Genomic DNA, 72,089 nt, shown 5'->3' with positions numbered 1-72,089 from the left:
GATGTCACATACAATCCCTGTATGGACTAAGCATCCTCTTTGAGGTTTGTCCGACCAAATAGGATTTGCCTAGACTCAAGACTTTGGTTTTCTCCGCCTTACAGAAATTTGTCTAAACTTAGTCCATTAATGATATTGTCCACTCTAACCTAGGCAGACATGAGCGTGGAATTAAAATATGTCACTAGGGAGTAAGACCTGTTTACTTATATATCAAACATTCCTCCTATGTTTTATCGATGTGGGACTTCTTATCCTAAGTTGAGGTATCACGCACATGACTCATTTTTAAAACATAAATTTCCCACTTCAACTAAACACAAAATCAAAAAATGTGTAGAATGAGGTCCAACAAGCCCCACCTCTAAAATTTTATTATTTATGACATTCTCAGTTTTGTACACCTCTTTAATATCAGCATTGATAACGATCAGACTACGAAAGCTAGAAAATCAACAAAAACTAAAGAAATGATGAAATTAAAATATGAAAAGAAAAAAGATAAAAGGATAGATAATAAAGATAGATAGACAAACACAAAGAAGATAGGAGAATTAAGAACTAAAGAGTATATTAAACTCTAAAACCTTAATTCATCTATCAACAAGCACCAATCTCTTACATTGACCACATGGGAATTGAAACGTTCTTACAGTCACCATTTCTAAACAAGATTCAACAAAAGCTTTTTCATCTCTCAATCACTCTCTCAAGAGTTTTCATACATACATCATCAAAAATAAAATTAAGGAAAATAATCTAACTCCCAAGTATTTATAGTTTAGGATAATTATTACACATTTAGGGCCTAAAAGTGAACTCATAGCAAGAAAAGGCCCACTATGGGCTATTTTAACCCGCTCTTAAAATGCTAGAGCGGATCAAAGGTAGATACAAAGCGCCTTGGGCACATATCCCTTCCAAGGGGCTTTTGAACCCCGTTTTGTACTCTTTCAACCTCGTCAAAGTCATTTGACCCTCCTTAATGATAATGTTCAGCTATGTGGCATCTTTTAATAGAACTAAGAAGTCATCAAGTACCTCGATCATCATATATATCCCATTCAAAGGTCTGGAGCTAATTAGGCTTCTACCATCTTCCCTTTCTTAAAAAGGATTTAACTTCAAATCCTGTAATGCCCTGAATCTGGTACCCGAAATCCTATACGGTGCTCATGACCTCAAAGGACCACAAGCTAACCCATGACTGATATCTGTACCTGAATACTATATAATATACTGTATAAATGCGGAAATAAAGGCTGAAAGGCCATAAGGTTCAAAACTGAGACATAATAGCTAATAAAATATAACATTTGGGTAGGGTATGAAATACCCAAAACAACTGAAATAAACTGTCTGAACATGATAGTCTGAAAAGACTCTAACTGTCTGAATAAAGAGTTGAGGAGACATGTCCCCAGCTAACTCCATCTACTAAAAGCTAAACTGAATTAATAAAATAATTAATATTATCATCCTCAAATGATAAGGACTCACTGCTAAATCTGGCTGCTACTGATGCTTTAGAGCTCATGCTTCTAAACCTATGGTATAAAATACCATAGCGCAAATGCGTTAGTACAATTGAATGTACTAGTATGCATGCGAGGTAGGTTGAATACAAAGGGTTCACATGCATGAACTGTACTAACTGAATGAATAACATGAACGTGAGAATGCATGCATGAATACATAATAGCTGTAACTGAGTTCGTGATAACATAATTACTGAGCCTGAGTACTTATAACATGAGATACTAATTGTATAACTGAAATAACTGATACTGAGCGACTGTATCTAACAGTCTAGGTTTTGATGGAACTAGCTGAGTTCCATACTGTTCTGAGTTGACTATATCTAACAGTTCTGAATTCTGTAGAACTATCTGAGTTCTATTACTGAGACTGAATGACTGTATCTGATAGTCCTAATTCAGTAACTGAAACTATGGGAAGTAGTCATCTAATCGACAGGACCCAAATAATGCATTATAGCTGAGTTGGGGTCCAATCTATAACCTCAATTGGAAGGGTGTCAATACCGCACCACCAGTAAGGAAAATCTGTGAGCAATCTTCATATAACAGGTAACTCTAGTGAGAACGGTGGAAACCCTCATATAAAAAGTTAAGCCACCTTATCTACCCTTATATAACAGGCTATGATATCTCAGCGTATGCTGGCTACATAGTTCTGGAACGCTAAGATTTCTTCTAAGAATCACACCCTCATATAACAAGTGAGTTCCCATCCTTGGTTCACTCGGTGCTAATTCATACTCCCATATGAATAGAAACTGAACATTATTAACTGAACTAGACTAGACTGAGTTCATTAAATTTTGTGGACTGACGGAATGCTATTGAGATCTGATAACTGTTTGAGACTTTTGAGATTACTGGATTACTGAGATTTACTGGAATCTCTGAGATTACTGGACTGCTACTGAATTCACTCTATTTTCAGTGTCACATGACTAACTGAGTTCTAGGGATCATGGCTTGACTGAGAGTATCGTGAAAACATGACACTGGCTCTAGGCACACAACTAAACTATCAGGTACAAGTAACCCCAGGACTCAATAGCATAATAAACCACAATAATGGCTACACATATATCTATAATCCATTGACTAAGACATTTCATCAAACACTTGACATGCATGAACTTGTATATGAGTGGGGATTTCACATTATCATACTAGTATGACACTTTTTCTTCACATAAGCATTTAGTCAAACATATGGGGAGCATGCTTTAGTTATACAATCATCAACATATCTAATAATCATGGATACATCAATCCACTAGTAAATTGAAGGGTTTATCATGAATATCGCGTAATTCATCATATATTAGAATCAATTCTTGTAATTAATAGTCTATAACATGGAACGAAACCAAACAACAACATAAAAAATAATTTTCAATTCAATCAAATCATGAACATTCATAAATATACAAATCTTGGATTTTGAAAAGGGATTCTTTAGCTTCATGGGTGAAAGAGACCCATGAATCAACACATGACATACCTGAGTTAATGAATCTGGAAGGATTGATGGAGAGTTCTTATGATTTGGCCCTTGCATTTGAGAGCTAAGGTTTCTTGGCTTGAGAGAGAGCAACTCAATTTGGGGAAAAATAGAGTGAATAATGATATCCTTAGGTCATTTTGTGTTAAATTTTGTGTTTAACGTTGAACTAAAATCATGGGAAAAGACCCATTTAACCCTGGATGCGTCATTTAAATTTTGTGAAAATTTTTCGACCTGGACCCCTGGCGCGATGCGGTGATATCGCGTCGTGTCACTGAAATTTGATAACTGAGAAATTAGACGAAGGCGCAACGCGGGACTATGGCGAAGCTTCACTGGAATTTGACAATTGGGATTTGGGAGCCCTCCACAATGCGGTAAAATTACGGAGTCTTACTGGAAATTGACAAATGTTATTTTTGCTTATGGCGTGATGCGCCACTGACTGAGATGGCGGTGTTTTACGACTAAAACTTTAAATCGCCATAACTTCTTACCCGGTTATTGGATTTAGGCAAATTTGGTATCGATGGAATGCTTATTGAATTTCTCATATAATTAAAAGTGAAAATCTAGTAAATTCCCCATGGAATAATCATCATTCAATTTAGAAGATAATATTCATTCTCGAATGAGACTGATTGAGGTGGAAAAAACGATGAGCTGAAGTATATACTGAACGTGAACAAATAAAACATGACTGACATTTCTAAGATTTATGCTGAGCATGCATATCTGATGCATGATTTCATGACTTAATTGACTCATGAACATATGACTGAGATTTCTGATAACTGAGTTTCTCACAAGGAGAATGCATGTCTGATGCATAAACACACGACTATCTGATGCATGGACATATGTATGAATATGCAATGGCACTTAGTACCAAATTTAAAATGGAATTCTGAACATAAACTGTATACTAAGCTTGTAACTAAAATATGAACATGAAACTAAAAAAATTAAAGAGGACTCTTACCTTGAGCTAGATCTGAGTTAGCAGAGAAGAGGTGAGGATACTTGATTCACATGTCTGCTTCTGCTTTCCAAGTAGCTCCCTCAACGGACTGATTTCTCCAAAGAACTTTCACTAGAGGGACTTCTTTGTTCCTCAGTTTACGAGTCTAATAGTCAAGAATTTCGACTGGAACCTCCACATAAGAGAGGCTGTTCTAAACATCTATGCTCTGAATTGAGACTACAACTGATGGGTCACTTATAAACTTCTTGAGCAAAGAGACATGGAATACTGGATGAACTGCGGCTAGATCTGAAGGCAATTTGAGCTCATAAGATATCTTACCAAAGCAACTGAGAATTTTGAAGGGACGGACATATCAGCGACTGATCTTTCCCTTCTTGCCGAACCTCTTCACTCTCTTCATGGGAGAGATCTTTAGATAAACATAATAACCAATATTAAACTCAAGATCTTTTCTACGCACATCTGCATAAGACTTTTGTCATTTTTGAGCATCCCGGAGTCTTTCTCTGATTAATTGGACCTTTCCTAAGGCTTTGAATACTAAGTCAGGCCCTATAACTGAGGCCTCACTAACTTCAAACCAACCAACTGGAGATCCGTACCTCCTACCATAAAGAGCTTTGAATGGAGCCATCTTAATACTGGAATGATAGTTGTTGTTGTATACAAACTCAATCAAAGAAAAGTGGTCATCCCAACTACCCTTGAAATCAATTGCACATGCTCGCAGCATATATTCTAAAATCTAAATGGTCCTTTCTGCTTGACCATCTATCTGAGGATAAAAGGCTATACTAGATGAACTTGGATACCAAGACCTTTTTGGAATGCTTTCTAGAAATGAGAGGTGAACTAGGTACCTCTGTCTAAGATAATAGATAGCGGAACACTGTGTAATCTGCCAACTCTCTAATGTAGAGCTTGGCGTAATCCTCGACTGAATAAGAGGTATGAACTGTAAAAAAATGAGCTGATTTGGTTATTCTATCTATAATGACCCAAACTGAATCATGCTAATGACGAGTACGAGGAAAACTCGTCACGAAGTCCATGTTCACTTCTTCCCACTTCTAAGTAGGAATATTGAACTCTTGCATAGACTTACTAGGCTTCTAATGCTCTATCTTAATCTGCTGATGTGTAGAGCACTTTGCTACAAACTCTACAAAATCTCTCTTCATCCCACTCCACCAATAAATTTCCCGTAAGTCGTGGTACATCTTTATGGCCCTGGATGAATAGAGTAGTGCGCACCATGTGTTTCTGCAAGAATTCGCTGCCTTAAGTCATCTACACCTGGAACACATAAATGACCCTAACAACGTAGGACACCATCTCCCTCTACTTTCTGATCCTTGATTGACTCTTTCGATCTCTATCTTGCTTTTCTTTCACCTTGGAAACTAGAGATAATTCTAAACTACTCTAAACCCATATATCACTCTCTTCTGTATCGACTAAGAAAATACCTAGTCTGGCAAGAAGATGAACTTCTTGAGCTAAATTTTTCTTACTGTCCTCAACATGAGAAGCACTACCCATAGACAGTCTACTGAGAGCATCAGCCACTATATTGGCCTTGCCCGAATAATAAATGACACTCATGTCATAATCTTTCAAGAGCTCTAACCACCTTCTCTGATGAAGATTGAGATCTTTCTGAGAAAAGACATACTAAAGGCTCTTATGATCTGTGAACACATCTACATGAACTCCGCAAAGATAATGCCTCTACAACTTTAAGGCAAATACTACGGCTGCTAACTCAAGATCATACGTAGGATAATTTTTCTCATGGGGTTTAAGTTATCTGGAGGCGTAGGCTATGACCTTACCATGCTGCATGAGGACACAATCCAAACCTACTCTGGATGCATCACAGTATACTATGAACCCATTTGGACCGTCTGAAATAGCCAAAATTGGAGCTAAGGTGAGTCGAGTCTTCAACTTCTGAAAACTCTTCTCACAAGGATCTGACCATTAAAACTTGACTTTTTTCTAAGTCAATCTGGACATGGGGGATGTAATAGAAGAAAATACCTCAACAAACCGTCTGTAATAGACAGCCAAACCCAAGAAAATCCTGATATCTGATGGAGAGACAGGGCGAGGCCAGTTTTTTACCGCTTTGGTCTTTTGAGGATCTACTCTAATGCCATCATCGAATATGATATAACTAAGGAATTCTACTGACCTTAGCCAAAACTCGCACTTACTAAATTTGGTGAATAGCTGATGATATCTGAGAGTCTAAAGTATGATTCTGAGATGGTATGCGTGATCACGCTCACTGTAGAAATAAACCAAAATATCATCTATGACTACTGTAACGAACATGTCCAAGTACTACTTGAACACACGATTCATCAATTCCATGAAAGCTGCAGAGGCATTGGTAAGACCAAAGGACATGACCAGAAACTCGAAGTGACCATACCCAGTAAGAAAGGATACCTTTGAAATGTCACATTCTCTGACTCTGAGCTGATGGTAGCCTGATCTAAGGTCTATTTTAGAGAAATAGCTGGAATCCTGAAGTTAGTCAAACAAGTCATTGATTCTGGGAAGAGGATACTTGTTGTTGACCATAACCTTATTGAGCCGATGGTAATCAATGCACATTCTGAGAGAACCGTCTTTCTTGCGCACGAATAAGATTGGTGCACCCTATGGGGACACACTGGGTCTGATGAATCCCTTATCTAAGAGATCCTTCAACTGCTCTTTTAGTTCTTTGAGTTTTGCTGGTGCCATTCTATATGGCAGAATAGATATGCGCTGAGTATCTGAAAGAAGATGAATGCTGAAGTCTATTTCTCTTTCGGGAGAAATTCCTGGAAGATCTTTGAAAAAGGCATCGGAATATTCATTCATGACTAGGACTGATTCAAGACTGAGAGTTTTAGAACTAGTGTCCCTAAATGAACAAGATGATAGACACATCCCTTAGATATCATTTTTCCTTGCCCGAAGGTAGGAAACAAGCTAACCTCTGAAAGCGAAAGTACTACCCCTCCACTCTAGGATGGGTTCATTCAGAAACTAAAATTGAACTATTCTATTTCTGCAGTCGACTGTGGCATAGCAAGAACGAAGCCAATCTATGTCGAGAATGATATCAAAATCAGTCATCGCTAATTCGACTAAGTCTGCTGAGGTAACTTTCTAAAATACCATAACCGGACAATTCTTTATACCCGTCGTGCTATGATAGTTTTACCCATGGGGGTAGAGACTGAAAAGGGCTCTGCTAGAATTTCGAGACTGACTTTGAAATCAATTGCTATAAATGGAGTAACAAAAGACAAGGAGGCTCCTGGATCTAGCAAAGCGTAAATATGCACATGAAAGATCTGTAACATACCAGTAACTACATCAGGAGAATTTTCCTGATCTTGCTGGGAATGGAGAGCATAAAGTCTATTTGGGTGCTACCCACTAGTATTATTATAGGTGGCACCCTGCTGGTTTGGGCGATCAGATTGAGCTGAGTAACGGTTTTGCTGACCCTGCGGACCTGGCTGAGGACAGTCTCTGACTCTGTGGCCTGGCTTGCCACATCTAAAACAAATAACACTACCATCTATGCAAATACCCTGATGGTGCTTACCACAAATCTGGCAGAGAGGATAGGTTCGGGCACTGCTAACACTGTCCTGAGACTTAGAGCCTAGCGCTCTATCCCTGTTGCCATCTCTGAATTTCAGCACTGGAGCACTAGCTGAAGAAGGAGATGGAATGGATAACTTATGATAGAATTCAGAACGATTCCCTCCTTCTAATTTAGGCTGAGCAAAGTTAAAACTACCTGTCCTTGCTCTTTTATTCTGCCTCTCTCTGATCTTAATCTTTTGCTCTTTTATCTGTTAAGCATGGGTCATAAGCCTGGCTATGTTCATATCACTATTCAACATCGCAGACCTGCACTCATTGACCACACTATCATTCACCCCAGAAACAAACTTACTCTTCTTAGCCCTGCTATCTACAACCACATGAGTAGCATATCTGGCTAATTAAGTAAACTTAAGAGAGTACTCTTTCACCGTCATATTTCCCTGCTTGAGGTTGATAAATTCTAACACCTTAGCTTCCCTCAGCTCTTGGGGAAAGAATTTATCTAAAAATGCAGTGACAAACTCCTCCCACTCAATAGGCCCTACATCAACTGACCTCTCTGACTTCCACTATTTAAACTAAGTGTGAGAAACATCATGCAACTGATATACAGCTAGCTCAGCACTCTCACTAAAAGTAACCCCCATGATGTTCGTAACCTTTTAAACCTGGTCGAGGAACTCCTGAGGATCCTCTTCTGACTTAGACCCAAAAAAAAATAGAGGATTCATTCAGGTGAAGTCTCGAATCCTGGCGGTGGCTGAATTGGCCACTGGGTTGGCCGAAATGACAGCTGGTCATTCATTCTGAGTAGCAACTGAATTAGCAAAAGTGGTGAATGTAGCCCTGAACTTTACATGAGAAACGTGTTCGTCCAAGGAAACTGCTTGGACGGGCTGAGAGGCTGACTGATTTTTGTTTCTTCTATTGGGAGACATATTTTGTAAACGAAAGAGAAATAGATTAGACTGAGAAATTAATTTTGAGGTCATGCTCACTAGCACGACATGAATACTGAAAGAAGGAAAACTGTTCCTAAAATATCTCATAGCTTCCTATACATAAATGTGGCGTGCAACACACCCATGTACAAGACTCAACTAGAAACGTCTTTCAGACTTCCTAGGACTCTATTGAACCTTAGGCTCTGATACCAAGTTTGTAATGCCTTGAATCTGGTACCCAGAATGCTACACGATGTTCATGATCCCAAAGGACCAAAATCTAACCCATGACTGATATCTGTACCTGAATACTGCATAATATACTGTATAAATACAGAAATAAAGGCTAAAAGACCATAAGATTCAAAACTGAGACATCATATCTGATAAAATATAATATCTAGGTGGGGTATGAAATACCCAAAACAATTGAAATAAGTTGTCTAAACATGATAGCCTGAAAAGCCTCTAACTGTCTGAATAAGGAGTTGATGGGACATGTCCCCAGCTAACCCCATCTATTGAAAGATAAACTGAATTAATGAAATAACTAATAATGTCGTCCTCAAATAATAAGGACTAACTTCTAAATCTGGCTACTACTGTTGCTCTGGAGCTCGTGCTTCTGAACCTATGGTATAAAACACCATAGCACAAATGTGTCAATACGATTGAATGTAATAATATGCATGTGAGGTAGGCTAAATGCAAAAGGGTTCACATGCATAAACTATACTAACTGACTGAATAACATGAATGTGAGAATACGTGTATGAATACATAATAGTTGTAACTAAGTTCGTGATAATAAGATTACTGAGCCTAAGTACTGATAACATAAGATAGTGATAACTGTATAACTGAAATAACTGATACTGAGCGACTATATCTGACAGTCTAGGTTCTGATAGAACTAGCTGAGTTTCATACTATTCTAAGTTGACTGCATCTAATAGTCCTAAATTCTGTAGAACTATCTGAGTTCTATTACTAAGACTGAATAACTGTATTTGGTAGTCCTGATTTTGTAACTGAAACTATGAAAGTAGTCATCTAACCGACATGCCCTAAATAATGCATTATAGCTGAGTTGGGGTCCAATTTGTAACCCTAATTGGAAGGGTGTCAATACCCCACCACTGGTAAGGACAATCTGTGACCAACCCTCATATAACAGGTAACTCTAGTGAGAATGGTGGAAACCCTCATATAACAGGTTAAGCCACCTCATCTACCCTCATATAACAGGCTATGATGTCTCAACCTACGTTGGCTACATAGTTTAGGAACATAAGGATTGCGTCTAAGAATCACACCCTTATATAACAGGTGAGTTCCCATCCTTGGTTTCACTCGGTGCTAATTACTACTCCCATATGAATAGACACTGAACAAGATTAATTGAACTGGACTGGACTGAGTTTATTAAATTTTGTGGACTGATGGAATACTATTAAGATATAATAATTGTCTGAGATTACTAGATTACTGAGATTTACTGGAATTTTTGAGGTTACTGGACTGATACTGAATTCACTGAGTTTTCCTGAGTCACATAACTAACTGAGTTCTAGGGATCATGGCTTGACTGAGAGTATCGTGAAAACATGACACTGGCTCTAGGCACACAACTAAATTATCGGGTACAAGTACCCCCAGGACTCGATAGCATAAAAGTAATTCATGGCATGAGTTCTAAAGCACAACAATGGGAAAAGACCCATTTAACCCTGGACACGTCATTTAAATTTTGTGAAAATTTACCAACCTAGACCCCTGGCACGACGCAGCGCTATAACGATGTGTCACTAGAATTTGACAACTGGGAAATTAGACAATGGTGTGACGCGGTGCTATCACAGATCTTTACTGGAATTTGACAATTGGGATTTGGGAGCCCTTCGCGATGCGGTGAAATCACGGAGTCTTACTGGAAATTAACAAATGTCATTTTGTCTTATGGCGTGACGCGCCACTGACTGAGATGATGGTGTTTTACGACTGAAACTTTAAATTGCCATAACTTCTTACCCGATTGTCAGATTTAGGCAAATTTGGTATCGATGGAAAGCTTATTGAATTTCCCATATAACTAAAAGTGAAAATCTAGTAATTCCCTATGAAATAATCTTCATTCAATTTAGAAGCTAATACTTGACATTCTTGAGACGAAATTAGTTAGAAAACTTTGGGGTACTACATATCCAAACCTTGCAAAACTAAACGAACGACAAACAAACACAACATCCTTGTGACATGATGATTAGGGTTTGCATAAATAATCATAGCGTCATGACAAGGTTGCATACACTTCAAATATAACCAAGGATCCTTTGTTTTAATTATGAAAAACTTATTGAAAAGGTTACAAAGGAATTGGCTATGACAAATATAAAAACATAAGGAAACCACAAAGGTCATAATGGCATCAACAAGCCAAGATAGTGAGACTACATTTATATTAGGAGCCATAAGATACAATTTTTTCATTATCTCTTCAAGACACCACACTAAAAGTGGTACCACCAATGGTTCAAAAATCCACAAGGGTTTTCCAGGGTCAAAGATGTGAATGGCCCATAAAGCATTATTACTCAACCAAGTGGACAAATCAACAAGTTTCCTACCTTCTAATAAAATATTTCCACGACTAACATAGACATTATCATAGGCAAAGAGGTAGAATAGAATGGAATCAAGCATAAAGACATCATCCAAGGTAATAATGTCTATAAAAATGCCACTTAGATGAAAAGATTTAGCACATAATGCACACCAGGATGGAATAAAAACATTTAAGCATATATAACCTTTTTCTTTCAAATAACTCTCTATGAAGAGGGATTTCATCAATAGAGCCATGCTACTAGAAAGAATAGGAACCCTAATTGAAACCATACCGAACCAAAATAATTGGTTCTTCTAAAGAGTTGGGTTCCCCTTAGTTATGGTGGTAGAAATGCTCCCAAGAGCTACATAAGATACTTTAAACTGCCCAACCCTATGAAGGTGGATAGAAGTCTTTAACATTTATGGAGTCTTTAATAAATAAATAATCAACTTAGCTACCACAAGTTGTGGTCCACACAACTTAAGCACAAGTGTATCAAACAAGGATGAAATTATGTAAGCTACATCCCCAAAAAGACAATGACACATTTGCCCTGGGGTCCTTAGGAATGAAACCACCTTTAATAAATGAGTCACTATTTTCAAACAACTCATAAAGAAGGGTATCACATAAATGGAATTCACCCAAAGTGTTTTCAAGAGGAAACTCTCTCCTTTACCTACAAGTAGTGAAAACTTGGTCAAGTAGGTAGATGCACAATGGTGAACTCTCTTGAATATTTTCTTTACTCTCCTTCATTAAAGAATATTCAACTTTGTTGAAAATGCCTCCCATGCACAAATTGGGTCTATCAAGTAAATTATAAATTCCCAAGAAAGGCTTTCCATCATAGGAAAGGGTCTCAAAATCCTTATTCAAACTTTTCTTGTCATCTAGACCAAGCATCAAGTTGAGTGTATGAAAATCACCATATCCCATTAGGTCACCGGGGTCAAATGGAAGAATTATCCAAGAACAGAGGTCATGGCAATACTCACTTTCCCAAAAAGTGACATTTTCACCATTAAGTTTACCCTCTACATGACCATTTAGAATTTCATAAGCAAAGAGAGGGTAGAGAAAGGTATCACACAAATTAACTTCAACTAAGGTATCCTCATGCATACACTCATTATCAGATTCAAGATAATATTCTTATTAATAGAGGCACACAAAGAAGAAGGGATAATTTCCAAACAAGTAACACATTTTATTTCAAGGAGTGAATCCTCAAGTAGACACAAACCACCACTAACATCAAAGGAGTCATTACTCAAGTCATCAAAAGAATCAAGCAATTCATCCTCATAATTATCAAACAAGGGTGGAGAGTATAAATGATCACAACTACAATTATTTTCATAGGAACAATCACTAATTGGGTTTCTCAAACATTCAAGTAAATCAAATTTATCATCACCCAATTGATCATATATTTCCAAAACTTCACTTTCATTTCCCTTAGGAGTACTATCATCTTAAAAAAAGAGATTTCCATCCTTAAGAGGAATATTGTCACACCATAGTGGGTTGTAATTTGGGATATCGCCCTCAAGATGAGATACATCATTAATGCTATCCATACCACTAGGTATTCCACTAGGATTGATTTCAACATCTTCAAACAAGATATTTTTCTTAAAGAGAGAAGTATCTATCCATAAAGAGGATTGAGGACATACAATTTCATTCTCTAAAATACAACTATCAAGTGTCAAAGATGTTTCAAACACATGGTTATCCCTATGATCCAAACAAGTAATAGGAGCCTCACTAAAAGTCATGCTCAAAGGGTCACTCCTATTTACTTGACCAACATTTTCAATATAATCACTCACTTGAGGTTCATTAATAACATCACAAACATCCTCAAGTAGTGGTTTAGTTTCACACATAAGTTAATCAACACAAATTTCACAAGATAATATACCATCATTCATCACATTAGCTTCAACACTAGGTGGACACAAATTGATCTTACTAGAAGTGTCAATTTTGTTATCATTTGGATCAACTAGTGTATCCACGCTCTCAAGTTGTACATTATCATTAAGAAATAAAGAGACATTAGGCTCTCCTAAAGATAAGCTATTATTAACACTTTGTTGGATACTAGCCTTACAATGATATTTCATATTTACTAGAGTTCAAGAGTTATCTTGGTTGCCTTGAAGTTCATTTGGAGCATGTCCACTCAAGGGATCTTAAAGGTTAGAGTTGCGATAGTTTATATGATCTATCATGTTATTCATCCTCCCACACATGTCATCTATCTTAGTCGATCACTTCAAGGGCTGCTAAGATAGCATTTGAGGTGTCGTTATCTATGGTACCTAATAAAAGAAATACTAAACAAAAATAAAAAATCAACCTAACAACCTCTCAAAGTTCACACCTTTGTGTTTTCTCCTAATTGGCATTGCAAGTGTTGATAGATCATTTATACTCCAATGAGTTTTCTTGGTACCAATTGTGGCTTAAGGTTAAAATAAATTCTTGTTTGAATGACTCAATTAAAGATGTAAGAACTTGGATCAAGAACTAACAACGATATAAAAACAGAAAAGCTTGAAAAAATCGGATGATGAAGAAATTTGTACTCAAGAACTAATAAACAAACTTAATAAATGAATTACTCGTTGTTGATCGTATAAGAATCAAGAGATGAATTTAAGAATTAGGAATGAAACTGTAACACCCCGCATTTTTGGGCTAGAATTCGAACCTTTATTCGTACGTATACAGACTCTAATCCAATGATCTGTATATGAATATATGTGTAATGATCATTTACCTAGTGTGTAAAGCGTTATCGAGGTGAAAAATATTCATAGGAAACACTTAGAGCAAAGTTGAGTTAGGAGCTTTTAATTTAACCAAATTTTGGTATTCGATCCTACAAGGGTAAATTTTGAACATGTATAACTTCTGGAATATATGGAATTTTAGAGTTCAAGACCTATTAAATTATAGAAAATTGTGTTTCCTATCAAATTTTGGAGTTCATCTGATTTCACCGTAATTCGATACCCGAGTGAAAGGTTATGAGCATTTTCGTAAGGAACCAGTGAGGGTAAGCGATTTCAGAGTGGCACGTCATCTGTGCTCCACAATTTTGGCGTGGCACACCCCTATTTCCAGAAACATTAAAAACCATATTTCTCTTTAGTTTTTTAGGGTAAACTGGTCATTTAAGCCCTAAATTATCCCATACCTGATATAAACGTGATTCATTATACCATTACTCCAAAATACACCAAATACAAAATTCCTCTATTCCCAAATTCTCAAGAAAAAAAAAGGGTTTCTTCCAAGAATTCAACTCCCAAGGCTCCAAATCCAAGTTCCCTTCAAGAAGTCAAGAAATTCAGGTATTTGGGGTTTAAGCAAGGATAACCTTTCATCCTTGTGCCCAAAAACTTGATTTTAAAGTTGAATTGATATGATGTATACTAGGGTTCATACCTAAATTTCCATATTCTTGAATTTTCGATATTATCATGAGATTTGAAGTTTAATTTACACAAGAAATTGTCTGTATTCATGTTTTGACTTTCATAATTGCTACTACAATATGATTTTCATTATCTTGACTTAAAGTTGGGCGAATTGATGAAGGATTCCAATTTGAGCATTGGGCGTGATATTTTGATATAAGTTTTTATGAAATAATGCATGAATTTCAAGACTTAAGCACAAGTTTTTGAGTTATAAGATGTTTAAGCTTACAAGTTCAATTTACAATTATTGCAATTTGATTAAAGTTTACTTTTGAAGTTTTGATATTATGATCACATTTAAGATTCAAAATCCATAACTTCACCCATGAGTATGATTTAACTAAGAAAAGCATAGTCGATTTTTAGTTTACAAACCCATATGTTATTTTAAGGTAGATTTCCTAAGTATGAACACACACACACACACACACACACACATATATATATATATATACACACACATATTGGGAGTAGTATTTAGCACCGAGAAGGGAATGTGGGTGTTGCGCATCCTATTTCCCAGAAACTACGAACCACAATGGGTTTAAGGGACTTCTCTAGAGAGTGTCTTCTTTACCCAATATGGGACAAGATTAGTGATCACTTAAGTAGAGGTTATATTTTGATGGAAAGGGTAGAACAACTCTCCTAAACGTGGGTAAGACATTGGACGTCATGATAGTTCACAAGGTTTATGTCGGTTATAAGAATCTTCTACAAGAAAGAACAAAAGTAAAGATTTTAGAAACTAAGTGTAATGACTCACTAAGCTTATTATTTTATGTTTTGTTATTTATGTTTTATAATATTTTAGCTTTCAGTTTTATTCATGACCAAGGTGAGTCCTTTTACACTTAACATGCATGATTTGAAGGTATATTCAATTTCCGTTTACTTATGCACTCAACCCCATATACTCAATACACTCCAAAGTACAAACCACATATATATGTATATGGATACATTTCTTAATGATTAGGTACAAGAGGCAGTCACATATCAGGGTCAAACAGTTCGTAGTATTCAGTTAGCTGGTGATGAGTTCTCTTATGTCGAGGACACAAGTCAGTCGCAGTTCCTGTATTTTATTTTCTTTATTCTTATATATTGGTAGGAGATAGTTAGGGGTTATGTCCCCACTACCTATAGTCATTATAGTGGAGGCTAGTTGGTCAGTTAGAGTCAGTATTTGTAATTTAAGTTCCTCTCTCTCAGATTTCTGTGTTGTAAACTTTGGTCAGTTATGTATTGAAATAGCTTATCTCATGTTGATTATGCTTCCGTTTGGTTATTTAGAATATATATATATATATATATATATATATATATATATATTAAATCATTTGCTCAAGTATCAGGCCAGTTCATGGGTTAGCTTGGGATCACTTGTGGTTCTAAGCACCGTATTACGACCAGGGGTAGTCTCAAATCATGATAGAAATAAGGAATCAAACCTAAGCAAAGGAGTAATTGAAGTTTGGAATTTTCATTTGGAAACTTGGATTGGCTTTGGGAAAGGTTGATCTGTGTTTGAGGTATTTTACACACCTTAGGCGCAGGTCAACAGCATGTTAAACGCATGAGAAACTGTCTTGGCATGCTGTTGCAGCTGGGATGCATGTCCATAGCATTTCCAATGTAGGTGAAGTCTTACACACTGCCTTGAGGTGCGGCAGTAGATTGGGAGCAGCTGCAGCATACCTTGGGTGTAGGTCAAGAGCACGTTGGCCGCCACTCTCTAATTGAATGGTCGAAATTGGCCATTTTGTGGTCCTCTTTGCACTTTCTTTTGGAATATTTGGAGATGCTTTAGTATAAACACTTTTACACTCTTTTTCTTCCTTCTTTTTGGATCAAACAACTAATTTTGGATGAATATTCAAGATGAAGATAACAATCTCTCCAAGAACGCCAACTTTTTTAACTTTTTCTCCTTAGCTCGGAATGAGTTAAAATTTTAAACCTAAGCACTTTTCAACCTTCTAAACTCATTCCAAATATCATTTAGCTCAAATTCTTCAACAAAATCATCAGATCTTCAATCCACTTTATATTTTTTTCAACTCAAGCTTCCAACGATAGTAGAAGGCTCAATATAACTCTGATTTAGCTCAAATTTAATATTTGGACTCTAATAGTGTTAGGGAATACAAATCTAACACTAGAAACACAAGAAAAATCAAAGACTCAAAAATTTACCTAAGATCTAAAATGTGAATAGTAACTTTTTTAGTGATTTTTGTTGACGACTAGACCTAAGATTGACTTTGTAGGAACGAAATCAAACTCATCTCTAATACCAAATGATAACGATCAGACTATGAAAACTAAAATTAAAAAAAAAACTAAAAAAATGATGAAATTGAAATACGAAAGTGTAACGCCCCAAAATCGGGTCCCGAGACGTCACACGATGCTTAGTATCACAAGTGACCCCAAGATAACCCTTTTACTGGCATAACTCATAAGCAACTGAATAAAATGCTTAAATCTATATAAAATCAGCGAGAACATAAAAACTTTTCTGAACTTGATCAATACAAATCTGAACTTTACAAGATTACAACTCTGCTTTTACCAAAATAAAACTAAAACTGAATACATTAACTCTACTGACTGTCTATGAAGCCTCTACTAATACTGACTTTAGATAGTCGGGTCATGACTCCCAACTATTCCAACTCAATACGACTGAAATAGGAAAATAAAGAACTGCTCAAACTGTCTATCTGGATCAAACCCTTGAATCAAAAGGATTCATCACCTGTTGACTGGAAGTTGCGAGCTAACTGAATCTGAATGTGCATACTAAGTCTTGTACCTACATTATAAGACAATGTAACACATAGACATATATGTGGATCAACACTTTGGGAATGTACTGAGTATATGGGGGTGTATGCAATTAAATAATCAATATCATAAATCCTTATAGAAAACATGCATGCTAGTATAGATGACTCACATAGCTTGAATTAAAACCATCATAATCATGAATAAGAAAACAGGTAATATAAATCACGTGAGTCATTGCACTTCATTCTAAATCTGCATTCTTTCTTTATTCTCAAACTTGTAAGATAGATAAAGTCTTAAAACAACATCTTTCAGAGCATACCCTTTAATCTCATGAAAACTAGGAACTTCTTTGGAAACATAAAGATTTTGACACTTGAGAGCCTTAGAAATCTTGGACTCATAGCTTTCAAAATACATATACTTGTATCTTAGATAGAGTGAGGGACTACTTTGGGAGTTTCTTCTAACTGACATAAACTATGTGAGCTACATGGAGTCCAACATCTTACCCATGTTGGGGAGAGCTGTTCTATCCTTGCCATCGAATAGAACCTTAACTTTAGTGATCACTATCTTAACCCACTTGGGGTATATCAAAAACCTACGGGGGTGCGTAGTTCTGGGGCATGAGACCTCAGAATCACACCCAACTCAGTGCTAAATACTACTCCTTTACTTAAGAAAATCCACCTTAAAACAAATCAATAATATATATATATATATATATATATATATATTGGGTGCGAAAATTCATCCCCTTTACTTCAAACTCAAGAATGTGGATTTCTATCTTAACTTACAATCAAAACTCACTTCTTGATATGCTTTAAAAATCACTAGCATCTCATTCGCAAACTCATGCTTTAACCATAAGGTTCAATTCACAACAATAGGACTTGAAATTCTCAAAATATGATATAGATGTTGAATTATGCAACTTAAATCATAAATTGACAATTTAAAACATTAATATGCATAATAATATTACAACTCAAAGCTTAGGTAAGACATAGTTTCATAAAACTCATAATATAATAACATGATAGGAATTCTCCATGAGTTTACGAAATACTTTACGAAAATATGTAACTTTTGGGCACAAGAACAAAAGGGTGTTCTTGTTCAAAACCACATACCTTAATTGACTTGATTTGATGTAAAGAACTTGACCTTGAAACCCTAGGAGATGATCTTGAAAGCTTTCTTGAGATTCTTGGATTGTGATGCTAAACTATTGATTTCTTTCTTGAAGAGGATGACCTTAATTTGATGTTCTTGGGAACTTTATTGAACTTCTTGGATTAGAAATCTTAGATTCTTGATTATCTTGAAGGAGTAATGGAGTTTTGAATTTCTTGAAAGATGATCTTAAGAGGAAACTCTAATATTGTTCTTGTGAATAAAGAGGATTAAGGGTTGTTTAAACTGATTTATGATGATTAAGTACGTGATTTTGATTATTTAGGTCGTGGGAGGTGAAGGAAAAGTCCAAAATACCCTTACTAAACCTCTTCCCAATTGCTGAAAATCTCTGCTGACAACATTTGTAATAAGCCGTCAGACTTGTGATAAGTTGTCACAAATGTCGTCACTTGGGAGTTGGATTTTATGGGTTTCTGCCTAAGCCTGACGACATTTTGTGATAAGCCATCAGACTTGATAAGTTATCAGAAATGTCGTCACTCAGTTTTCTAGGCTGATATGCTGGAGTAAAATGGGCATAACTTTTTGCTCCGATATCGGATTTAGGCGAAATTGATATCGTTGGAAAGATAATTTGAAGAGATTTCATTTGATATATAGTAGTCCAACCAGTTCGTCATATGCAAGGAGTTATGGTCAATTGAAGTCGACTCAAGTTTCGACGCTCACTAAAACTCGAACGATAGGAAAACTTTCAACTTGACCTTAAGTTAGGGGATCTCTATGATCTCAATTCATGCTCAAATAGGTTCCCACACTACATAATTAATTAACATACCAAATTTGCATAGGATTTATGGCTTTTGGAACATCTACACGTAGAAAAGACGATTTTTGTTCTAGCCCGAAATGAGGGGTGTTACAGAAAAAGAAAGAATAAAAGGATAGGTGATAAAGATAGACAGATAAACATAAAGAAGATAAGAGAATTAAGAACTAAAGAGTATATTAAACTCTAAAAACCCTAATTCATCTATCAACAAACACCAATCTCTTACGTTGACCGCAAGGGAATCGAAATGCCCTTACAACCACCGTTTCTAAACAAGGTTCAACAAAAGCTTTTTCAAGCTCTCAATCACTCTCTCAAGATTTTTCATACGCACATCATCAAAAATAAAACTAAAAAAAATAAGCTAGCTCCCAAATATTTATAGTTTAGGCTAATTATTACACATTTAGGGCCCAAAAGTGACCCCATTGCAAGAAAAGGCCCACTATGGGCTATTTTGACCGGACTCTTGAAATGCTAGAGCAGATAAAAGATGGATCCAAAGCCCCTTGGGTGCATGTACCTTATAAGGGGCGTTTGAGCCTCATTGGCACTCCTTCGACCTCGTCAAAGTCCTTTGACCCTTTTTAATGGTAATGTTCATCCATGTGGCATATTTTAATAGCACTAAGGAGTCGTCAAGCACCTCGAGCATCATACGTATCTCATCCAAAGGGCTAGGAGGCAATTTGGCTTGTATCAAACATCAACCAAAATAAGATAGTTGAATCATTGGGATTCATCTTTCTGGTGTACAAGCTGGACAATATCCATAACAATTAGTGATTGGTATCAGACACCTTACTCTACTTATTGTATGACTTTGATTCCACCTTCGATTAGTTTTGTTGTCATATTGATAAGAGATAGCAAAGAGACTCATTAAATATCATTCGTGCAACTTGTTTCTCGAGCCATGATTGACTCACTATTTTCACTTTATAAAAGTTAAATTCCTTCAAAAACTGGCTCTCTTCTTTTATTTGAGGGTCATCCTAAGTATTAGCTAAGTCTATAACTTGGATATCATTACAAGTTTCAACCTCAGCATGTATCTCTACGCTTATGGCCTTAAAGGCTTTCTAGGGTTTCCTTCAGTTCTGTAGTATGCTCTACCATCAGTGCGTTATGCTCCATTATTTATCTCATCAAATCACTCATCTGAGCATGACATTCCACATCCTCAACTTCATTACTCTTGTCAACATCATAAACAATAGAAAAATCATAAAAAGTGCTCGAAGATAAGGAATAAGAGTTAGGACAACTATTTCAACGACCATCCACACGATCACACATACTATAAATGTTTCACACAAAGGATTGCGGAGATGTACACAACCTGATCCTAGAAAATTATGATAAAATATATTAAAGTAAGGTCCCCCACTGTATAAACAAGAATTACCAACATATGAATATTCATCAGTCGATCAATCTTTATTCCGTGTTATGTCACAAAGGATAGCAAAATACTATACAAAAGAGAATATAGATAGATATACAAAAATAAAAAATATTAAAAAAACTTGAATAGATAAAAAAGAAAGGTATAATTTAGATAAACAACTTACACCCTTGGCAAAAGCATAAAAAATTTAAAAAATTCTCTCAGCGCATATTAACTAACATATGTCGAGGTTGACAACCATGGAAATGAAGAAGGCGGAGACGGGGACGAGGTCAAGGAATACCCCTAAAGACCACTTTTGGTAGCTCTGTTGCTACTAGAGCATGGGTTCCTCGATTAAGAGATGATTACACCTCCACCTATGATTGATTCTCGGGTACAAACCACTGATAGAACGACGACAATAGTTAAGAAACTTCAGTTTAGTGACACTCCTCCAACTTATAGTAAAATTTATTATTATGGGTTTTCAACTTGTAACCAACGTTCAGATCTCAATGGAACAGTAAATTAGGCTACTCTTAATCAAGCTAATATAAATGTATTGCCAAATATGATAGAGAATGAGCTCAAGAGAAAGGAAAAGAGGAAAGCACCTACTAAGCCATGGGTTGACTTGTTTGAGAAAAATATATATGTCGCAAATGGTATGTCCTTGAGCTACATACCTCCCATACTGCTCAAGATGAAAGCTGTAATTCAGTTGAATGAGACAGAGATGGAAAAGGGGAATAAAAATGGAAATGTGCATTACTTACATACGTTATTGGGGAAAACCCTAGATATAATGAGATAGTGTGATACATCACCCAGACTTGGAAGGAATTGCTCAACTAGAGTTGTATATGCATAAAGAGGGCTACTTCTTTGTCAAATAAGTTGCATATAAATTGTTGGAGTTGTGATTCATTAAGTAAGATTTATAGCTCAGTGGGTACTCCAATATATGCTAATGGATGTACAACCAAGAAATATAGTGTCCTTTTGCCAGAATTTTAATTAAAGTCAGCATTAGTTTACCATTGCCTTATTCAGTGCCTTATTCAGTCACTATTTGATCTCCATGGCCATATTTTTCAAAAGGTAGATTACATATGACTGGAAGCTTGTGTTTTGCTAGAAATGCCAAACTGGTGGTCGCATTTGTCCACTTGAGACCCCTAAGCAAGTTCCTAGAACCAAGGAAGAGATGCCAAAGAGAATAATAAAACCTGACAACATAAAGAAATAGTTTATGAGCAAGGGAAAAAAACTTGACACTATTGAGCCAACTAAGCAGGAGCCACAAGAACATGCTAGAGATAAGAAAGTTGTGCAAAGTTTAACACCTACTCCAGAGACTCCTGCATCATCCCTGCCTAAGCAACCCAAGAGACAAAATGAGTCCAGTTTTCAAACAATGTCCTTAAAGAGAAGAGCTATTGCAACTCCTGAACTTGTTTTAGATAATTGTCCGGATATGCCCCTCTCTCTCTTCTTCTAAAATAGATTCGCTAGTATTCAGAGTGACTTTGGTGGTGTGAGATTGACCACTCCTGATAGAAAGAATGTACACAATACCATATAAATTCTTTTTTTTAGAAAGTCAGGGGTTTGAATAAGAGTTATAAGCATAATGAAGTAAAGAATTTATTAAGGAACAAAAAGTTCAAGTTAGTAGGCCTAGTAGAAACTAGAGTGTAAGGTCACAAAGCTACTAGAATCAATACCAACATTACTTCTAGATGGGGTTTCTTAAATAATTATACTACTACTACAAATGGTTGTATCTGGATAATGTGGGACATAGTACTGTCATATTACTCTTTTGAAGGAAGAAGTACAATTGTTACACTGTTAGGTCAGGACCATAGCAGATGGAGACATTTATTTGTTAACAGTTATTTATGTATCTAATACTATTGAACTTAGGAACACATTATGGTTGATCTTGAGAGGGATAACTTAAGGTAGTCAAATGCTTTAGGTTACTAGTGGTGACTTTAATGCCTTATTGTATCCTCAAGACAGATGTGCAGAAAATCCAATCCAGTGCTATATGATAAAGGAATTTGTTAAATGCTTTTATGGCTGCTCATTACATGAGATGCTTTAGAAAAGTGATTATTATACTTGGTCTAACAAATAAACATGTGAATCTACAATAAGGAATAGAATTGAACGGATGAAAAATAGGGGCATGTGATACATTCTCCAATGTCTATCACTCTGTCCAGTGCTCAGATGAATATCAAAGTCCCATTGAATTTCTTCAATGTATGAGAGGATCATAAGGATTTCTTGGAAATAGTTGAACAAAATTGACAGTATAAACTATACCAAAACCTAGGGAAGAATTTATGGATGAAACTGAGAGTCTGAAAGCCGTACCTGAATAACCTCAGCAACATGAAATTTAAAAGCTACATCTCAAAGAATTGCAAAGGTTAAAATTCTTCTTACCACTACATAGGAGAATATTATAGTTTCCATATGATACTTTCCAGTCTCAAGAAAAATAGCCTTGCAAGCTCTTGAAAAATGATCACTAGTTGAAAAAAGTACTATAAAGTAGAAGTCTGGGGCTCAATGAATTTAATGAAGAGACTCATATGCAAAGTACTTTTTTGCAGTTGTTAAAGAGAGCCCAAAGAAAACATATTATAGAACCCGACAATTTGACATATAATTTATTAATTGATCCTGTTGCTATTAAAGAGAAGACTAAGTTCTTCTATTAGAGTCTGATGGGACCAGCACCACAATCACTACCTACAATAGATAACTCTATCATAAAAATAAGTTCTAAACTTCAACTGAATTAAGAACTCAAGTTACGTGAGGATGTTATAGAGGAAGAAATCCTAAAGAGTTTGATAGCAATAGGTGATGATAAACCTCCAGATCTAGATGGATATAATGTAGTCTTCTTCAAGAAAACATGGCATATTTTCAAGCATGAGGTTATATTGATAGTAATACATATTTTTTGCTACAAGTATGCTATTCAAGCCTATTAATTGTGTAGTTGTGGCTCTAGTATCAAAAGTTCAGGCCCTTGTCACAGTTAAGGACTATAGACCAATTACATGTGGTTTCATTGCATAAAAATTGATTAATAAGATTCTTACTAATAGATTACAACATGTGTCAACTATTGCTAATGAAGCACAAGCTAGATTTTATTCCTGAAAAAAAAATTAGAGATAAAATAATCATGGCTCATAAACTCATCAAAAGTTACGATAGGAAACATATTTATCCTAGGTGCATCATCAAGGTGAACCTCCGAAAAGCATATGATTTTACTAAATGGATATTTTTGCACCAAATTCTGATACATTAAGCTTTCCTGGTAAATTATCACTTGGATTTTAACTTGTATGAAAGGTGAATTACAGTATTGTGATCAATGGTGAATCTAGTGAACCTTTCCCAATAGCAAAGGGTCTTAGAGAAGGAGACACTATGTCTTCATTTTTAGTTGCACTAGCTATGGAGTAATTGAGAAGGACGCTTCTAAATCTGAAGGAAAATAAAGATTTTTAGTATCACCCTAGATATGTAAAGTTAGGTATTACTCACTTATGTTCTGTAGATAATTTCTTGACGCTTGCCAAGGGTGAAGTTCTGGTTGTATCCACTTTACATGGAGCTTTTCAAAAAATTTCTCAAGCCTCTAGGCTGCACTTCAATCTTGGCAAGATTTCTGTCTATTTTGAAGGGGTCAATTAATTGCAAAAGAGGTAAATTCTGAATCTATTAGGCTGTTCAAGTGGTGACCTTCTCTTCAAATACCTTGATGTGCCTCTTTCTACAAAGAAGATGTCTTAACCTAGTGGAGTCCTAGTTATTTCCCACAATATATTTGGGTACGCAGAAATTTGTATAGTAAAACAACAACTTCAACTCGAGTTCAAGTATAAACAAGAACACAATGAAGTATCAAATTCCCTCAACACAATATCAAAATGACCTTTTCAAGAGGTGTATTTATTTTCCAGAAAAATAAAGATGAAACAGAAATGACTAAGGCCAAGTCGTCCGAATTCACGGATTTTCCTTAAGGAATAATTCCCCTCACTGTACCCGAGGTTATGGAGTCTTCCTCGTAGGATAAAATGACCTTCAATCCGACTATAGCGGTACCTCAAATAGGCGGATTCTTCGAACGTACTCAACGGTTTAATGATCACACACAGAGTTTTTGTTAATACAAGAAGAAGTTTGTAATCTGAAAAAAATTGCCTCCAAAATGTGTGGATGAAATCAGGTTTTTATAGCCAAGAGATGCCTCTTCTGAAAAGAGACAATGGTCCATCTTAGAGGTGTGATGTTTCTGAAAATGCTCACTGTACCCGAGGTTATGGAATCTTCCTCGTAGGATAAAATGACCTTCAATCCGACTATAGCGGTACCTCAAATAGGCGGATTCTTCGAACGTACTCAACGGTTTAATGATCACACACAGAGTTTTTGTTAATACAAGAAGAAGTTTGTAATCTGAAAAAAATTGCCTCCAAAATGTGTGGATGAAATCAGGTTTTTATAGCCAAGAGATGCCTCTTCTGAAAAGAGACAATGGTCCATCTTAGAGGTGTGATGTTTCTGAAAATGCATGTCTGTTTACCCAAAACAGTACAATATTTTGCTGAAACAGTGCACCAGTTCGAAACAGTGCATCACTTCATTGAAGAGTGCTCGAACCAACGTATTAGTTTAGGAAACATTGTTTCGAAAATCTGCACCAGTTCAGAGACAGAAACACAAAAGCAATGCATCAGTTCGCAAAACAGTGCAACGATTCCGAATATTGCATCTGTTATTACTGCATGCATGTATATTTAAATGGAGTTTCAAAACACTTTTCGGATTGAATTTATTTATTTATTTTATTTCTGAAATTTGTCCAAAAATATAGATTTCATCCAAAGCCAAGCAAGCAACAACAATGATGACACAAGGCATCTATTATTTCTTACCTCACTTGCCATGTGGAGTAAGTATTCATCAATATAAACACTCTCAAGTTCTCTTCTTCCACCAATGTGGGAGAAAGAGTACACTTGCCAATTTGGGAGTACACTTCCTATTTTAGTGTCTCCTTCCCTCCACCTTTTACTCTCCATTTTTTCATTCACACTTCTTTCATCTACTATTAACCCAACAATCCTTTGATTGATAAGATTAGAGTAAAAATAGTTTCGTGGACAGCAAAGCATTTGTTATATGCTGGTAGAATGCAACTTATTCAGTCTATTTTATATGACAGTCAATTCTATTGGGCTCAACTCTTCATTGTTCCTTCTAAGGTGCTTAAAACTATTAAAAGTTAATGGGAGAGTTATATGTGGACTGGGGCTAATGTCATAACTAAAAAAGCTTTCGTATCTTAGGACAAGGTGTGTTCTCCAAAGTGCGTTGCGGGTTTTAACATTCTTAACATGGCTAAATGGACAAAGCAGCAATTACTAAACTTTGTTGGGATATGACTGCCAAAAAGGACACAATGTGGATTAAATTGGTGCATACATATTATATTATATTTGAAGCTTGGGGCACACTAGTGACAGATTAGTATTAACACTTCAAAAAAGATCACTAGACAGCTGAACGACCTGATGCTAGAGGATAAAAAAAAGAGTGAGCTGGAAGGGGCTAATGTTTCACAATTACGCTAGACCCAAAGCTCTATTCACTATGTGGCTTTATGAGCAGAAAGGTTACTGACTACTGATAGGCTGGCTAACTGGGGTATAAAAGTTAATATAAAGTGTGTTTTCTGCCAACAAGAAGATAAAACTAATGTTTACTTGTTTAGCAACTGCTTCTTTTATAGGAGTAAAGAGAACATGGACCAGCCTACTCACTTGGCTACAATTGAGAGAACCATTGCGACCAACATGAGACATGCATATGGATTGGATCATTCAGAAGGCTAAAGGGAAAACAATTCATGCTTCATTATTCAAGATGACATTCATTGAATTCACTTATTGTGTGTTGCTAGAGCATAACCAGATAATTTTTGGAAAAAAATGTGTAGAATAGACGAATAAGTGACCAGAGATGTAGTGTACACATGTTTTGTCAGGGCACCACTAGATTCCAAGAACTAGCTAGTAGTATGATTCTAACACTCTAGGTAGTGTAAATGTTGGCATAGTTGAGTAGTAGGCGGTTGTCAAAACCTTCTATAATTTTATAATTTTCTACTTGGTGATTAATGAAATTTAGTTACCAAAAAAAAATCAAAAATTTTTTACGGCTAACGCATATGCAAGTATACACAGTTGAACAAGTAATATGTGAGGTTAAGTTCCATTATCAATCTTACAGGGACTTTCATATACATATCACAATCCTAGAATTTAGAAGTTTAGCTACTCCTGATTTGATTACAAACAAAAGAAATCAAATCATGAATGCATAAGTTTAATGACTAAAGAAAGAAATACTAAAGAAAACCAACGAAAATATTACTCTTCTCTCTGAAATACTAAAGAAAACCAACAAAAATATTGATCTTCTCTCTTTCTGTGTGATCTAGGCTTGATGATCCCTTCAAATGTTTACGATGTATATATAATGTTTCTAAAATCCATGGGACAAAAATACCCTTCAAAGCCCAAAGTACAAAATTCGATGCCATTTTACATTACTGCCTTGCGCCTCGTGATAGAGTATCTAGGTAGTGGTTTCATTTGGTTGCTGTCTCTTGTTCCTTTTTCATTGCCGCGACGCATTGGGCCTCGCTTGTTGTAGTGTGGTGGTGGATATTTGATCGCCTTCTTCTTCTTTCTTCATGCTAGCTTAGTCTCAGTTATGCACTTGAAACTAAACTCAGGTTGGTGATTTATGGCTTGTCGCTCAAACTTCTGCATTTATCCAATACATCAAAATAACCAACATAAGCGTATTTCGTGAACTCCAAACTCAATATAATAATAAAAAGCACTAAATGTGAAAAAATGGTAGCAAAATATATAAGTTTTGGCCTCACATCCCTCGAAAAAATGCATCATATCATTTGTGACAAGGATATAACTTACATAATTCAAGTTAGGTAACTATATTTTATTATGTTACCATAAACTTTACCAAACACTTTTTTTTTTTTTTTTGTAAAACTTAACTATTTCAATCCATAATCATAATCTTCATTCAACTCTTTGAAATTTTGAATTATCACTGCGTTATTCAAACGTATTGCAGTAACTTCCACTACAAAATTTACGTACGAAAAAACGATCACTATGAAAAATATACATCGATTTTTATCATTTTAATTTATTTGTCGTTCTTTTCTTTTAATCTATTTAAATTGAAATAGTTTTTTCCCTTTTTAACAATTTTTTAAATTCAACTTTTCATATGTCATGTCAAAATCACAGAACTAAATAATATTCTAGTACATTCAATATTTTTAATTTAAAATTATAAAATTTATTTTTTTTCAACTTCTAAAAATCGATACTAAGTTAAATCAAGATAATCAAATCAACACAGAAATGTAATTGTTATTTTTTTTAAAAAAAAAAGCATTACACAGATTCATATTTAAAATAAAAAAATTATATAGTAGGTGAGGGTGGGCCGTGTTCGAGTGTGAGCGGATCAATGGGGCCCACAGATTGACATATTATAATTGATGATCCTTTTTATAAATAAAAATAGTTGGTTCAAGTCGGTAAAATATAGCTTCACCGGATATTTTCTCCGGCTAGAAAAAAAAAAGAGTAGGCATTGTGACGCAACGAGGAAAATGATGAAGAGAAAGCTGAAATTCAACGGTAAAAAAGCCGAGAATGTCGACAGGACGAGATCGACGAGGGCTGCGGATTTGAAAGAAGAGGTGATAGAATGGGAAATGAGGCCCGGTGGAATGTTAGTACAGCGAAGGAGTGATAATTCAAACGTTCCAATTATTCAGAATTTGCAGATTCGTGTGGCGTATGGCGCTGCGCGCTATGAAATGGTGGTGAATCCTCACGCCACTTTTGGTAAGTTTGTGTTTCACTTTAGATTTTGTCCTAGTTTATGTAATATTTTGGGAGTTGATTTGATTTATGTTTAAAGTTGAATTGAATTGAGAAAGACATTAAAATACCTCTCTAACTTATCTACAAAATTCATTCAATACTTGATAATTATTATTTTTTTTTAAATAACTTTCAACTGAATTTTACAACATCTAAGTAATTGATGCGACAAATAGCAAAACCTTCAATGCATAAATGGCCAAAAAAGTAAAATTCATTTTAAATTTTATATTTTTTTCTTCCTTTCTTCTTTTCCACACACCGCCACCCCTCCTCTTCATCTTCCTCACACCCAAGCACTCCTTCTCTTCTCCTTCCTCTATTATTTTTTTCACTTTTACGCATCAATCATCTTCCATCATATACATAATAAATATTTTCAACAATCAAATTTCAATATTATTTCTTTTATTCCACCCTTAAACATTAACCATCTTCAATTAAATACATAATAAAATATTTTTAAAAATTAAAATTTCAACGATTATTTTTTTTCACTTTTACCCATCAATCATCCTCAATTAAATACATAACAAATTATTTGCAAAAATCAAAATTCTAATGATTTAATTTAAAATAAAAAATAGTGAACCTCAAAAAATATCGAGTTTAAATTTCAAAGAAAAGAATTGAGTGGTGTGGGGAGAAAAGAGAGGAAACGAGGATTGGAGTTTTCAAATGAAGAGTCGGCGTGGGTAGCGACAGCAGTGTTGTGGAAGGGTAGGTGGCGGGGCAGTGTTGGAGGGGGAGGGAGGGGATGGCAGGAGAAAGATTTAGGGGAATATATATATATATATATATATATATATATATATATATACTAGTTTTAAGAGGCCCATGCTTTTAAATATATAATTATAATATTTTAGTTTAAAAAGTCAACTTGAAGACCCCGAAAAGAATATGGTAATAGGTAGCTTTAAAGGTGTCCAAAGACAGTAATATTTTACTATATAATTAATATAATTTAGTGGCATATTTTATATGCATCTCATTAAACTTATCTCTAAAAAGTACAAAGTATTTGTACAAAATCACCCAATAAAAATATAAAAAGTAATCTATTGTTTCCTCTAATTTATATTTTATGATTTTTTCTTGAACACACTCTTTATGATTCAATTTTTCCAAAGAAAGTATAAAGTATTTTAACTATATTATTCTTATTAATTACTATTAATTTAATATAGTTTTTTAATTATGTAAAAATTAACTTATCTAAATAAGAAAAAAAACTAAGGAAATTAGTAATACCATCTTGATTGTGTAAGAAATTATGTTTTAGTCTTCTGTTAAAATTAGGGGTATATAGGAGAAGAACAATGGAGAGCAGGATTAAGAGTCCGTTTGATATTGTTATTACAAAACTGCTTATTTGAAAAACACTTTTATAAAATGATTTTTCAAAAAAATGCTTTAAAAAAAAAAAGCAATTTGTGTTTGATAAATTCATGTGAAAAATATTTTTGATAAACAAATTGTGTTTGGATAATCTTTTTAAAAAAGTATTTTTTTAGACAAATGACCAAAAAGGACATTTATCAATAGAATACACACTACATTGTAACAAATATGTTTATTTTCATAAATTATTCATTTAAAATTAAATATTCAAGAAAAAAATTACATGTGCTGTCAAAATATAATCTTATAACGTGATTCATCTGTCAATTGTTATCATTAATAATAAATAACAAAAAATTATATATTCTTTAGTCATCATCATTAATGATATTTTCAAATTTATTTAAATAAAAATGAGTGAAATAAAATAATAATATATAAATCATAAAGAATTATAACGTAAATATGAATGTAAAATTTTAAACATCAAACGTTAATTAAACTTGTAAGATATGTTTATATTGTGAGAATCGAATCTTCAACAATAAGGTGAGAGTTCATATAGTCAATCAACTAAGCTATTAAATTTTTTCTACTATCTTATTTAAATTTATTTGACCTATTTTTCTTCTTAAATTGTTTAAAAAAGATTTTTTTTTTTTTACAAATTCTTTAATTTCAACTATCCACTTGACATATTTAATACACAAAATAAAAAAATATTCCCCTATTCTATTTATATGCGGTCCTAAAAAGGTTGGAATTAAAAACACATTTCGAAAGCCTAGGAAACCGCTTTCGTTACTTCACTTCTGCGCTTTTAGAATGTTTGGCATACCCTTATTTATGAACATATATTTTAAAAGTTTCTTTGATCTCTTGAAATTTTATACTATTAGATTAAAACATATCAAATAAATTGAAACAGACAAAAAATATAAACCACAAAATAAGGAAAGATAAAAAAAAAAACACAAAAGACATAAGTACACAAACCTAAATAAACAAAGAAATAATAGACACATGTAGCTTTCTTATTTGACTTCATTAAAGCATATTCTCCTTTCTCCCTGTGTGAGGACGACGAATCTATTGATTCTCGTTTATAACATAGTAAAATATACTAGTTTAGGTGTACGCGCCTTGCGCGTGTATCTCACATTGATTAGTTCAAATATTACACTAAATAGGATATTTGTTTAAATAATAAAGATGAATATAATAATTAAGTTTAATATATTTTGAGTAAGTAAAGATGGAGAATTTATTATTAAACCTAACCTTTATCAAAAATATTTTTAAAAGTATTCATCTACCATCTGTAAATTACAACAAAACAATATAATGATAGAGACGTCAAAATAATACAATTAAATATAATCTTTACACATAAAAATTTTCTCAAAGTTATCCGACTTTCATCTACCACCTGTAAATAATAACAAAATAATACGATAATAAAGATATCAAAATAATACAACTAAACATAACCTTTATATAAAAAAATTCTTCAAAGCCGACCAACATTTATCTATCACATGTAAACTGCAACAAAATAATACGATAAAAGTGATATCAAAATAATACAATTAAACTTAAATTTTACACGCAAAAATTTCTCAGAGCTGATCGAGATTCATCCATGAACTGTAAACTACCACAAAATAACAAACTAATAGAGATATTACGATAATACAATTAAACCTAACTTTTACTTAAAAAAAAAACTCAAAGCCGACCCACATTCATCTAGCATCTGTAAATTAAAATAAATAATAAGATAATAAAGATATCAAAATAATACAATTAAATCTAACATTTATACAAGAAATTTTTCAAAGTCAATCGACATTCATCTACGACCTGTAAACTAAAAAAAACAATATAATAGTGATCGCAAAGCTTTGATTTTGATCCAACTAATTCTTATTTGAGCGAAAATTTTGACCCTAAAGAATAATTTTGAATGAAAACAAAGAAGATATATACATTTACACACGTTGAATTCAATTATGCCGACAAAAACAGTGAAGAAGTTGAGGGTTAGAAAATCAAGCATCCACCAATCTATACATGCAATCGAATCAAGTGAGATGAGCATCAATCATATTCTCCCAATAGATAAACTGGTTTGTTCTCTAGTTTAACGTACATCTTAATATTTATAAAAGTAAATCAAGTTAGATATGCATCAATCATATTCTCCCAATAGGAAAATCGGTTTGTTCTCTAGTTTAACGTACATCTCAATATTTATAGAAGTATTTCCTTAATTAATAGGGTTTTATTTTAGGAGTATTTTTCTAATTGAACAGTAGAAAAGAAAATATTAATTAATTCTCTTATCATATATTTTAGAAGTCCCATATATTTTAGGAAGTATAGTAGAAAGGAAAATATTAATTAATTCTCATACCATGTATTTTATGAGTCTCATATATTTTAGGAAGTTTAGTTAATATAATAAAAATAATTAAATAATAAATTAAAAAAATAGTGAAAAGACAGTTTTGTCTAAAGGAGAGTCTTTTAATGAAGGACAAAAAGTTCAAATCACTTTTCTAAAGGTCTTCACACTTTTATTAATATAATAAAAAATAATTAAATAATAAATTAGAAAAATAGTGAAAAGACAGTTTTGTTTAAATGAGAGTCTTTTAATGAAGAGCAAAAAGTTCAAATCGTTTTTCTAAAGGTTTTCACACTTTTAATATATTATATATTATATATTTATATATATGGAGTGTTGGAGGGGGGTGGGGGTGGGGGTGGGGGTGGGGGTGGGGGGCGGGGGTTGGAGAAGAAAGATTAGGGGTAAGTTTATATATATATATATAGGATATAAAAAAAAATTATTTATGTGGGTCTGACATGGTTCCAACGTGCCGTGTGTATACTGCAATTTTTGTAGTGACGATGGTATAATATTTTTGAAGTGGTATAAAATTCACTTGAAAGTTATTAAGGGGGTATATAGTTGTTTGTGTAGTTTAGGATCTAAAGTAAATTATGCGAAATTAACATTTAAAAATGTAAAAATTGTATGATAAAGTATTATAAATACTACCTTTGTTCTAATATAAATGAACTTTTTACTTTCGGAGAGTTAAATAATGTAAGTTTGATCGTGAATTTAGATATGAAATTTTTTAATTTTATGAAATAAAATATATATAGTAAAAACTACGTAAAAGTAATGTAAGGCAAAATGATTATATTAACAATTCAATAAATTGAAAAAGAAATAAAAAAAATAACAGTCAAGAATAGACTTATTTGAATCTAAAAATCTGAAAAGCATCAAATAAATTGGGATGAAAAAAAATAATTTTTAATATTTTAAAGTATTGATCTAAATTTATATAGTTTAAATTTTAAAAAATAAAAAAATATTACATAAATTCGAAAAAAGAAGCATTTAATACTTTACAAAAGCTGATTTAATTCGTTGAAAATAATTCATACCTTCAGACACATTCGATAAAAAACTAAATCGCTTTTCAAAACTAAAAACATGTTATCAAGGGCGGAGCTATCCTTCGACTAGGGTCATTCGAATCCCTTTCATCAAAAAATTATGTTATATATATATGGTTAAAATTATTTTTTATATATATATTGTAGATGTTGAACCCTTTCAGTTAGTTCGTATTTTCACTTATGAATTTCATTAGTGAAAATTCTCGCTTCATCACTGCATTTTACTCGCTTCGTCTATTTTTATTTGTCCATGTTTCTATTAGCGCGAAATTAAAAAGCATTAAATAATAATAATAATTTTATCATATTATGATTTGAATATAATAAATTTAATATTTTGATAAATACACTAGATAATATACCCGTTTAGCTATAGTTTTTTCAAGTAAAATTTGAGAAAAAACTTGATAAATAATATTTGACCATATAATTTTTCATTATTTCATAACTTTTTGACAAATATTTTAAATTTCCAAATACTAGAAAAAAATTAGTATTTGAGCCAAAAAAAGAATTTTGAAAACTTTTAAAAGTTTAAATTTTACATCAAACTTTTTCTTTCATAAAAACACTCACTATTCATTGACCTCAATTAACATATACACATATATTAGAACACAGATATAATCTAGAAATATATTTTCTCAACGAATGTGTGCATGTACATAATAATACAACTTATACAAATGAAATTTTAATATACTCGATTTTCTTCTGTTTCTCATCTTCTAAGAAAATGTTAGGCACATTTCTTATTTTTTATAATACAAACTTATGGTTAGTTTTAATAATTTCTAGAACTTCTGAATATAAATCATATTTCTTAAAAAAAATGAAATATGTTTTTCAAATACTATGACCAAACACATGGTAAAATTTTACCCAAATCTTTATTCATATATTATTTGTCAAAAATATTTGAGAATCTATAGTCAAATGCTAGCAATGAATCGTATTTAATGTTAAGAATAAAATGAGTAGAAATAGATAAATTATCCACTGATAATTATAAATTGAACAAAAATTGCTGAACATTTTGATATGACGAAGTTAACTCAGCAGAAGGTTAAGGTTTTGTGGATTGATGCTTGTGAGGATAGTTTTGAGAAGTTGAAGAATAAGTTGACTTGTGTGTCAAACTTAGCCCTGAGCGAAGGCACTAATGATTTTGTTGTGTATTATGATGTGTTTATGTTCCCAAACAGCTTAAGGTATTAAAAACAGTGGATGAATAAAGAGGACAAAAAGAGTAATACACCATATGAAAAATATCAAAAGATTTTGGAACAGGGTTAATAATAAGGTCGTTTGATTGGAAAAAAGTTATTTCAAAATTAATTATCTTATATGTATATGAGATAATTTATTTCATCACTATGATGTAAATGGTGGGATATATAATCTCAATGCTAACTAATATCTCACATCAAATATGGGATAAACTAATTCTTCATTTTATCTCGAGACTATTTAACCCCTTATACCTCACACCAAACTACCCTTAATACTCATTGATCTAATGTGTTTGACAAGTTTTTACTGGAGAACGTAAGCTTGCTTATATTGCCTTTTTCAATTTTCATAATCATTAATTCATTAGGTAGGCATTTGGACAATATTTGGTTAATTATTATTTGAAAAAGAAGAAGAAGAAGAAGACTACGATGACTACTTGAAGTTAATTTAAAAGTCGAAGTTTGACGTGAATTTTATTTGAAGAAAATGTTAAAATTTTGTGAATGGAAAAAATTATTATTTCACTTGAATACTCGTTAAATTATTAATAGTTTAATTTTGATTGTAAAAATTTATATATTTGAAAATTATGTAAAAAATACTATAAGTCATAAGTTAAAATATTCAAAGATATATTATAAAATTATGATCATAAAGAAAGACTTGTTTAAATCATAAAAAGGTTGCGATCAGATTTATTCTATGATTAGAACGGATGTTGTAGAATTTTAACTTCAAATTCTCTACTTGTTAAAGTTGAATAGAATCAAATTATGAAATAAATATTGATTTGTCAAGTGAAAGTATGAAATAATTTTCAGTTTGTTGCAACACTATAATGCTTATTGCTTACTCATTAGTCATTATTACGCTACATAGACAATATTGCATACCGGTAGTTTGGCATGTGATATGTAACACTATAAAATTACTCCCCCGGTGCTTTTTACTTGTTATTTTTTTTATTAAATTTTTATTTTTACTTGTTACTTTTGATATATCAAGAAAGGATAAAAGTATTTTCCTTATTTTATTTTTAGCATTAATTGTTTATTCTCTAAATCATTTTCAAGACATATTACTATAAACATTAATTAATAGAGATAATATGGTAAAATAATCATATCAATAATTAATTTTTTAATAGGTGTACAGTATCAAAAAGTGACAAGTAAAAGAGAACGGAAGGGGTATGAAATAATAGACACGTCTACGGTGCACTTGCTTAATTTGTGCCGCTATCTCCTGGACAAAGCTACGTAATAAGGTCCAAAATCTACTCGTACAAGATTTTATTCATATTGAGACTGTTAAAAGTTGGATATAGTAAAACCATTAGGTGCTCTTATGCAGGAGAACTGAAGAAGCTATTAACAGAAGAAACAGGGTTACAACCTGGAGAACAGAGAATAATATGCAGAGGAAAAGAAAGAGAGAATGGAGAATATTTAGACATGTGTGGAGTCAAAGATAGATCAAAAGTCATTTTAATAGAAGATCCAGAAAGCAAGGAGAAAAGATTCATACAAATGAGGAAGAACGCCAAAATTCAAGCCACGCATCGACTCATTAACGACGTCTCTATCGAGATTGATAAACTTGCTCAACAGGTAAGCACTCAGCTTTACTTGAAATGAGTTTGAATAACATCTCTTTCTATTGGATATTGCTTCAACTATTTTTGTAGCCGTCAATCAGCTAACCATCGATATATATTAATTAATGATCTTATAGTAAATATATTGAGTTGTCATTGCAAAACCCGAGATATTATTACGATAAAGAATGGACAAAACTTCAGAGCTTTGATTCAAATTTCTTTCATTATTTGTGTCACACAATGTTGGGTAATATAGTATATCTTCAAAGATTACATACTATTTCACTTTTAGGGATCGTTTGGGTTATATATGATATCTTCAACGATTACATACTATTTCATTTTAGGGATCGTTTGGTAGAGTGTATAAGAACAGTACAAAATATAGTATATTTCACTTTAATAATACTTGCGTTAGTTACGCTTTCATTTTTCTTCTGTTGTGTTTGATTTGGTATATTAAAAATAACATTAACTGCACAATTTTTAAAAAATTTTTTTTTTACAAAAATACCTTCCATAAATATGGTGGAAAAGATTTTGAGGGACAATTGTGACTTTAACCATACTAATGCATGTACTAGATCCATTGCATATTAATATAGTGAATTTTCATGCATTAATAATACATTTTAATATCGAATAAAGTGTATAACTAATGCAAATATCAGTCTCACATAAAATGAAAAATTTTACTAAACAAGGAATTAATTACCACAAAATTAATGCATTCATTATTTTCTTAACTAATCTATGAGAACGTACAACTCGAGCGTTCCACGTTTGTCCTTTATCATTATCATAAAACTTTTATATTATTTAAAAAGATCAACTCTAAAAATAATACTCGCTCCGTTTAAAAAGGAATAACCTACTTTTCTTTTTAGTTCGTTTAAAAAAAAATGATCCATTTTTCTTTTTGGTAATACTTTAATTTCAACTTTCCATATGACATGTTTAGCACCACAAGATTAAAGGGCATTTTGGTACATTTGTTATAATTTTAATTCAAGGCCATAAAATTCAAATTTTTTTTTTATTTTCTTAAATTTTGTGTCAAATCAAAGTAGGTGATTCTTAGTATGCAAGTTCCATATAAATTTCAGAACAAACATTAATTAAAGTTATCTAGTCGACAAATTTTTTTTTACCAAAACTAAAAGGTTGACCCACGAATCAAGTTTGCACAGAAAACCAAAAATCAATAAGATTACTGATATGTTACTTTGTTTTTCGACCATATAAATTATCAATATCATAATTATATAAAAATACAAGCATTGATAATATAAATAATTGTTAGATAATTTTCGTACTCTTACCGTTTGTGCCAGTTTTAGAAATAATTTTACAAATAATTTTTCTGCATTAAGAACTTGGGACAGTTAAAAAACTCAATGTCATAATTACCAAATATTTTAAAATGAAGCACCGTATTTCTATACTTTTGGGATTTTAAAAATACAGCTGCATTGGTAGGTTGATTAGCTTTAACACTAATCTGATCATGAAAATACCATGATAATAGAAAAGCACATTAAGTTGAAAACATACGATGGAAAAAGAAGGGAGCTAAATGGCCATAATTATTTGACCCAAATTTGGTCATAATTCTGAAGAGATTTGTATAACCTTATTTTAATTTTTATCATATTTTCCGAAATAAATTTCCCTCCAAAATATATTAATAAATACAGTAACTTTTCCCATTCTCTAAACTTATTGAACAACTAAAATTAATTTATGCAACAACAATTAATGAGTATAAAAAATTTCTACATAAATTTAAAAACTATACATTTACTTATACTTGGAAAAATATAATATGTGCATTTTATACTATTACTCTCCTTTTAATAATAATATATAGATAAATTCATATTCTTTTATATTAGTCTACTAAAAAGAGGATAAAAAATTTAAATTGAACAAGATATCCTCCAATTCAAACAGTTTTATTTTAAATTTAAAATAATATCTACGAATAAAATTTAAAATAACTTAATCAAAGTAATCTTAATTATTTGGAAAGTGGAGTTGATAAATAAAAACTATGTCATATTTTTATGCTTAAATTCTGAATTTTGTCTTGGTCATAATCTTCGTTATTACATATGTTTCTTGATTGTTTATTTTTTATTTCAATTTTTAATTTTATTTCTTTATCAACCCAAAAATAATTCTTTGATCTACTAAATTTGAATGAAATTATAAATATTGGTTGTCATACAATATTATTTGATAAAATTTGAACTACAACTATTTTAATTTCTTAGTAACACACAATTGTAATATGCAATCCAAGAAATAAAAGGGTGTCAAATTCTTTTTTCAAGTAGTGAGTGTTCATGATTCAATCGGGATCATTTTTTGATCAAAATCAAAACTAAAGTAATTTAGTCAAATTTAAAAGTTTAAATTAAAATAAAAACTATCAATCTGGTTTGATAGTTTGGTTTATAGCTAGCTAATGATAAATTTATAATTATAAAATAATAAAAAATAATTATTTTAATGAATATTGGAAATTAATAAATTGATATTTATGATTATTAGATAAGGATATTTGAATCTTTTACGTTGCTTTTCAATATTTTTTTAAAACTGTAGCATTTTATGTTGTTTAATTGAAGAGATCGCCCCATTTCAAAAATCAAAGGATCAATTTATTGAAGTACATTAAAAAAAAGTCATATACTATACCGCATATAGATAATTAGATTTGAAGTGTTATGTTTGGTCATATTTTTCAAGAAATAGAATTTAAAAATATCATAGTACATATAAAATTAGTAGGCTAAACTCAAATTAATGATTATAAGGTATAAAATATTTATATTTAGTTATGAAAAATAATATCATATATTCAAATAATTATAAAATTTATATATATATAATTTGTAGGTTCGAAGACAAAAAGTTTAAAACGTATTTGACTTCTTTCTTAACTTAAATAAAGAAAGAGATGATTTGAAGGACAATTTATTCCTCTTCGAGCTATGATTATTTTTAGGTAAAATCAAAATCAAAATAAATACTAACTATTTTTAAAATTTAAAATCAAATTAAACCATATATTGATTTCATAAATTAGATCGTAAACACTCCTATTCACCACATTGTTTGATCTATATAAAAAAAATATTTGTGCAAATTATGTTGTATTATTATTGGTATTGGTATTGGTATTGGTATGGGTACGGGTATGGGTACGGGTACTTGATTGTGTAAAATAAGTATCCACCGTAAGATATTTCAATAATGATAATTCAACATAGTTTAGATCTAGTAAACGTCCACACATTATAGAAATCACGCATATAGTTCACAACTGTCGAACCAAAGAAAGTGTGAAACATAAGAGTTGACCATACAGGTCTTCCACCTTTAAGTTACCCAGATTTGATAAGTTGCGGATCGTTTACTTATGCTCCCCCGTCTAATTTTATGTGTCATCATTTTCGTTTTTGTTTGTTCCAAAAAAAAAAGTCATCTTTCCTTATTTAGTAACTATTTAAACACACAATTTCACTTTTATCCTTATTGGTCCCACTTATAAAGCCCCACTTAATTAAAAATAATAATAGTATATTAATTTAATAAAGGGCAATTTGGTAAAATACATCAAGTCTTTAATTATTTCTTAAACTCCGTATTCGGTCAAATTCTGACACATAAAATTGAACGGAGGGAGTATATATTACCAAATTAACCTCTAATTAATTATTTTTTAATTATTGTGTTTGAATAAAATCAAATTATATATTTGAATATCTCTTAAACATAATTTGTGAAATATTTCAATAATGACAACTCAAACATTTTTGACATGATAAATATCGACATATTATAGAAATCATATAGTTCATACTTCATATGTGTCAAACCAAAGAGAGTGAGACAGAAATGTTGACCGTACAAGTCTTTTACCTTATGTTATGCTGATTTGATAAATTGTGGATTGTGACTTATAATGTTACTCCCTCCGTTTCATAATAAGTAAATTGTTGGAGTATTTTTTTTTGTGTTGGTTCACAATTCAAGGTAGATGTTGAATTTTTTTTTTTCAAATTTACCCTCCATTAAATGTACCTTGGGAGTGATGTATCATTATTAAGATTTTGAAATTTGAAAAGGGTAAAAATGAAAAAACATGATAAATTTATGTCTTTACTTTTTTTCTTAACATGTGTGCCAATATCCAATAATTAACTTATTATGGAATGGAGGGAACATTAAATTAACCTCTAATTAATTATTTTTTAATTATTATATCTAAATAAAATTAAATTGTATATTAAAATAATTTTTAAATATAATTTATAAAATATTTCAATAACGATAACTCGATACACTTTAGACTGGTTAATGTCAAATATTAAAAAATCATGCATATAGTTTATATATGTCGAACCAAAAAGAGTTAGACATAAGTGTTGATCTATAAGTTTTTCGCCTCTATGTTATGCTGATTTGATAAATTGTGAATCATTACATGTGTGTTACTAAAATGACCTTTAATTAATGATTTTTAAATTATTATGTTAAAATAAAATTAAACTATATATTTGAATAATTTATAATCATAATTTGTGAAATACTTCAATAACGACAACTCATCACACTTTAGAACTGGTAAATATACACATTATAAAAATCATGCATATAGTTCATATGTGTTGACCTAAAAAGCGTAAGACACATGCGTTGATCCATAAGTCTTCCGCCTCTGTGTTACGCTGATTTGATAAATTGTAAAGCATTACTTTTATTTGTTATTAAAATGACCTCTAATTAATTATTTTTTAAGTATTATGTTTAAATAAAATTAAAATATATATTTAAATAATTTTCAGACATAATTTGTAAGATAGTGCAATAACGATAACTCAATATACTTTAGACCTAATAAACATTGTCACAATATAGAAATCACGCATATAGTTCACATCTGCCGAACGAAAGAGAGTGAGATATAAGTGTTGATTATACAAGTCTTTCACCTTTATGTTACGTCAGTCGTTACTTCTATATATTACTAAATTAACCTCCAATTAATTATTTTTTAATTATTATATTTAAATAAAACTAAATTGTATATTTAAATAATTTTTAAATATAATTTGTGAAATATTTCAGTAACGACAACTCAACACACTTTAGAATTGGTAATGTCGACACATTATAAAAATCATGCATATAGTTCATATATGTCGAACCAAAAAGAGTGAGAAATAAGTGTTAATCGTACAAGTCTTTAGCATCTATGTTATGCCGAGGTAAATTATGAATCACTACTTATTGCTAAAACGATCTCTAATTAATTATGTTTTAATTATTATGTTAAAATTAAATTAAATTATATATTTGAATTATTTTTAAATGTAATTTGTGAAATATTTCAATAATGACAACTCAACATACTTTAGACCTGGTAAATATCAACTCATTATAAAAATAATGCATATAGTTCATATGAATCGAACCAAAGAGAGTGAAACATAAGTGTCGATGGTACTAGTCTTTCGCCCCCATGTTATGCCGATTTGATAAATTGTGAATCAATACTTATATTTGTTAATAAAATGACCTCTAATTATCTATTTTTAAGTATTATGTTAAACAAAATTAAAATATATATTTAAATAATTCTCAAGCATAATTTGAAAGATATTGAGATAACGACAACTCAAAATACTTTAAACCCGATAAACGTCGACACTTATAGAAATCATGCATATAGTTCACATCTGACGAACCAAAGAGAATGAGATATGCGTCAATCATACAAATATGTCACCCATATATTATGTTGATTTGATAAATTGTGAATTATTACATATGTTTGTTACTAAAATGACCTCTAATTATATTTTTTTAAAATTAATACGCTTAAATAAAATATATCTATCTATCTATCTATATATATATATATGTTTACCACCCAAGATTAACTATCGATAGCATCAAGCAAGCCACCATCACGCTTTCTGTCTCTAACGAGGGCAACACTTATGGCTACTCATCCTTTACCATATATATCATGTCAATCCAAATTCGTAATGCCACGGGTACTCAAACTTTCCCTGCATATACGACTCCACACCTAACCACGGTGATTTTCCCATAAGAATGTCGTCATCAATCTATCATAGGGAAAGACTATATATATATAGAGAGAGATAGATAGATAGATAGATAGATATAGATATAGATATAGATATATAATTTTCAAATATAATTTGAAGATTGAAAAAAACCTCTTAAATTAAGATGAATTGATAATTAGTTATAGCATTAAATTAGGAATTACAGTTATCTTTTCTGATTTTTTTAAATGACTATTATATATATATATATATATATATATATATATATATATATATATATATATTTGTAATATTGAAAAAGTACTATTATTTATGTAATTAAGTTTTAAGGATGACCTTTTCATGTAATTTGCCTAAATAAAAGGGCAAAATAAGCGCAAAAGGTAGACGCGGAAAGGACATTTTAGACCCAATAGGTAGGTGAGAAATGCATTTTAGGTCCAATAGGTAGATGAAAAAAACATTTTAGGCCCAATAAGTAGAAGGAGGACGTTTTTGCACCATTTTACTTTACGTAGTTGAAGGGTATTTTAGTCCATTTTTCTTATTAAAAATAGACATCTAATTTCTTTTTATATTTTTATTTTATCGTGATTCTTCTCATATAATTATTTTATGAGGATTTTCATCACATATTTTAGGACATATGTCATAGCTAAACAAAGAAAAAAAAAAGGAAAAGAGATAAATCTTTATTTTTTTGACCAGTACTTCATTCAAACATGCTTATTTCTTTCTATTTTTCGATTAGAAATATTCAACTAAAAAAGAAAGGTGAGAAATTATTAAAAGGTGAGAATTTACTGTTAAGGAATAAAAATGACAATAATGAATTTAAAAAATAAAGAGACAACTTGAATCAATATCAAAATAAGAAGAAAAAGTCAAGTAGAGGATATGCTACTTGAAAATTTTGATCTAAAATATTACCTAAATAGAATTGTAGAATTTTTTATAAGGTAAATTCTAAAAGATTTAAAAATATTAAATATCATGGATTTCATAAGTAATTTAAATAACTAAATCTAAAGAAATTATAACTAAAATAAATTGTGAACAAAATTTTACTCAAATTGATCCATACACGAAGAAAAAAGATAACTGTAAAACTTGACTATAAGAACTGAGGTGTCGTTTGGTTTGAAAATGGTTATCCCGGGATAACTAATACCGGGATTAATTATCCTGGAATTATCCGGAATAACTTATCCCACCATGTATATGGGATAAGTTATCCCGGGACAAAGGAAAAAATGGTGGAGTAAGTTATCCCGGGTTGGATTAATCCCTTCAACCAAACAAAGAAAATGTGTTCTTTTATTTTATTTCGGGATAACCATTTTCAAACCAAACGACCCCTAAGGGTAATATAAATAAAATTGTTATTCAAAGTTCACAACTTTACTATTAAACGATTGTCAATTTCCATACAAACATTACTTCAAAAGAATGTATGCTAGTACGATCAATTAATTAAATTAATTAAAAAATTATCTAAGGTAAAAAGTTTAATTGATTTTAAGGTCCTAAAGTTTCGGTACATAAGTCAAATAAAGAAAGATTTAATAACTAAATTTCTATGAATTTTCAACTTGTAAAAATTAGAAAAATAATAAAAAGATAATTTTTTCTAACACGTAAATTTTTTAATGAAGAGCAAAAAGTTCAAATAATATTTATAAGATCCTTGACACTTTTATTATATTAGACATTAGACATTAGAGATAGAACTATATTCTACCAAACAACCCCTTAATGAATTATCTGTAGATGTTTAGATGTCTTGATACAACAACAACAATAAACCCAGTGTATTCCCACAAAGTGGGGATTAGATATCTTGATAATATTACAATTTCTTTACACTATCGATTTATGTAAGTTAAACTCTTGATTTATAACTCCTTTTTCGGTTATCACCTGTATTTATTTGTGCTTCGATTATCATATTTTTTCGTTGTTATTATTATTTTGTATTTTTGATGTTGCATATTATTTTTTATTTTGCGTTATTTCATTATTTTTCTTGCTTTTATTTGTGTCTTCCCTTTTTCCAACTTCTTTTGAAATGCTTCGGATACAATGTGCATACACTTCACTCTCTCCAAACCTCACTTGTGAGATTACATAGAATATGTTGGTTGTTGTAAATTCTTGAGTTTAAGTACTTTGTATTAACAAGTTTAACAAATATTTATACAATCAAATTATATTAGATAAGTATAAATGCAATTAAGTTATATTAGGCAATTCCCGTGAGACAACATGCAGGACGTCATATAAGACGCGTGTGTCTGATTGTTCAACTTTATATGAGATTAAGTACCTACTTTGGTACATCTAAAGTTGAAGGACATAAATACTAGCTAAGCTCAAATTAAAGCACATGTTTATGTATTATGTCAAAACAGTAAATTGTCAATGTAATAAAATGGTAACTAACTGGGGCTTTGGGCCACAGGTGACAAAAGAGTTTTAAAATGAAGTGTAGGTGACACAAATCTTAATTATTAGTTGGAGGTGACAATTAATTTATTATGGATTAAGAAAGTTGGGAAAATTTGAAAATAACCCACAAGTTTTTAAATTTATACTTTGATGCCAATGGTTACCTAAAATAACGGGAAACGGAGGGAAAAAAGACGTCTTTCTCACTCTTCTCATCCATTGTTGTTTTCTCTCTCTTAGCGATTTTTGTTGTTCATTGTTTCTGCTGCTTTATTCATCATCTTCTGCTTCATTATCATCATCTTCTACTTCATTATCATCTTCATCTTCTTCTTGTCGACCGTTTGTTGTTGTTGTTGGTACAACTCTACTGTGCTATCTGACTAATTTCTTAGGTCAAATTTTGTTTACTACATCACTTTCCACGTTGACATTACTTCATAGGTGACTTTGGTAAGTAGAATTATGATTTTTATTTGTATTTCTCATCTGGGTACATTTCTGTTTTTCCAACAATAGATAGAACCCCGATCATGAATCCAACATAAGTGTCCACAATTTAAACAGATCAATCATCTAGTGCATCAGATGAGTAATCTGTTGCCTCAGAAGATTTATCTGTTGCATCAGACTGTTTATCTATTGCATCAGACGTATTATCTGTTGCATCAGACTATTTATCTGTTGCACCGGACTAATTATCTGTTGCAACGAATGATTAATCTATTTGGAATAACACAAATCAGCCCCTGCCATAAACCCAACAGATAACCAATATGTTTCAACTTTTGCTATTGCTACTGGATTCAATATCATTCCTTACGTTCAATTATCCGTCCCAAATTTTCTAATTCGATTTCTCATTTTACTTGTCTTTTTTCATTAATCAAGAAAAGATTAAATAAAAATCCATGTTTTACCCTTTGCATTAATCATTTTTTCTTCAAATTAAAATGGAAACATCATTTAATAGGGGGATTATACGACGACCAACGTTGAAAGCTTTCTTCTCTTATGAAGTTTTGATTGAATAGCAAATAATGGTTATTTCAAACACGTCTACTGTCCCACCAACTGATCAGTGGGTTATGGTAAACTAGACATGTTATTAATTATTTTTCTTAATCAATATGCTATCTCAATTTGTGACGGATAATTTGAGACGGAGGGAGTACGAATTAAAACGTCAGAGCCAAGCAACAAACTAGTAATATGTTAAAAAGATTATTTATCTGTTGCATCAGACTTCTTATCTATTGTAACATATGAGTAATCTGTTTTGAATAACATATCAGCCCCTGCCACAAACCCAACAGATAAATCTTGCTATTGCTACTGGATTCTAAATTATTTTTTTGTACGTCGAATCGTCGACATGTTTGTTGAGAAGATAATAGACAGAATAAAAATTAAATATGGATCAAAACATCAAAAATCAAACATAATTTTTTTATTAAACAAAAATAAATAAAAATACATATAATAGACTAAAAGAAAAATAATAATATAATTATTATCATCATCATCATTGTCAGCCAACCAATCTTCAACCGAAAGTAGCAAGGCCCTCCTCAGCCTGCGTATCTCGCGGAGCATTCTTGCTCTAACTCCTCCCAGTTCCCATTGCAGGTCACGAACTTGATTTTGAAGTTCATTCACGGCATGTTGCAGAAAAGCAACGTCCCACACTGGGTCATCCATAATCTTCTAGAGTGTAATATGAAAGACGAGATGCAATAAATAAATAGAGTGTAGTTGAATGAACGATTAAGTAAGGAGGGACCTATTTATAGAGAATTGAATTTGAATGAGAGGCAAAAAGGTGCGACTGTTCACCTTCATTCATTAATTATATTTTTTATTAAATTAAGAAAAAAATATTGTGATAAGTCATGACTTTTCAGAATATTATTATTAATTAGTTCTTTTCAAGAACCATTTTATTGAGTTGTGACAACAAATTCTATATCGGTTGCATCAGATAAATCATCTGTGACAATAGATATATCATCTGTTGCAACAATAGTGAACCTGTTGCATCAGATAATATATTTGTTGCAATATATAATCTACTTTTTTTAAAAAAAATTATCATCATATCATTAATCCAAATTTGCTGAATTTTTTATTTTATAAATTAAAAAAAACACCTTTTCAAATTCTTTTTTTATTTTCTGGCAACAAATTGTATATCTGTTGAATCTGATAAACCATCAGTTGCAACAGATATACCGTCTGTAGCAATAAATAGACATTCTATATTAATATCTTTTTTTATTTCTTCTAACAGCTGATACATCAGTCGCAACAGATGGAGAATTTGATGCAGCAGCAATACTATTGAATCTATGTGTTTTTGTTATAGACAAAAAGTCAAAACCTTCACCTTGTTTTTCTTAACAATCATCATATAAGTTAATTAATCCAATATTGTGACTTTTTTTTTATTATATAATAAATAATTTTAAAAAACAAATTCAAAAACAAAAATGGTGAAAAGTCACGATCAGTTATTAAAATTAAATAACCGTTCTTTTACGGTTATAAATTGTGTTTATCATTTATTTCCTTATTATTTATTTACGAAACATTTTTCATATTAAATAATCGAAAAATCATGTCTTTTCACCCTCTCAATAACAATAATAACCCTTTTTTATTAATAACCATCTGATGCAACATATGATCGATCTGTCGCATCAGATTAACCTCTGTTAACACGAATTGTTCAATCTCTATCACCAACCATCGACATGTTGAGAATAAGGAATAAATAGAATGATTATTAAATACTAAATAAGAATTAAAAATTTAAAGTTGACCACCAAATGAAATATAGATTTTTGAATCCCTTAGGTAGATCCGATATACAAAAGAAGGAAAATACATACGCTAAAATAAAAAATATTACTCCCTCCGTTTCGGAATAAGTGAATTGTTGGGATATTTATTGGTGTTTCAAAATAAGTGAATCATTGAATTCTTTTACAAATTTGCCCTTATGATTTGACAACTAATTAACTTTTAAAAAGGTATTACAAGGTCAATTTTATTTTTTTTGGGTAAAAATGAAAAATTGAGTTAAATTTATGTCTTTAATGCTTTTTCCTTAATATGTGTGCCAAAATTCAACAATTCATTTATTATGAAATGGAGGGAGTACCTAATTATTATTACTACTATTATTATTATTGTCAATCGGACATTTTTTATCTGGCAGCCTTGCTCCTCAGCTTTGCTCCGAAGTCAGCCAAATCTATCTGGAGTTCATCAAACTGCCTTTGAAGTTCACGCAAGGACTCGATATGAATATTCTTGTATGAATCTGGATCATCCATATTTGTATGGAGGGACCTATTTATAAATTATTGTATCTCAGAAAAAAGAAAATTGCTTTAAAATAAATCTAACAGATGGATAATCTGTTGCTAAATATATTTCTTCTGTTAGATAGCTTACAACATACTGACAATCTTTTGCAACAGATGTATATATCTGATTTCTCCAACAGATACATCATATGTTGCAACAGGTTGATCATCTGTCGTAACAGATGTCTCCAATTATTTGACAATATAAACGGATGTGACATATATTGCAACTAGACAGTCATCTTTTTATTCAATTTAAGTCAAAGATGGGCTAGGAAGAATAAGGTGCGTGTAGATGCATCCACTATCATATGTGTGAGAGTTAAGTATGTATTACTGAGAAGGTCACCGGGACAACACACACAAAGTACAATGTTTTTGTGAATGGAGTTTTTAATCGATTAGGCACTGATCATTCAAATAAGATTCTGCATTGTTCTGTTAAGTTTGATGGGTTCGAAATAGATAAGGCTGAGGACCTCATGAAGATGGTGCAGATACCCTATTACAAATTACTGACGGTTGTTGCTCGTGTTTATGCATGTTAAGTTTTGAGAAGGGATCAATATTTTTCGTCATTGCAGAGAACCAATAGCAATTGGACTTAACTTTAAGTGTGCATTGGACTCTGAGAACACCTTTGAAGCCTCGCACTGCATCAAACAAGAACGAAAAACCAATAGAAATTCCCCTGGTCCAAATTTATATGATTGGGTTGCTCACTCAGGGTGATGAATATACACTAGAAGGTGTGGTAGGAGAATGCCTTCGAGGGAAAATGGGTTGTTGATGGAAGACTATATAATCTGAGAGCTAATTGAAGAAGAGACATAGGGTAGAAAGTAACTTCTAGCGAATCTGGCCGATGGAATTATCTTAAAAGATGTGAAATCTAAATCAAGTGCAAATATGAAAGTTTATCCGATTATGTAATTTAGTCTGTTGTCTCTCTGAAAGAAAAATAATGTAGATGGACACTTTCTTAGGGAGTTGCGTGGTCGCGATTATCACCTAGATAGAAAATAGGAGAAGACAAATAAAGCAGCCTCACGGGCATCGAGGGTTGAAATGATGTACAACAAGTCTAGAAAACTTATACCAAAGCAATTGCAGTTAAAATAAGGAATCTAAGCGAAGGCGGCGATTTCTGAATTTTAAATTTCATCCCATGCCTTCTTGTTTGTGTTTTCGATCAAGTCCACTGCCGTTGACCTGATCGGAACCACAAACGAGATCGAAAGGCAAATTGAGTATCATTGCTTCCTTAGCAATATGGTTATAGTTGATTGTGTTTTCTTGCCTTAGCATGCTTTCAACATTCCTTGGAGAAGATCAGATGTTTGATGTAGTATGTGAATCCCGATAATTTTCAAGCTTGCCTCCAGCTTGCCGATTCTGTATTCAAGCTGGTCGTTGCCGTCTTCGAAGTTGGTCAAGAGTTCCTCATCTCTTATGCGCTCGATCAGGGACACCACTTTCAAAGTTGTGGCATTTTAGGTGCCCTTCAGAACACTTTCTTCAGAAGCCTTAAAGGATACATGGAGGGTCATTGTGTTTATTTTAGGTCAAAATGTGTTGATGCATGTTGAAGATGTGGTCCCAATAGTTGAACAACACACTTTTATCGAGTGTTGCTCAATGCATCTTGCTCAACCAATTTGATAAATTAATAAGCAAGGAGTTACGTAGCGTGTGAACTAAACCAACTTTACCAAGCCTATCAAACGTTACGTAACTCCAAGCTCATTACCCTATCAAAAAAATATGACCCAGTTAGTGCACAAATCAAACAAGCTCAATCTGTCAGCCTTTTTGTTGATCACTCTTCTCTAATATAGATGACACGATATCTGCTATGCAAAAGTCTACACCGTCGCCAGACATGCTTACTAGGGAGCAATTCTTCAGAAGGTATCAACAGTAATCTCTCAATATCAAGTGATATTGAGAGATTCCTAGTCATGACTTCCCAAGACTTTCACTACGGCAAGAATTTCTGTTGATGATAAGATATCGGCCATGCGAAAGTCTACACTAGATGACAATGGATAGAACCCCGATCATGAATCCAACATAAGTGACTATCTGGTGTAGACTTTTGCATGACGGATATCTTGTCATCATCAGAAATTCTTGCTGTAGCGAAAGTCTTGGGAAGTCATGACTAGGAATCTCTCAATATCACTTGATATTGAGAGATTACTGTTGATGCCTTCTTAAGAATTGCTCCCTGGAAAGCATGTCTTGCGATGGTGTAGACTTTTGCATAGTAGATATCTTGTCATCTATATTGGAGAAGAGCGATCAGTAGAAAGGCTGAGAGATTGACCTTATTTGATTTGTGCACTAACTCGGTCATATTTTTTTATAGGGTAATGAGCCTAGAGTTACGTAATGTTTGATAGGCTTGGTAGAGTCGGTTTAGATCACACGCTACGTAACTCCATGCTTATTAATTTATCAAATTGGTTGAGCAAGATACATTAAGCAACGCTCGATAAAAGTGTGTTGTTCAGCTGTTGCGACCACATCTTCAGTGTGCATCAACATATTTTGACCTAATATAAACACAGCGACCCTCCATGTATCCGTTAAGGCTTCTGAAAAAAGTGTTCTGAAGGGAACCTAAAATGCCACAACTTTGTAGGTGGTGTCCCTGATCGAGCTCATAAGAGATAAGGAACTCTTGACCAACTTCAAAGACGGCAACGACCAGCTTGAATACAGAATCAGCAAGCTGGAGGCAAGCTTGAAAATTATTGGGATTCACATACTACATCAAACATCTGATCTTCTCCAAAGAATGTTGAAAGCATGCTAAGGCAAGAAAACACAATCAATTATAACCATATTGCTAAGGAAGCAATGATACTTAATTTGCCTTTCAATCTCGTTTGTGGTTCCGATCAGGTCAACGGCAGTGGACTTGATCGGAAACACAAACATGAAGGCATGAGATGAAATTTAAAATTCAGAAATTATCGCCTTCGCTTAGATTCCTTATTTTAACTGCAGTTGTTATTGGCGTACGTTTTCTAGACTTGTTTTACATCATTTCAACCCTCGATGCCGGTAAGGTTGCTTTGTTGGTCTTCTCCTATTTTCTCTCTAAGTGATAATCCCGACCACGCAGCTCCCTAGCAAAGTGTCCATCTGAATTATTTTTCTTTCAGAGAGACAACAGACGAAATTACATTACCAGATACACTTTCATATTTGCACTTGATTCAGATTTCGCATCTTTTAAGATAGTTTCATCGCCCGGATTCGCTAGATGTTACTTTCTACCTTGTGTCTCTTCTTCAATTAGTCCTCAGATGATATAGTCTTCCATCAACCACCCATTTTCCCTCGAAGGCATTCTCCTACCGCACCTCCTGGTGTATAATCATCACCCCGAGCAACCCAACCATATAAATTTGGGCTAGGGCAATAACTATATTAGTTTTTCGTTCTTGTTAGATGCAGCGCTAAGCTTCAAAGGCCCTCTAAGGGCACCCTAAAAGTTAGTCCAATCACTATTGAATCTCTTTACAATGACACTAAAACTAGATCCCTTCATAATGCTTGACAAATAAACTTAAATCTTAACAGTGTATTAGAACCAATTCATGGTCCCTCAACCTTATCATTTCGGGCCTACCAAACTTAACTGTAAAATTGTAGACATCTTGTTTGAATAATCTATGACTAATCAGTAAAAGCAACATTCACAAAATTAGTGCACTCTATATGTGTTTTCATGATAACATTATTAGTAATACATACCTCCCACATATAAAGTGGTTCCATTTGCATGCAACTTATTCCTCCAAACCCATCTTTACTGCAGTCTCTTGTGATGGTCCGGCAAAAGTTGATCAACTTTCAGTTCCTTATATCTACAAAGAAGAGAAAAAAAATTGATGTCACAGCGAGAACATTATCCATCTGTTGCAACAGATGTAGAGTTTGTTGCATCAGATGTGGAGTTTGTTGCAACAGATATGGAGTCTGTTGGAATTCATCAAACCTGCCTTTCTGGTGGTTTGATTTGTTCCAACAGTTTCTCCATCTATTGCAACATCAACAACAACATAAACTACAAACAAAAAACATCAACAACAAAGAAATAACAACATTTGTTCCAACAACATCATCAACAACAAAGAAGCAACATCCTTTGTTCCAGAACTATCAACAACACCACACCACAAGTTTCAACAACGCCAACCCCACCAACAACATCAATAACTCCATTAACAATAAAGAAACAAACAAAATACATACAAAAGAAATGATACTGCCAACAAGGCTTTTAAACTTCTCCCAACAGATGACTTTTTCCGTATATTGTAATAAAAATTCTCGATTTGTTTATTCAACACTTAAAAGTTTCTTCAAATTTTTTTAATAAATATGATATGGGTAAATAGTAATTAAATAAAAGAACAGATGTAAATAACTTACAAAGAAAAAGACGAGAATGAAAGAGCAATAATGAACCATACCTTAATGTCAAAAAGGGGATCAAAACAGCAATTTCAGTCGAGGAAAGATATGGATCAGTTTAGATCCGAAAGAATCTTTGTGAGAAGAGAAGAGAAAAGAGAGAAAAAAGGTTGTGATAACCTTAAAGATGAGAGAAAGAAAAAGATGAGAGTTGAATAAAATAAACTGCAGCTGAAGGAAGAGAGATGAGATAATTTCTATAGATGTATTGTGTACGTAGACGTGAGGGTTTTAAATATTCATTAATTTCATTAATAATTTGAGGGGCACGGGGAAGACTAAGACTAGTGATATTGCAAAGACAAGATAAGACTGCTCAATAAACTCACTTTTGAGATATCCAAGAAACATTTTTTACCGCTTTTAGTAGTAAGTACTACTTGATATTATCTACTGATATTATCTACTCGGATAGAAGCTTGCTTCAAAATTAAAAGAGAAAAAAAGATTTTCAAACAAATATGTCATCTGTTGCAACATATATAAATATTTGTTTGAAAATTCGAACATCTCAGTCATCTGTTACAACAAATATCAATATCTGTTTAAAAATCCCAACAACTTAGTCATCTGTGACAACAGATGAAAATGTCCATTTGATAATTAATTAAATCAGATATGTCATCTGTTACAACAAATATAAATATCTGTTTGAAAATTTTCAACAGCTCAGTCATCTGTCACAACAGACGTAAATGTCTATTTGAAAATTAAATCAGATATGTCATCTGTTACAATAGATATAAATATCTGTTTGAAAATTTCCAATAGCTCAGTCATCTGTCACAATAGATGCAAATGTCTATTTGATAATTAAATTAGATATGTTACTGTTGCAACAGATATGAATATCTGTTTAAAAATTTTCAACAGCTCAGTCATTTGTTACAACAAACTTCATTGCAGTTGATTTAGGTGGAATTAGGGATGAATGAATGAGCTCACAGTGTCAACTACAAATTCAATCGAGTCTTTGAAATTGCATGGCGTTGGTATTGCATTCATCCCAACCCGAGTCATCGATCGATTACTCTGAGTTAAAATAAGTTCTCATCAACTCAATGTTAGGATAGTGATAGTACCTAAGTTGATTTAGGTGGAACTAGGGATGAATGAATGAGCTCATAGGGTCAACTACAAATTCAATCGAGTCTTTGCAATTGCATGGCATTGGTATTGTGTTCATCCCGACCCGATTCGTCGATCGATCACTCTGAGTTGAAATGAGTTCTCATCAACTCAATGTTAGGATAGTGATAGTACCTAAGTTGATTTAGGTGGAACTAGGTATGAATGAATGAGCTCACAGGGTCAACTACAAATCCAATCAAGTTTTTGCAATTGCATGGCGTTGGTATTACGTTTATCCAGACCCGAGTCGTCGATCGATCACTCTAAGTTGAAATGAGTTCTCATCAACTCAATGTTAGGATAGTGATAGTACCTAAGTTGATTTAGGTGGAACTAGGAATGAATGAATGAGCTCACAGGGTCAATTTCAAATCCAATCGAGTCTTTGCAATTGCATGGTATTGGTATTGCGTCCATCTTGACTCGAGTCGTTGATCGATCACTCTGAGTTGAAATGAGTTCTCATCAACTCAATGTTAGCATAGTGATAGTACCTAAGTTGATTTAGGTGGAACTAGGGATGAATGAATAAGCTCACAAGGTCAACTACAAATCCAATTGAGTCTTTATAATTGCATGGCATTGGTATTGTGTTCATCCCGATCCGAGTCGTCGATCGATCACTCTAAGTTGAAATGAGTTCTCATCAACTCAATGTTTTAAAAACTATATCTTTTAAAAAATTTAAAATTAATTAAGATCAATTCAAACCAAATTAGCAATTTCAAAACTTGTCATTCTTTTTCAAAATTACAAATCAACCCATACAAATCATCCATTTGCGTGAAAAACTTTTCATTTCAAATCTGAAGTTCTCGCTCTTATCTCTCTGTCTCTCGGGTTCTTCTCTCTCTCTCTCAATAATACAAACAACTACTCAACATATTGCTCAACCTTTCAAAATAGGTCGATTTTCTTCCCATTTACGACCACATATAGTTGTTTTTTTCGACTTCATTCCCACTTGTACCCGTCGTTTACTCTGTCTTCGCAGGTAACAAAGTTCGAGAAGAGTTCTACATTTGTTCTTTATTCTAAAAAATAGGGCTTTTTAGTTAATGATATAAAAAAAGACTTTTAGTTGTATTATCTTTGAGAATGGGTTAACAATTTTGAGTTTTGATGCTAAAAAAGTAGGAAGCACCCGAGAAAACCCTAGTTTTTCTATTAGTGTTTTGTTGACTGTCATGGTATTATTGGATGGTGTTTGTGGTGTTATTGGTGGCTATTGTTGGTGGTGTTGGTATTTATGTTTTTTGGCGGTGGTGTCGGTGGTCTTGGTGTTGGTATTGGTGGCATTGGTGGTGGTCTTGGTGGATTGGTTGTGGTGGTGGTGGTCCATCTATTGCAACAGGTGGAAAATCTGTTGGGAGATATTAAATAGGTCTTCAAACAGATTTTCCATCTGTTCTAACTGATGGGTTATCCGTTGGAGTATTTTTTTGTAATGTGGCGTAGAATAATTTATTGAAATTTATCCATCTGTTGCAACAGGTGGAATATCTGTTGGGGGATATTAAATAGGTCTTCAAATAATTTCCCCATCTGTTCCAACTGATGGGTTGTCCGTTGGAGTATTTTTTTTTGTTATGTGGCATAGAATAATTTATTGAAATTTGTCTTACCTTTTTAAAAAAATTATGCAAACATCAAATGCAATGTATTTTTTATTTTTCTATTGTTTGTAGTTAAAAGATGTCTCCCAAAAGAAAAGAAACTGATAGTGGATCAACTTCTAAACACCCAACAAAAAAGGCTAGACTACAAATAGATTCGGAGGAACTTCCAAAACAATCTCAGTCAGGACAAAATGAAGCTGAGGAAAGTGATAACTCCTTACCAATGGGGCGTGAAATAGTATTGAAATCCCAACATGATTTTTGTCAAAACTATTAGTATGGACTGGGTTTGAGTTGTGATGCCGATAAGTAACCCTAACGCAGTATTTCATGATATTGTACTTAAATGTTAGTTGGGGAAACCTTTTTACAAACTTAAGAGTATTATGAAGAAGGAAAACATAGATGAACTTTTTAAAAAGAGCTGCTTTGCATACTTTCTTGAGCTGTCTGGGGCCCGCCCTCTTCGTTTTCCAATGATCATGGTATATGGCCTCCTCAAGCACAGGATCAAGTATGCGGGGGATGATGGAGGTCCGAAGGAGGGCGAAAAAAATGGATGAAGTCTGGATCAACTTTTATGGCATACCGGTTTGTTTTGGATTAAAAGAGTTTGCCATAGTGACAGGCTTAAGATGCGATCATTCAGAAGAATCTCTCATCAAGAAACCACCCCACAAAGGGTCCAACAAATGCAAGGTAAAAAAAGGTGGGTTGTTGGGCATTGTTGGATCTAGCTACAAAGTGAAGGATTTGATGGCGGATCTCAAGAATAAAGACATACCAAAGCACTACAGGGAGAAATTGTGCTTAGTTTGGTTTGTCCATTCCGTTTTATTGGCAAGAGACGTTAGGAAAGTCATAGAACATGATTTGTTGCCGTTTGCTTATATTTTGGGAAATTCAATGATTATCCCTGGGGATACGACAGTTACTACTTGACTGTCAAATATTTAATGAAAAAGATAAAGCCAAATACGACCATATTATACGGCTTTCCTTGGGCTTTCATGGTAAAATTGATCACTATTTTTACTCATTCATTAATTTATATTGAATATAGTTATGACTTTTTTTTGCTTGCTTCCTGTTTACAATTTTTAGGGTTGGGCATGTGAAGTCATTCCTCCCCTCCGAAAGTATTTCAAGGATTACCCAGATAAGGCTTCTCATTCAAGGATCCTTAGGTGGTTGGCTGCAGCAGAGAGCAGCAAAAAAAAATATTAACGAGGATGATCTCTTTAACCCTCCAGATGATGCAGTACGTCTTCTTTCAACTAAAATAATTTGCCTCAAAGAAAGATATTGAAACAGATGTTCCATCTATTACAACAGATGGTTCGTCTGTTGTAACAGATTACCCGTCAACTACAACTGGTGCAACAGATGGTAATCTGTTGCGATAGATGATCCATATTTCGCAACAGATTAATCGCAATAGATTAACCATCTGTTGCTCTGGTTCTCTGAACCCTACTCAACAGATTACCCATCTATGCAAAATATGCAACAGATGGGTAATCTAATGCAACATATTATCAATCTATTTCAACATACAGATCAGCTATTGTGGTAGCTAGATCGTCCGTTGCATAAGTTAGTTGTGTTAACATCTATGTAACCCGAGCCCCATGTAACCCAACCGACTGCAAATTATTATTATATGATTTAAATTCCTCCTGTCTTTTTTTATAGGTTGTGCATCCTTGGATCGTGCCTACCATTGATGAGCTGTGGATGACTTCTTTTCTTACTCTGCGTCTTGTTGATACAAAAGAAGATCCAACGATGGAGTTAATAAAGAAAGAATTGGCTCGAGCAACATCCATAAGAAGAGCAGTTAGGCAAGGTCAGCCTAATGTTGAAGCTCTTCACGACCAACCTCAAACTGCAACAGATTCGGGTGCTTCTTCTGGGAGTGTTTCTGGTGAAGTTGTTTGTGATGGTGGAAGCTATTTTGATGCTGTTGTTGTTGTCAGTCGTGATTATGAGCATATTGGTGCTCAGCAAAAAATAAATACTTTTGAAAACACCCCTTGCACAGGTCCTTTCTCTCACCCCCTACACCGGTCCCTCCCACCTTTATAGTGGTCTCTCCCACCCCTCCCGACCCTCATTTTCTCATTGCAAATGCAAAGTGTGCAAGGACAGAGAGGATAAACTCCTTAAAAATCTAGAAGCTATTACTGAAGCTGTCGAGGAGTAGAAATCTAAGAGGGATTTCATACCATCCAACGAGGTAAGGGAGCCATGCACTCCTACAGTGGAGGTTACGAGGAAGAGAAGAAAAATTAGATAAATTCTCTCCGTTTTGAAATCAGCAAAAATTGCAACTTCTCCCGCTCCAAGAGTTGTTGAAGTTCAGGGGCTGCCAAAGAAGGTGGTCATATTCGCGGTGCTTGTCAAGGAGAAGAAGAAGGAACTGGAAGAATTTATAAAGATGAAGGTTAAAAAAGAATACACCATCCATTCATTTGCCGCCAAAGACTTCTCGAATATGACAAATATGCGTGTGTGGTACGAGGACAATGTAAGTTCATTTTTGCTAACCTAGCCTTCCAATCTACTACATGAAGAAGAATCTATGTAGCAGATATGTAATCTGTTGCAACAACTTGGTATTCTATTGCAACGTAATACACATTTGTTGCATAAGTTGCGTTGGCTGGGTAATCTGTGAACTGATTCAGAGAACCTTCTGCATCAGATTCTTTCCACTCTGTTTTTATTCTTTACAATTACTAACCTATTTAAAAATTGTCTTCTTATACCACAGTATGTTGATGAAATTCTCTGCCTCATGAGGGGCAGACAATTAGCGTGCCTGGATACTTATGATGCTGCCAATAGGATAATGGACCTCAACTTCCACAAAAATTTTGAGGATAGGTACGCTAATCTCTGTAAGATAGCTGATTTTGGTGTCTCGAGATTTGATCAGTTATTTTCTACGTTCCAATGGAATGAAGAAGCAATTAAATATATTAGAGAGAAGAGGCCATATCCACATGGCAAGAGTTGGACCAAGGCAAAGAGAATCCTTGTAGTCATGAACGTGGATGTCACACATTTTCTCACTGTTGAGATACTACTATACGATGGAAAGATTAAGGTTTATGACTGCAACTTACCTATCTTCAGCGAGAAGATGTTTTTAACCCACATGCAGCCACTCTTGAAGTTGTTGCCCAAGTTGTTGACATAGAGTAAACTGATGAATCATTTGCCGGCTGAAGTCTTGGCGAAGGAATCATGGGATTTTGAAGGTCGAAATAAGAAAATCCAGCTCCCAAGAAATACAATCGGTGCAGTGTGCGGGCCGTACTCACTTGCATACATCGAGTGTTTGCTGACCGACATAAATGACCGGTGTGTACGACACCATTGTGGGAAAGATGCAATGGGTCTGGGCATATGGGGTACTAACTAAATGGTTGGATCCCGTGTATAAAAGATAACATGTACGAAGACAGAGACGAACACGATAACAAATTTTCATTTCAAGCCAATTCACTTTACATGTAGTGGCAATAATTTTTATGTCTGGCCAAGTTGAATTTTTATAATGCAATAGATTTTAAATCTGTCGTAACAGATATAGTACATGTTGTGAAAGATTGATTATCTGTTGGAATAGGTTGGTTATTTATTGCGTTATGCAGATGTTCCCAGTCTGTCTGTCGCAACAGATATACGATCTGTTGTAACATATAATCTATCTGTTGCAACTGATCGGTAATCTGTTGGAGAAAATAAAAAAAGTAAGAAAACCCATTATATAATTTCTAGCAGATGACCTACGTGTTGCATCTCATGTTGCAACATATGTCTAAATCTGTCTGATAAGATATGTCATCTGTTGCATCAGATGTATTATCTGTTGCAATATTTGAATATAGTACTCCATTTTAATTAACATATTCAAAACTAAGGATTAAATTATATTCATAGACAACATAAAATAAATCGAAGCCTTCAAAAATTACATGAAATAACTCAACAAATAAATAAAATATAAAAAAAATCATTATGGGTAGAAACGATCTACTCTACAGACAAATCAACAAGTTAAACCTAGAAGGAAAGGTTATTACATTGACGGACTCAAGCTATAAAAATCTAATCAATATGAACAAGTTGTTCTTTATCTGGTGCTACAAAATTTGGCTTTGGTCATCGTGGATCTTTAACATCGGTTGCGTACGGCTTCTGAGCTTTCGCTTCTTCATATTTCCATAAAAGAGCAGCATATATTTTGCAAAATAATTCGGCATCAAGTTCATCATTTGGTTCTTGTAATCCATCCCTCAAATACTCGGCGTAGGCGGCAACAGAAGGACTGCAATTCCTGTGTTATAAAAAACAGATAATCCATATCTTGCAGTTCATGCAAGCGTTGTGAAATTTGTGAAATGAAACTAAATCATGATGCTTAAACTTATGGGCTACCAATGGTTTGTTGAGCAATTCCTTCAACATATTGTACATCAAATGGATTAGCCATTTTATCCCGGTATGCTTTAATCATTGACCAATCAATACGAACCTTTTGGTCCAAAAAGCCACTCATATCAAGGTAAGTAGGCAATATTTTGGCCAGCTTTTGTATCTCAGACAACGGCCCGGAACGTCTCCTTCGCGATATCGAGTCATAGACTCGGATGTGCCTGTCTTTTAGAACGATGACAATAAACACCCAATGGAATTCATTACCATAATTGATTAGGATGTACACTTCATTGATCAAATGCCAAGGTAAGCCAGCCGGAATGCTAAAACCTTTGACAATGTTGATTAAGCATTCCTCATTTCAGGAAACTTCCAATTGTTGTTGACAATACCTATCATTGGCATTATTGATGTAAACTTTGTACAAAACAATTACCTGTCGGGTATCTGTATTGTTCTTGTGTTTACAACTTGACATTTTTTTGGAGGTAGTAAAAAATGACATCGATATGCTGCACATATTATCAAATATTTTGGATTACGTGATGAAAAATCAAAATGCAGATGCAATTAAATAAAGTATTAATAATAGTAATATGTATGGCATTTAAACCTCATCATTCCAGCAAGTTTGGGCTGTGACATCAAATAGAACCAATTCTTCATTCCGGAATGTACAACAACAAAGTCGAATATATCAAACCAAGACCCGATTCGTTCACTTTGTAGCGCTCGTCATTTTGTTTTCTACATAATGATTTATATGTGTTAATGTCAGGTTCTTACAAGAATTGTATAAACCAATATCTATAAAATTGATTTATGTACCTGCCGGCATGATGCTTTAACAACCCATTGACAATCCATTCTGAATAGTCGTTGATCAACTGTGTTAGTTTTTTTGGAGCCTCATCCGAGATGTTGAACCCTTCAAATGGGTAACTGATAGGCTCCACTTTTTCTTCTTCTTTGGAAGCAGTTGATGGATTATCAACTATGATATTATGCTCTTCAGCAGTAGCTTCTATTGTGACATCCACCTAGAAAGCCAGAATTGTTAATGCTAAGTAGAGATATACAACAGATTGTCCATCTGTTGCAACAGATGAGTCTTATATTGCATCAGATGGATTATCTTTTAGGACAAGTTCAAACAGGTAAATCAGAGCAGTATGATAATTTTGAACAGATGACCCATCTGTTGCAACATAAGACTCATCTGTTGAAACAAAGAACGAATCTGATGCAACAGGTTAGACAACAATTGGAACAGATGTATATATCTGTTTGATAATTTTCAGTAGATTTATCATCTATTGAAACAGATATGTGCCTGTTTGTTTTTTGGAACAGATGATGTACATTCACCCTCTTCAGCTCATGTTGCTCTCCTGTGGCCCTTACACACTGAACATCGGTGCAAGACAAAGATAGAAGCGTTGCAATCTTGCTTTTTTTTATGCTTGATGATGCCTTGGAAGTGTCTTTCTTTCTCCTCTTAGCCGCCTTGATCTCTAGTGGCATGTCTAGATATGAAATCCTCTTTGATGGAATGACACCCCTCTTAGATGTCATTTTCTTTACAGAAGCAATTAGTGCATTAATAGCATTAATCACTCCATCGTGTTTCGCCTTGCAATCTTGACATTTGCATGCAGAACATTTGGTAGATGTGGAAAAATCTGGAGAAAAATCTGTACAACCATTATGATCATAATCATAATGGCTTCTTGTTTCAAAAACTGTAAGAGGAGCATCATTAGCCCTACCCTCCAAAATTATTTTTCTTGTGATGGTTGTTGCTCCAAACAATTCTATTTTTATTCCATCAATGATCTTAGGGTCCGATAAAGTTTGCACAGACCGTAAAGAAAGAAAAAATGACATCTTCAACTCTGGGTTGGTCGGAACAAGACACGGATGGACAATCTAAAATAAATCGGTACATATATTAAGAATGATGATGAAATTATTTAATCATTAATTAAAACAAAAACTTGAATAGAATTGGACTTACTGCTTTCTTGAGAGGATTGAAAAGATTAAGAAATTTTGCACTTTTATCGATTTTGGCCGACAACCATCTCAAAATTCTTGGACAGGAAACTTCTTTCTGGTAGTTCACTTGTTGTCTCAAATAAGGAATGGCTTCAAATGCCCAAGCCTATAACATAATGCCAATAAATCAAAAACATTATTGAATAAAAAATAATGAATCATATCATGATAAAAAAAATATTTACCATGAAGGCCCATGGAAAGCCATATAAGTTGACTGTTTTTGGCGTTAACGGAGACAACAAATATTCGACAGTCATTTTGAAGCTTTCATAACCCCAAGGATAGATGCTAAATGTCTCAAGATTCTTGGAGAGATTTATTAAATCGAGGCTTATGTTGTTGTTAACGTCTCTCGCCTAAAAAATATTATGTACAAACACAACCAAGCACAATGATTGCTTGTGCTTCTTTGAAAGTCCTTTACCTTTCAACGCTTCTATCAGATTTTTATTTTTGAAGCTTGGACTAATAATGGATACCAAGTCATCACGATCACTCGACTTTTCTATACTTTTTTTGGGTGTGCGGGGTGCTTTTTTTGGGTCAGAGTAGGTATAACTTGAGAAGGAAAAGGAGGATAACATTTTAGTCCGGTAACTATGGCAAACTCCTTCCAACCAAAACAAATAGGCATGCCACAGTAATTTATCCACACCTCATCCATCTTATCTTTGTTTTCATAAATAAACCTGCGCTTGAGAAGATCATATACCATTTTCATCTGGAAACGAGCATTGTTATCCTCCGGCAAATCAAGCTATTGCCCAAAGCAGTTTTTCGTGAAATAAGAATCCAATTTTTGTTCTCGAAGTATTTTTCTGAAGGTGTCGAAAGATTTTCTCATGACTGACTTAACCATGAGATCACCCGTTAAATCTGTGGTACCATCGTACTGCATTCTCACAAGATAACGATCAATGCTGAAGGTTTTGACCAACTCTTCGGGGAAGGGCTATTAGTGTTTGGATCATATCTTTCGAAAGATTCCTCCTCCCCATGTTCATTATCTTATGCTCTTGATTGAGATAGCTCCTATAAAGCAAGCTGATAGAATGGTGGATGTAGCCGAGCTACTGCACTTGTTTCTTTACGTGGACTTGATTCAATTTCTTTTCTTTTGGGAGTCATATTATCTTAAATTAACAGGAACATAACATAAATTATAATTGATTAATGTATAACAGTAATATAACAGTTCCAACAGACCACTAATCTATTGCACCAGGTATGTTATCTGTTGCAACATATAACCGACCTATTGCAACGGATGAGTAATTCTTGAAAACCATAAAAATAAACCACTAATCTGTTGCACCTGGTATTTTATCTGATGCAACATATAACTGACCTGTTGCAACGGATAAGTAATTCATGGAAACAATAAAAACAGATCACTAATTTGTTGCACATGTTATTTTATCTGATGCAACATTTAACGACCCATTACAACGGATGAGTAATCCATTGGAAACCATAAAAACAGATCACTAATATGTTGCACCAGGTATGCTATCTGTTGTAACATATAACCAACCTGTTGCAACGAATGAGTAAACGTTGGAGAGAATAAAAAATAGATCGCTAATCTGTTGCACCAGGTAGTTTATCTGTTGCAACATATAACCAACCTATTGCAACGGATGAGTAATCTATTGGAAACCATAAAAATAGATCACTAATCTGTTGCATCAGGTATGTTATCTGTTGCAACATATAACCGACCTGTTGCAACAGATGAGTAAACCGTTGGAAAGAATAAAAATAGATCACTAATCTATTGCAAAATAAAAAAGAAATGCCAGAAATTAGGGTTTTATTTAGTCCACATTTCAATACTAGAAGAGTAGTTGGCTCAAGTTCCTCTGTTTCTTCATATTTTTTACCTGTGAAAAAAGAAATGGGACGACGAAGAACTCAAAGTTGTTGTCGCTGGAGAAGTCTTCACATCAGATGTTTCATCTGTTACATCAGATGTTTCATCTGTTGGAACACCATTTTTACTAAGACAAACAACAAGTCAACCCAGCAACACCAACACATCACACACACACACATACTAAGAACATCAACTGTGATAAAAAATCACCAACAAATTCGAATTAACAGTACGACAACAAGAAGAAGAAATGTCAGAAATTAGGGTTTTATTCAGTCCATATTTCAATACTAGAAGAGTAGTTGGCTCAAGTTCCTTTGTTTCTTCATAATTTTTTACTTGTGAAAAAAGAAATGGGACGACGAAGAATTCGAAGTTGTTGTCGCCGGAGAAGTTTTCACGTCGATTAAAAGTTTTCACGTCGATTAACGGTTGAAATTCAAAAAGGAACTCGCCCGACTATTTGTCGCCGGAGGTTGAAGGGAGAACTTTTTTTGCAGAACTGTTGGTTGGGAGAGAGTTGAGAGAAGCTGTCGAGAGAGGGAGTGTGGTTGATTTGGATTGAAGAGGGGTGTGGGTTGGGTTGATTTGTATTTTAGAAAAGATTAGAAAGTTTTGAAAATATTAATCAATTAACTTAATCAAGTTTCCTAATGATGTTTGACCCTTTAAGTTGGTCAATGTCAGCAATCCTTTATTCAAGACTTAAAAAGATACTTTTCCTTCAATTTTCTCAACTAACTATTAGTTTCTACAACATAAATCCTTTATATATCTAGAAGAAATGTGGTGTTATTTGATAGGTACGAATTTATTTCTTTTTTAAGTTTAGTCTTAATTAAATATAACTCTTATATTAGAAATCTTCTCATTAATCATAAAATAGATTGAACTTTATTAAATGATGTCAGGCATATTTAATTAATCATAAAGTTTTATATTAAAGAATATTACTGAATGATTAATTGTCATATTTATTATTCTACAATAAAATTTAGAGGAGTAAGAGAAAATTATCAAAAAATAGAAAAATTAATAGCCAAAGATCATTAAAAAAAGGAAAACTCAAAAGACTCAAGGCCTTATGTAGATTCTAGTGTTACTTAAAGCTTATAAGGAATGTTTTGTAAATGAAAATTCTAGAAGAAACATTACATTTATACATTTTCAGGAAGTAAAGAACCCCAAAAAGTAATTATGTTCAATAAAGTCCTAAATTACAATTTTAAATCAAAAGAAATTATAAAGTGATAAAAATTAAAAATTCATAAAAAAAAAAATATTAAATAGAAATAGATCATAGGGATAACATATGAAAAAAATAAAATAAAGCAACATATCACTCTTACATCAAGTAAAAGGACAAATAAAAAAGAGAGAGAAAAAAAATAAATATACTAAACAAAGTTAAAAGTTACTACTTTGGACCAAAAGAGATTACAAGGAGAAAACATAAATTCATATAACAAACAAAATAAAGAAAAATCTAAAAAGAAAAATATGAAAAAGATGCAACATCATTTTTACGACCTAGTCATAAAAAATAGAAGAAAAAAATACGAAATCAATACACAATCTTTCAAGTTTTTGTCGATATCCACTCCTACAAGCAAATGACTATTAATACCCTTCATATTATTCTTCTAGTTCAACTAAAGCATGCCTATAATATGCACCAAAAACATAACAAATTAAATAAGTGTACTCTATCTTGATAGTAATCCTTCCGTTTCAGAATAAGTGAATTGTTGGAGTATTTATTGGTGTTTCAAAATAAGTGAATCATTAAATTATTTTCTAAATTTATCCTATGATTTGACGATCAATTAATTTTTAAAAAGGTATTACAAGGTTAACTTTTTCTTTTTATTGGGGTAAAAATAAAAAATTGTGTTAAATTTATGTCTTTAATATTTTTTTCTTTGTGTGTGAAAATTCAACAATTCATTTATTATGAAATGGAGGGAATAATAAATTATAGATCTTTCTAGGTATCTGCAATTGAAAAGTCCATTGGAAATGGGAAAAAAGTAGCAGAATTACAAATCACCACTTTGATTGAGATGTTAATGAGACAAGCCGTCAAGTTGGATAACATCTCTGTAAAAGGCGATGCTTGTGCCCAGAAGAATTTGCAGGTACCTATTCTCATATTTTCAAAAAATCTTGAATCAATTTTCTTTTCTTTCATAAGCTCATTGTTTGAAAATTTAATGCACCAATAATATTTTTTCTTTCCATCTTTGCTTGCCCACTATTGAATTAACACGATCTTAAGAAACAAAATAATAAGAAAAAAATATGATAAATTCAATACTTTAAAAAATTTGTTGGGTAGTTGACTATAGTTAATAACTAATGGTAAAGTGGATATAAATGAATAAATTATCCATTGATTATTCAAGCTGAATAAGTATTACTAGACATTTATTTTTAATAATATAGAGAAGTAAAGATGAACCGAGAAAAAGTATTTCATAGAGAGTTTTTTTTTTTTTTTTTGTTTTTGGCTAAGAACGACATCTTTCATAGATATTAAGATCAAACATAGAGGAGTTCAAAGTGTCATGAGCACTTTTAATTAGATAGAGGTTACCAAACTTAGCTAAATTATTACAATTTAAACAAAATGCTTTTTATGGGTGTTTGGTCATGAAAATCAAATTTTTTGAAGTTGGAGTTGTGTTTGTCCATGAATATAATTGAAGTTATTTTTAAATTTTTGTGAGAGAAGGAAGATGAAAAAAAGTAAAAACAATTTTTTTTTGTTTTTTAATTTTTCAAATATAGTTTCAAGTTGTATTTAAAATTCTCATGATCAAACATCACTTTAGAATTGTATTTGAGATAAAGTAAAAAAGATTCCAAAAAAAAGTGAAAAAAAACTTCATGATCAAACGGCCCAATGTTACCCTAAGTTTTCCTTACATCCATGTCTTCTGTGATTTTTCCACCTGATTATAGAGCTTTTGGCAAGTAATGACTTTTGTCCTTGCAGGGTGAAAGAGTGCAAAAATGTGTGGAAGCCCTTGATTTGCTCAAAGTTGCCAATGCTAAAATAAAACCAGTTATAATCACCACAAAGTGGGAAACTTTTGATCCACCCCCTGCCACCACAAGTTGGGAATTATTTGATTGATTTCTTCTGTCATTTTTTCTTTTACTTCTCCAATTTTCTTCTATGTATTTGTATTTTACTTCAGAGATTTAACCGTTGTGGTACTCGTACTTGTAGCTTCTTTTCTACTGATTGACCAACAAAAAGATTGTGCAGCATTTGTAAATGGCAAATGTCCGAATTCAGCCCCTCACCCTGTCAAAATCTAGATCCTAGGTGAGAAATTTAGCCCGAGAATAAGATGCAAATAACCTCTCATAAAAATACAAGTTAACATTGCGTATAATAGAACTTTATAATTCAATTTATTTTTCAGATTTAGACAAAGTGAAAACTCTATTACACCGGACTATAATTTTTTAATAGGATAGAAGGAAACTAGAGTTTCAAATAAGATGACACAAGGCTACAAACAATTTTTGATAGAGTTTCTTCACAAATTTGAGAAATGGATTTTTTTTTTTGGCCTAGAGTCTAGAAAATCGCAACTTGTCTTAAACCCAAAACACGAAGTATCAAATTACTATTTGCCCTTCCTTAATGCCTTTGAGTGATCCCTATCTAGTCAAATATGAAATATACATAAGCTAGACACTCATATTGCTATATTTTTATTTGGGGATCAAAAGGTCAACTTTGAGCCCATAAGGGGTGTTGGATATTTAGTTTGGGCGGGTCGCCCATGCTAACTGATCTGATCCGTTTAGAAGAGATAGACTTAAAAGAGGTTACTAGAAAATTACCGTAAGTTATCAGTTTTTATGGGGAGTTATAACTCCCTCCTACATAACTGTCACGTTCTATTAAAAAGGAGAATGATGTCTTCTCTTCAAGGCAAGTTTTGCTGATCAAATAACCACTTCACCTTTCTTCTCAAAATATAGAAACATACAAGACTTTTGGTTTGTGGAATTAGTATTTTGTTTCCTAGTAATTCAAAGTAGACTTAGGGCAGATTCGTACGACTGCAAGTTCAACAAATCTCCCACTGCTTTATGGTACATGATTTGTTGTTTTTGCTCTGTATTGACTAAAGGTTGGCTTGGCCAAACCTCATGATAAACGTCAATTAATCTCTTGCCCAAAAATTATGAAAAGAGATTGCTTAAATAGTTAAGATTTTCCAATCAGTGATTTCAACATAATTTTTTAGTCCAACGCCTTTTAATTCAAAATTAGAATAAAATTAGCAACTGAAACACTGTGACATCTTAAAAAGACTTGAACTATCGACTTGAACTATCTGAGTTTCATTTATTTATTTAAATGTACTGGGACTTAAATAAAAATTATTAAAATACACATCAAAAAATTAATTTCTAATTTTGATTAAATGTTTAGTTCGCAGACGATGATTGGAAACTTACGCGTTCATTCAGTTTTACACTATATATTAAATCTTTATGTGAATTGATTTGTTCAATGCGTAAGTCGCATGTGTAATTGATAAATTTACTTGCGTGATTATCTCTCATTTACAAAAATGAAATTAAAAAATATTATTACAGAATTGAACAAAGGTAAGAAACTAAATGGTGACAATTACGATATCTGGAGTCATAAACTATGATATGTACTGGAAGAGAAATATTCCTTTGAAGGTATAATCATGTTATAAGTCAACTAGATGAGGGTAACATTGCACAACATAGAAGAGATCTTGAAGCTTATAAAGCTTGAAAGAAGACTGATTTTATTGCGCGTAGAGTAATTATTAATTTCATTGTTGATGACCTCATTCGTGAATATGAGGAATATCGTACTGCTTATGCCAGACATGTACACTTGCGAGGAACATATGGGGGTACATTTGTGACCCGTCTTAGGTAGCTGACTATTAAGTTTGACACTACAAGAAGCGTCATGGTCAAAATATCCACTACTAAAGAAAAGGAAAAAACCGACCACAAAAGTCGATCACGTGTGGTCAATTTTCCCCAAAAATCAACCACAAAATTGATCAAAATGTGTGGTCGGTAAAGTTGTGGTAGTTTTTTAAAAACCTACCACAAGTGGTCGATTTTTTTCAAAATATATATATTTTAAAAATTCATTATTATTTTATTAAAATTGGAAAAAATAATTTTATTAAATTGATTAATTAATTTAATAAAAAACTGATCACAAGTGATCGATTTTCAAATTAATTAATTAATTAATTATAAAATCGACCACTCATGGTAGGTTTTCTGCCAAAAAAAAATTTAATAAAACGACCACTTGTGATTGTTTTTTTTAGAAATTTAAAAAAAAAAAATCAAAATCCAAATACAGCATGCAACAACAACAATGCAATACAACAGTATCAAATCAAATACAACAACAATAACAACCAAAAACCAAATGTAAATACTTTCAAAAGTGTACAAGACATACAAAATGTCCAACTAAAGTGAGTATGAAAATACTACAACAATAGTTTCATACAACAAAATGTCTAAATTCAAAGTACAACGCATACAAAAATCAAAAAACTAAAAGTCATCATTATCGAATTCGTCCTCGTCTTCCATATCATCATCCGTGCTGAAATCATCCAAAGGGCCTAGACCCTTTGCAGCTCAAACTGCATCACCAGGACACGAAAGAATAACCCCCGCAGTCCTAATAAAAGAGCTCAACTGCTGCTACAGCTTCTTGAATTGTGATGTTGTTGCCTTCTCCGTCTTCTTTTGCCTCCTCTCTATTCAGCAAACTTTTCAGTGAGTTGAGAAACCATATTTTGTAGTCTTTCAATCGTTTCTCTATTAAATGAAGAGCTACGGTAAGAAGGGCCAGACGAACACCTAGCATTATCGCTAAAAAATTTTTTGTGGTATCTGACCAAATGACCTCTATTTGTAGGACCCACAACTTTTGCCCATAACTCCTCCTCTATATGTTGGGGTATTGGGTCACCCTGACTTTCAGGAGTCTGACTACTACGATACGCACCAACAAGACGCATATATTCATCCTATATTCAAAGTAAAGTTAATACTAAAAGTCAAAAAATATTAAAATAGTTATAATTGAATAATATCAACTTTAAGAAAAAAATTCATAAATTGTTTCTTACATGGACAGTTTTTGCACGAGCTTCAACCCAAAAATCTTCATCAGTCGGGTTCTTTTTTTCATCACATGAGTCTCCTCGTATAGCTTACAATGTGGTATTTCCCTACCCTTTACTTTTTCCTGCATATGAAAAAATTATAAATGTTCAAATAATAAAAAAATTTAAATAGAAACAAACAATTAAAACTGTAAAAGTTACATACCATTTTTTCCATCACAACAAGAGTACTTTTGGCACCCGCAGTATGTAGGGAGCCACCCTTGGATGATGCCCGGGCTTTCTTTCCTTTTTCACTCAACAATTGGTATTCTGCCCCTACTCCAGTGGTGAAGATACAGTTGCCATACGGGTTCAGGAATCCACTTATGTTTTACCAATTTCTTTCGGGCATAATCCAAGAGATTGTTAAATTTGGCTCTATATCTTATGAAAAACTTCTTCTTTATAAGAAATGTATTTGCCTCTTCTCACCAGTAAAATTTCTACAACAAAAATATAATATTCAATCTTTTGTTCTAATAAAGTATTAATAAGTTTCGATAAGTTAAATACTTACCTTAAATTCTTCAAACATTATATCCCTGTCAAGTTTTGGAACCTTTTGCCAGCTGTACCAGTAGCCGTTGAAGTGCCGAATAATGCATATTCGCGCCTTTTGTCCAACTCCACCATCCGGCCTAAACCTACAACACAAGATCAAACAGTAATTTCATAAAGCATAATAATATAGTAATGAAAAAATAAGTAACGTTATTATATTTAGAAATCTTACCCTCTCGCAACTAGAACAAGATAAATTCTCCCAGAACATCTCTGTCTCCTGGCTGCCTAGTAAGTGATGGTGGATGCACTGGCGTGGGCGGATATAAAGCACTAGATGGAGTGCCTCCAAGCTGAAGATTCGATAACCCAATAGATCCAGCAGAAACACTTTGCGAAGATGCGTGACTGCTGCAGGAGGGTATCGATGATGTTAGATGTCTGTAAGAGCCAGTGGCCATCCGATAGTACTATGCTGGTGCTGGCACGGTCATAGGAGTAGAATGAGTTGGTGTAGACCCATGTAGTGGCCCCACATGCGTAGAAGTAGGTATCGAATTCTCGGATGACCTAGAATATAAGGGTCGTGTTGTCGCGTCAGTAAATCGAACCTCAAATATATGAATACCTGTGGGTCATCTATAAGCCAGAGGTTGTCTATTCTTTTTTGGTTTCGTAGTATCAACTTTTCCCTTACCCTTGTCACCTCTGCCTGACATCTAAATTAAGTTAAGTTAACAAGTAGTTAGTTCCTACAAAATGAATATATAAGAAAACATTCCAAGTAACTAATTTTAAGTTACTAATTCACATTTCAAATTGCTCTAATACAACACGAGATATAGATAAGAATATTTTTATTACTATATAAATCATGGAAAAGTGGAAACAACTAACTTAAACAGTATATTGCATATCAATCTTAAACAAGAAACATAAAGGTAAATATATAGTACAAAGCATAAAGACATCAATACATAATAAATACAACCTACTCAAATAATCCTTCTCTTATGAAGACTCTCCACTAAACCATTCACCCTCTTCGGAGGTTTCCTCATCTCCTACCCACTCAGCCTCTTCTTTCTCAATATTAACTTTTTCAAATATATTTTCTGGGTGATTCAAACCGTCCACTAATTCAACGTCCATTAGCTTGTGATCAATCTGCATTTCATTTTGATATGCAGTCTCCAGCACATTCTCAACTTCCACCCGGACTATAGGCTTTGTTTTGATTACAGC

At 32.9% G+C, this 72,089-nt stretch overlaps 1 protein-coding gene across 3 annotated transcripts; it reads left to right on the top strand.

Annotated features, from left to right (window-relative positions):
* The first annotated feature begins 28,533 nt into the window (after positions 1 to 28,533).
* LOC107838828 (BAG family molecular chaperone regulator 2) lies at positions 28,534 to 67,419 on the top strand. Of its 3 annotated transcripts, XM_016682051.2 has the most exons (4): positions 28,534 to 28,873; positions 36,326 to 36,582; positions 66,120 to 66,266; positions 67,127 to 67,419. In XM_016682051.2, exons 1-4 carry the CDS (start codon positions 28,636 to 28,638, stop codon positions 67,265 to 67,267), a joined length of 783 nt encoding a protein of 260 aa, XP_016537537.1. In that variant the 5' UTR covers positions 28,534 to 28,635; the 3' UTR covers positions 67,268 to 67,419. The 3 variants fall into 3 exon arrangements, with proteins under 3 accessions (XP_016537537.1, XP_047251728.1, XP_047251727.1); XM_047395772.1 differs by lacking the exon at positions 66,120 to 66,266; XM_047395771.1 differs by lacking the exons at positions 66,120 to 66,266; positions 67,127 to 67,419 and adding an exon at positions 48,351 to 48,834.
* The last annotated feature ends 4,670 nt before the right edge of the window (positions 67,420 to 72,089 follow it).

Source organism: Capsicum annuum, chromosome 8 (genome assembly GCF_002878395.1).
Source record: "Capsicum annuum cultivar UCD-10X-F1 chromosome 8, UCD10Xv1.1, whole genome shotgun sequence".
Lineage (NCBI taxonomy): Eukaryota > Viridiplantae > Streptophyta > Magnoliopsida > Solanales > Solanaceae > Capsicum > Capsicum annuum.
This window is presented reverse-complemented; position numbering and strand designations above follow the sequence as displayed.

Coding starts and splice junctions, on each gene's coding strand:
- LOC107838828 (XM_016682051.2), top strand. CDS start 28,636: ATGATGAAGAGAAAGCTGAAATTCAACGGTAAAAAAGCCGAGAATGTC. Junction 28,874..36,325: donor GAATCCTCACGCCACTTTTG/GTAAGTTTGTGT, acceptor GCTCTTATGCAG/GAGAACTGAAGAAGCTATTA. Junction 66,267..67,126: donor GTGCCCAGAAGAATTTGCAG/GTACCTATTCTC, acceptor TTGTCCTTGCAG/GGTGAAAGAGTGCAAAAATG.